Source organism: Seriola dumerili, unplaced genomic scaffold, assembly GCF_002260705.1.
Source record: "Seriola dumerili isolate Sdu_G_001 unplaced genomic scaffold, Sdu_1.0 BDQW01000449.1, whole genome shotgun sequence".
NCBI classification, from domain to species: domain Eukaryota; kingdom Metazoa; phylum Chordata; class Actinopteri; order Carangiformes; family Carangidae; genus Seriola; species Seriola dumerili.
In genome coordinates this window covers 2,881,104-2,953,192 of record NW_019174704.1, presented here as the reverse complement: position 1 = coordinate 2,953,192, position 72,089 = coordinate 2,881,104, and the positions used below count along the sequence as shown (strand labels likewise).

General features: G+C 38.6%; 2 protein-coding genes across 3 annotated transcripts; one reads left to right on the top strand and one right to left on the bottom strand.

The window, feature by feature from the left end:
- Positions 1-5,556: 5,556 nt before the first annotated feature.
- On the bottom strand, positions 5,557-18,030 carry faxdc2 (fatty acid hydroxylase domain containing 2). Its single transcript, XM_022762799.1, has 9 exons — positions 17,948-18,030; positions 16,052-16,083; positions 13,515-13,612; positions 12,714-12,817; positions 11,780-11,901; positions 8,037-8,242; positions 7,756-7,861; positions 7,186-7,352; positions 5,557-6,250 (listed from the first exon to the last, which is right to left on the bottom strand). Exons 1-9 carry the CDS (start codon positions 17,970-17,972, stop codon positions 6,094-6,096), a joined length of 1,017 nt encoding a protein of 338 aa, XP_022618520.1. The 5' UTR covers positions 17,973-18,030; the 3' UTR covers positions 5,557-6,093.
- Positions 18,031-23,160: 5,130 nt separating this feature from the next.
- LOC111234323 (core histone macro-H2A.1) lies at positions 23,161-44,263 on the top strand. 2 transcript variants are annotated; one of them, XM_022762337.1, is made up of 9 exons: positions 23,161-23,416; positions 25,562-25,762; positions 26,136-26,242; positions 26,477-26,668; positions 27,317-27,424; positions 31,264-31,363; positions 35,615-35,704; positions 40,608-40,782; positions 42,622-44,263. In XM_022762337.1, exons 2-9 carry the CDS (start codon positions 25,591-25,593, stop codon positions 42,785-42,787), a joined length of 1,110 nt encoding a protein of 369 aa, XP_022618058.1. In that variant the 5' UTR covers positions 23,161-23,416; positions 25,562-25,590; the 3' UTR covers positions 42,788-44,263. The 2 variants fall into 2 exon arrangements, with proteins under 2 accessions (XP_022618058.1, XP_022618059.1); XM_022762338.1 differs by lacking the exon at positions 31,264-31,363 and adding an exon at positions 33,220-33,310 and having other exon boundaries at positions 23,165-23,416.
- Positions 44,264-72,089: the final 27,826 nt, after the last annotated feature.

Below are 72,089 nucleotides of genomic sequence, written 5' to 3'. Positions count from 1 at the left end.
TTAATATACTATGACGTTTTTATGACTTTTTATGCCTTACTATATTATGACTTTTTATGCCTTACTATACTATGTCATTTTCATGCCTTACTATACTATGATGTTTTTCTCACTTTTTATGCCTTAATATACTATGACGTTTTTATGACTTTTTATGCCTTACTATATTATGACTTTTTATGCCTTACTATACTATGTCATTTTCATGCCTTACTATACTATGATGTTTTTCTCACTTTTTATGCCTTAATATACTATGACGTTTTTATGACTTTTTATGCCTTACTATATTATGACTTTTTATGCCTTACTATACTATGTCATTTTCATGCCTTACTATACTATGATGTTTTTCTCACTTTTTATGCCTTAATATACTATGACGTTTTTATGACTTTTTATGCCTTACTATATTATGACTTTTTATGCCTTACTATACTATGTCATTTTCATGCCTTACTATACTATGATGTTTTTCTCACTTTTTATGCCTTAATATACTATGACGTTTTTATGACTTTTTATGCCTTACTATATTATGACTTTTTATGCCTTACTATACTATGTCATTTTCATGCCTTACTATACTATGATGTTTTTCTCACTTTTTATGCCTTAATATACTATGACGTTTTTATGACTTTTTATGCCTTACTATATTATGACTTTTTATGCCTTACTATACTATGTCATTTTCATGCCTTACTATACTATGATGTTTTTCTCACTTTTTATGCCTTAATATACTATGACGTTTTTATGACTTTTTATGCCTTACTATATTATGACTTTTTATGCCTTACTATACTATGTCATTTTCATGCCTTACTATACTATGATGTTTTTCTCACTTTTTATGCCTTAATATACTATGACGTTTTTATGACTTTTTATGCCTTACTATATTATGACTTTTTATGCCTTACTATACTATGTCATTTTCATGCCTTACTATACTATGATGTTTTTCTCACTTTTTATGCCTTAATATACTATGACGTTTTTATGACTTTTTATGCCTTACTATATTATGACTTTTTATGCCTTACTATACTATGTCATTTTCATGCCTTACTATACTATGATGTTTTTCTCACTTTTTATGCCTTAATATACTATGACGTTTTTATGACTTTTTATGCCTTACTATATTATGACTTTTTATGCCTTACTATACTATGTCATTTTCATGCCTTACTATACTATGATGTTTTTCTCACTTTTTATGCCTTAATATACTATGACGTTTTTATGACTTTTTATGCCTTACTATATTATGACTTTTTATGCCTTACTATACTATGTCATTTTCATGCCTTACTATACTATGATGTTTTTCTCACTTTTTATGCCTTAATATACTATGACGTTTTTATGACTTTTTATGCCTTACTATATTATGACTTTTTATGCCTTACTATACTATGTCATTTTCATGCCTTACTATACTATGATGTTTTTCTCACTTTTTATGCCTTAATATACTATGACGTTTTTATGACTTTTTATGCCTTACTATATTATGACTTTTTATGCCTTACTATACTATGTCATTTTCATGCCTTACTATACTATGATGTTTTTCTCACTTTTTATGCCTTAATATACTATGACGTTTTTATGACTTTTTATGCCTTACTATATTATGACTTTTTATGCCTTACTATACTATGTCATTTTCATGCCTTACTATACTATGATGTTTTTCTCACTTTTTATGCCTTAATATACTATGACGTTTTTATGACTTTTTATGCCTTACTATATTATGACTTTTTATGCCTTACTATACTATGTCATTTTCATGCCTTACTATACTATGATGTTTTTCTCACTTTTTATGCCTTAATATACTATGACGTTTTTATGACTTTTTATGCCTTACTATATTATGACTTTTTATGCCTTACTATACTATGTCATTTTCATGCCTTACTATACTATGATGTTTTTCTCACTTTTTATGCCTTAATATACTATGACGTTTTTATGACTTTTTATGCCTTACTATATTATGACTTTTTATGCCTTACTATACTATGTCATTTTCATGCCTTACTATACTATGATGTTTTTCTCACTTTTTATGCCTTAATATACTATGACGTTTTTATGACTTTTTATGCCTTACTATATTATGACTTTTTATGCCTTACTATACTATGTCATTTTCATGCCTTACTATACTATGATGTTTTTCTCACTTTTTATGCCTTAATATACTATGACGTTTTTATGACTTTTTATGCCTTACTATATTATGACTTTTTATGCCTTACTATACTATGTCATTTTCATGCCTTACTATACTATGATGTTTTTCTCACTTTTTATGCCTTAATATACTATGACGTTTTTATGACTTTTTATGCCTTACTATATTATGACTTTTTATGCCTTACTATACTATGTCATTTTCATGCCTTACTATACTATGATGTTTTTCTCACTTTTTATGCCTTAATATACTATGACGTTTTTATGACTTTTTATGCCTTACTATATTATGACTTTTTATGCCTTACTATACTATGTCATTTTCATGCCTTACTATACTATGATGTTTTTCTCACTTTTTATGCCTTAATATACTATGACGTTTTTATGACTTTTTATGCCTTACTATATTATGACTTTTTATGCCTTACTATACTATGTCATTTTCATGCCTTACTATACTATGATGTTTTTCTCACTTTTTATGCCTTAATATACTATGACGTTTTTATGACTTTTTATGCCTTACTATATTATGACTTTTTATGCCTTACTATACTATGTCATTTTCATGCCTTACTATACTATGATGTTTTTCTCACTTTTTATGCCTTAATATACTATGACGTTTTTATGACTTTTTATGCCTTACTATATTATGACTTTTTATGCCTTACTATACTATGTCATTTTCATGCCTTACTATACTATGATGTTTTTCTCACTTTTTATGCCTTAATATACTATGACGTTTTTATGACTTTTTATGCCTTACTATATTATGACTTTTTATGCCTTACTATACTATGTCATTTTCATGCCTTACTATACTATGATGTTTTTCTCACTTTTTATGCCTTAATATACTATGACGTTTTTATGACTTTTTATGCCTTACTATATTATGACTTTTTATGCCTTACTATACTATGTCATTTTCATGCCTTACTATACTATGATGTTTTTCTCACTTTTTATGCCTTAATATACTATGACGTTTTTATGACTTTTTATGCCTTACTATATTATGACTTTTTATGCCTTACTATACTATGTCATTTTCATGCCTTACTATACTATGATGTTTTTCTCACTTTTTATGCCTTAATATACTATGACGTTTTTATGACTTTTTATGCCTTACTATATTATGACTTTTTATGCCTTACTATACTATGTCATTTTCATGCCTTACTATACTATGATGTTTTTCTCACTTTTTATGCCTTAATATACTATGACGTTTTTATGACTTTTTATGCCTTACTATATTATGACTTTTTATGCCTTACTATACTATGTCATTTTCATGCCTTACTATACTATGATGTTTTTCTCACTTTTTATGCCTTAATATACTATGACGTTTTTATGACTTTTTATGCCTTACTATATTATGACTTTTTATGCCTTACTATACTATGTCATTTTCATGCCTTACTATACTATGATGTTTTTATCACTTTTTATGCGTTACTATACTATATCATTTTCATAACTGAATATAATTTATCGTTTTCATGACTTTTTATGCCTTAATATACTATAATGTTTTTATCACTTTTTATGCCTTACTATACTATGATGTTTTTATGACTTTTTATGCCTTACTATACTATGATGTTTTTATCACTTTTTATGCGTTACTATACTATATCATTTTCATAACTGAATATAATTTATCGTTTTCATGACTTTTTATGCCTTAATATACTATGACGTTTTTATGACTTTTTATGCCTTACTATACTCTGATGTTTTTATCACTTTTTATTCCTTACTATACTCTGATGTTTTTGTCACTTTTTATGCCTTACTATACTGTAATTTTCATGCTTTACTATTCTATGTCACTTTTATCACTTTTTATGCCTTACTATACTATGACATTTTTATCACTTGTCATGCTTAACCTATACTATGATGTTTTTATGCCTTACTATACTATGATGTTTTTATCACTTTCCATGCCTTATTATACTATGACATTTTCATGACTTTTTATGCCTTACTATACTATGACATTTTTATGTTGTTTTTGTGGTTTTCTATAATACGTCATTTTTATGCCTTTCTATACTATTACTATTTTTATCATGTTTAATGCCTTATTATACTATGACGTTTTCATCCATTTAATGCCTTATTAAACTATGAAGTTTTTATGATGTTCTATGCCTTACTGTGCTGTGTTGTTTTTATCACTTTCAATGCCTTCCTATACTATGTTGTTTTCATGCCCCCTTTATATGCCTTCTCATACTATAACATATTAATGACTTTTTTGCCTTATTATACTATGATGTTTTTATGACATTATATGCCTTACTATACTTTGTTGTTTTCATGCCCTACTATATTGTTTTGATCACTTTTTATTTCTTATTATATTGACTTTTTATGCCTGACTGTACTATGAAGTCCAGTGACTCTTTGTGCCTTACTACACTATCACCTTTTTTGATGTTTTTATTCGTTACTATAGTATGACATTTTACTTTGTTATACTACATTTTATGCCTTACTATACTATGACATTTTTATCACTCTTTATGCCTTACCTGTACTGTCGTTTTGATGATTTTTTATGCCTTATTATACCGACGTTTTTATCACTTTTTATACCTTACTATCTGACGTTTTCATGCCTTATTATACTGAGTCTTTTTGCCTTGCTATACTATGACATTTTATGACTTTTCATGCCTTACCTATACAATGACTTTTTATGCTTTGCTTCAATAAAGAAAAAAAACAGAAAACATCCGAAAAAAAACTCAAATACAGAAACTGTGATCACTTCTATTGTGAGAGTCAATTAAGTTTAGAGAGATCGTTTATATTCATGTCTCAAATAATATGTGAGTGAATAAAGTGAGTTGTCCCATCACTAAAGCAAATTTGGGGAAAAAATAAAAACAATTTTTTGTTCCGTTTTTTAAAATGTTTTAATAATATTAAGAAGTCCAGTCAAAACATTCTTGACATTGCATCAGTCACAGTAGCAAGATTTATTTTCTTTTTTTTTAGTAATCAAACATGACATTCAACATTCATTCATTTCTCCTCCACAGGTCATCTGTAGAACAAAAAGACACATTGAATATTCAGGGGTATGTGTAAGTGCTATGGAAATGAAAAGTGCAAATGTATCCTCTGTTCTAGCAGCAAGTGAACGCAGCAGAAGAGTCTAGGCTTGTGAGCTGGGATAAACATTATTTAAAATACAAAATCTGTTTGTAAGAATTGATGCATAACAATACAAACAGTATTCAAAAATANTATCACCACGAGAGCTCTACTTGGATTAAAACCAGAATCTGTTCATGAGTGGCTGATTTGTACACTGAGACTGATTCACTGTAACTCTGTCATTATTCAGGAATGTTGGAAGCTGTGAACGCAGCATAATGGACTTCTCTCACACCCACATCTCAGGTGCTTCACACCAACTGGAGTGGTTTATTCAGACTGCAGAGTTTCCTTTAACCTTTAACCAGAGAGGATGGAAAGAGTAAAGACGTAAGTGAGGTGAAATTATTTGTCTTCACTCACATCAACCACCAAATTATTAAATCTACCTGAGCAGGAAACTGAGTGCTAAACAAAGGTATTGTATATTTTGGTCCTCATGAATTTATGAAGCAAATGCGAAGATTAACGGACATCTGGTTAAGTACTAATGAAGCTGATGATCACAGAGTCTGAGCAGATGTTCACAGTCTGAAACTGATCAACAGCTATTCTGGATTGAAATAATCAAAATGTAATTGTCATTTTAAAGTTGATTGGGAATTTTGTCTCCATGTATCATGGTGGTATTCCCAAACATGGCCAGGCCTGTGCCTGAGGTTAGAGGTCAAGGGTCACAGGTCATCACTGGCCCTTCTTGGGTGAGTCAGGGATGCTCTCCATCAGTGGGGTGAAGCTGGTGAGCAGGGTGTGGCGTTCATACTGCTTGGTCTGCCTGAATTTGGTGTCGGTGCCGTGGAGCCTGTCCAGCACACCGAAGACCCCAAAACACTGGTTGAACCTGGAGCCAGGAAGGACGTGAGTACAATTATTAAAGACCAGGATTTTACACATGAATGAAAACTAACATTTAAAACACTGGGATCCCTATTCTCTTTTTGGTCATTTTCCAATGTACAGTAATCAAGAGTCATCACAGTCATTCACAGAGAAAAGACCCTTAAAAGTAAAGTGTATATTCTTTCACTACAAGAAACCAACACTGAAGTAACAAATGGTTCTGTCTAGCAAAGGTCCTTTGTCTCATAAAGCTCTCTCTTGTCCAAACAATATTAGAAACACATCAATGAGCCACATCATTCCACTAGATGGCATGTTCCTCATTACTATGCAAAACACACACTGTAGTTTATTTTGAGTTAATCCCACCCTTCTCCGGTAAATAGACACTAGACTAACAAAAGTTTATTAATCTGCAGCTGAAAAGAGTCCCCGATAAATATGGTGTTCAGTCCTGTTTGAGAAACATTTGCTTAAGCAAATGTCTGAGAAAATGATTTAGCCTTGAAAAAAAAAAATGAAACTATATATTCATGACCCGTTTTTAAAGATTTACATCTTCTGTAGGAACCAATGGAAATGGAAGTCAGGCAGAACTGAAACAAAGATTCACATGTTGGTTTTGCTCTTTTTGTGGAATTTGTTGACAATAACAAATATACAGAATGTCACCAGCCAATAAGTTTCAACTGATTTTATGTCCCTACACGTTCAGGAGTTTATGTTTCATGCTGAGAGAAGATACAGTAAACAACGTCCTTCTGAGAAAAGCACAATAACAAAGTCTCTCAAACTGATGGTACCAAGTTCTTAATATTCAACAGTTATAAATTCCTGGATTTTTAAAGAATAAAATACTTTTAAAAAATGAATAAAAATTATAGACCATTAAATCCCATTAGAAGCACTCCTGGAGGAGTGGGCAGGCGGACTCACCTGAGGTGGTGGAAGTCATGGAACTCTGGGGAGGGCAGGAAGGGGAGGTGGTATCCACAGTGGGAGATTGTGGTGCTGACCAGAGCCAGACAGTACCAGAGGGTGGTGGTGGACAGGTGGGAGCCCAGGATCACGGGTCCGATCACCACTGGCAGCGTGTTGGAGATCTAACAGCAAAGAGGAAGACTTTTAAAAACCTAACCAGAGGTGAAATAGACTCAGCATCACACTTTCAACAGTTGATCCAAGCTGTAGACGAGCACAGTGAGTTCAGATTTGTTTTCAGGATCGGGTTTGTGCAGATTCCAGATGTGAAAAGGAAACACGTGATTTATCTGTGACAGCTGCAGCTTGTTTGAGACTCAATGAGGAGAGAAGATCCTACACTGATCTGTTTTACACAATACCACTGCAGACTCGCCAGATCAGGGATAAATTATCTCTAAATCATTTGCAGTAATCTGACATTGACAGTGAAATAAATACTATAATGCTCAAATCCAGAGAGGCCAAGAATGTGGCAGAGGCAGATATAGATGATGAAGTGAAAAGCAGGAGGGGATCATTCACCACATGCTCCAGAGGATGAGCGTAGATGGAGACAACTCCGATGGGAGCGGTCCACTCGTGGTGCTGTTTGTGGAAATGCTTGTAGAGGCCGGGCTGGTGGAACAGCCTGAGAGAGAAGACGAGGAAGATGATGATGAAAATAACTGATCACTGATACATTTTTTAACAAGAATAAAAGTTAACAGCTGTGCCAGTGGCTCTGTCAGGCCATCAATTTTCTTCACGTTCACACCCGTCACTCTTACCACTAGGTGGCAGTAATTCAAATGAACGATACATACCTGTGTGAGTAGTAAAACATAACTTCCTCTAAGATGGAAAAGATGGCCAGCTCTGTCAGGGCCCAGTGGAAGGTGGGCAGCTCAGGGCCACAGGGGTCCCCCCTCCAGGACGTCAGGTGGTAACACACCACCACCATGGGCCCGGAGATGAACACCTGGTTGAAGATGACAGTCCTCACTGCATGGCGAAGCTTAGCTGGATCCACCTGGAGAATGAGGGAAGAGGTCAATACTAGCTACAATCTCAAAAAGTAAGCATTATCATGTGTGACAGTATTTCTGTTGGAATTATTTTTAAATGAATGAAAAATATATTTATTTTGCATTAAATGAAGTTTTGGAAGATTTGCTGTCATTTGGTGACTTTCAAACTCAAAAGTTTTTGGTTTGTTTTGTTTTAAAAAAAATAAGAAGACAACTAGATGTAGTCTTAAACATTTTAATTCTGGTCTGAGAGATCAGTCTCTGACAAGTTTTAAGGCTCATATCAGAATTAATTTGAATGGCTTTCAAGTGATTTCTTAAATTATCTCCCTCATCTTAATTTTTTTAATTTTATTTTAGGTTATCTACCACCTTTACTTTATTATCTTCATTATACTACTTATATTTACTTTTTTACTTAATATTTTAACATTGTTTGATATATCATGCATTTCCAAAATAAAGTAAATAAAGATTATTATTTGAACAAGATTGAAGTGTTTTAATGGTGCTGTTTGGTGAATACGCTTTAAAACAAGATGTAAGAGTGTATGTTCTGCACAGAAAAAGTCACATTTATATGTTTACAAGTTAGAATCAATATCAGGAGCTCAAACAGCGGGAAAAAATTAATAGTAAATTATATGCTAATGAAAACTAATTGAATCAGATTTTTTAAAAGGAAGCTCCAGTTTGTGTGTACATGACAGTCGCCATTACTTTTTATCATTAAACTTTGTACCCTGGTTATAAACACATGGATATATCAGGACCTTTGTGAGAGTGTGTTTGTGTGAGCACATGTGCTGTTTGTGTATGAAGTTTACATATATTAACTGTTTTGTAAGGACACATGTGTTTCATAAAGTACAAACACAACAGCCTAAGAACTGACCTTTTCCAGCACATTATGATTTGTCATAGGAGGAAAGGCACAGGTGCTGTTTTCAAGTGTCACAATAAGAAACACCAGAACCCTGAAACTGAAGCAGCTGAATGGAATTAATTCATTTCATTAATTTAATTGTTCTTTTCCCACATGTCAAAATGTCTTGTGTGATAAAGCTGTAAAACACAGGTCATCCTGTTTACAGTGACAGATAACCTATACCCTGCAGTACAGTCTCTGTTAGTTGATTTGTTTGCTATAGTGAACTGAACAGACACCAACAGCTGTCTGGAAAACACTGGAAAACTACATTTATCGATGTACAAATCTGTGACCTAGTTTGGGAAATGGTTGGCATGTGTTGTTTTCAAAATGACCCATAGTGACCTTAAACATCAGGCATTTTAAGTTAGTTGTTGTTTAGCGATATTTCAGACATACTGCAACTAAACTTGAAAACCCCAGTAGTCTAAAGCTGCAAACAAATGATACAGGCAGTGAGGTGCACTTGTTTTGTAGGTTTTATACCAAAAACAATGACTTAACTAGTGCAAAGTATCATTACCCCTCATTGGGTGTTGTCATCTAAAACTTCTCATTCTAAAAAAGTGCCGACAACCAAGGACTCGGACATGTGATTCCAATCAGTGAATTTAACATGCAGATAGACTGATAAACTACACAACCAGTGTTGTGTAAGTTGCATTGTTGCTACACAACAGCTCATCCTAGCTTTGTTTATGACTAGTATGGCTCAGGTTCAGTCAGTTTATTGTCGGTCAGCGATCTGCAGTATCTGCCCTCGGACTAATGGACCATGGAAAGCCATACGACACTTTATGACTCAGCTGTTTGTCACAGATTATCTCATCATACAAGATATGATGATTGACATCACCTTATTACTACTGACTGGGACAAAGAGAAATGTTACGTTATGAAAATTTATGTCACCCTATAAAGGAGACAGACACATTACAGTACATGCACAGCTGGGTGCAGCCATTTGTGAAGATAACAAGCTCATGTGAAAAGCAGTTTGATTATTAGTAAACCTGAACACACTGTCTTTTGAAATCAGCTGAGGATATTTTTCTTTCATTAGAGAGCATGAGCTTCCTGTGCACTGCCTTATTGGTTCTAATTTTTGAAAGGTTATCTGATTACATTGTCAGGGTTATCAGAAATGCCAGGCTTTATCTCTGCAGTCCAACCAACATCTGTTTATCAAACACAGCGAGAAGACTTTGGTCAGATGGACATGTCGACATAACATCTGCAACAATGAAGGCAATACGTATATGTGCATGTACAAGTGTTCACGCACGTACACACAAGAGAAAATATTAGCATTTCGTTTTATTAGGATAAGATTTCTTTCACTAATTGATTAGTTGTTTTAATTTAAAAATCTATCACATTATATGCAAAACAAAAATCCCAGGATTACTGTGACTGTGAAGATCAAAGCATTTAGGGAAATAAATAAATATAAAAATTAGTAAAAAAAAACAAAAAACAACATATGGAAATAAGTCTAAAAATAATAATATAAATAAATAAATAAATACAGACATATTAATGTAAAGAACTACAGAATAATGCAGTTAAATCAGATTTTTTTTTTGCCAAACTTTAAAATTATTTATTTATTTATTCATCATAGCACTCATTTATTCATTCATTTATTTATTTTCCTGAGGCACTTTTGGGCTCTGATAATCAATGCGATGTCAGTGATGTGACTATCACTGTATTTTCCAACCATGACTAAGAGCTTCTTCCCTATTAAATTAAAAAAACAAGTTTTCCAACAAACAAACATCTTAGCGAACCAAAACTCTAACAACCGATAAAGCTCATTTAAATTTTTCTTGTTTTCTTGTCAAAAGGATCGAGTCCATTTTCATTTATCCATCCATTCGTTCATGCTCAGTTCAAGCAAACTTAAGAGTGCTCACTGAATATCAATATCAGTGTGAGGAGAAGGAGATTAGATGGATTTATTATCCTTCGCTACATGAAAGGCCATAAAATTATTTCTATTCTGATTACACAACAACAGCTGAAAACGATTGCAGTTACTGTGCCAGAGGTTAAAAAGGGGCCATAAACACATTCTCCGATATGTGCTAATATGAATACAGCATTTTATGTATATTTGATCCTTTGTTTTCATTAAAATTAAATATACTGTATATATATTTTTTATTTAATTCACAGTGAAGTTTCAGTGCACTGATGTCATTTGGGACAATAAAGTTTATTGTTAAACTGTAAAACATCCTGCTTTCATTACATATCTTTTTCACAAGTGTTTATATATATATATATATATATAAACTGTATATCGGTCAATATATTGATCGTATATCGGTCGATATATCGATATCAGAATTTTTTTACTCCCTAATATTGGTATCAGCATCAGCCCCAAAAATCCACTATCGGTTGGGCTCTAGTATTAATAGTACAAGTGTAACTGGCTGCAAATACTAACTCATAGGAAAGAAAGATTAGAAAAATAATGACACTTAAAATCCTTATATAGTGAAACTGGAGGAAAAACTGTAAAATAGAAAACAAAATCGAACCAAGATATGGACCAAAAAACTAATAATGACAATCACTGTGTGAGCCTGGAGCCTACCGGGTTATTCTTGTCCACCTGGATGCGGTAGCGAGTGATGAAGGAGGGTTTACCAGTGATGTCCACCAATAGCAGCAGACCATTGGAAGCCCAGAAGGCCACGGTGGGGATTAACATGGTCCCTGTAGAGGGAAAAACAAGGCCACTGTCAGCGTGGGACAACATGACAGCTCCTGGCCTGGGCCTGAAGATGGGCCTGTGTTTTTTTTTTTTTTTTTTGAGTCAAATATAAAATCAGGAGCAGGATTGCACTATGTGAAGTTGTTTTTACTGCACTGTGTTTGTGGCTCTGCGATGCATTACTGTCACATAATTCATTATCACGTAACATATTTGCCTTATCTAACATCCTACGTAGATAGAGGAATAACTTCCATTGTGCAAAAACAGCTGGCCAGTTTATGGCACAACGTGATGGCTGCATCATAAAAATTAATAAGTTGACACCAGAGGTTGTGACTTGATACACAGAGCTGAACAAACTGCTTTCAATGCTACAGCATGAAATGAAACATGGCGTTTCCTCCATGGCTGCTACCTTATGAGGTATCCTTTTGTGAAGCTGCATCATTTTGAAAACAAAGCCCTGCTGGCATCTCAGGGGAGATGAAGTCATGTGTGCAATCTATATTTGTGTATTAGTATATTTCATAGTGCTCCTGGGAAGACTTCCTCTGGTTGTAATAAGCCGGATTCTAAAATGGAAAGTTACAGTATATAGATCCAGGAAACCACCCACGTCACAAGAATACAAAGTATGTGATGATACAAAGCAGACGCAGTCATTCAAGCTGTTATCATGGAGGAAACAGATCGGTGTTTGATCACGGCCTGATAAAGATCTCTCTATTATGCCAATAAATGTCTGTTGGTTGCAATGTGTTCCTCTGCAGTTTTCTGCACAATAAACAAAACTAAAACAGTCGTTTCTCACCTAAGTAGAACAAAGCAGCATCGTGACCCTCAAATGCCAAGTACAGCTTGGTCCACAAGTTCTGCCAGAAATCTCCTGAAGCTCCCCAGAATCTCTGAAGATGCCTGAAGGGGGGAATCAGCGTCAAATGATCGTTTTCTTACATGGTTAAAACTAATGTTAAGCCTCACACACATTCACACACATTAGGGCACCAACTTTGGATCTGGTTAATAAAAAAAACCCAATTAATTGAAAAGGTGTGTACATCTGGCTCTTTCCATGACACTGTCTTTCTCCATGGTCTGAAATACAGGCCTCACTCTCAAAGAGCCTCAGGCTTTGAAGTGTCCCAACAACCACCTAGTAAAGGCCTGGAAAAAGCTGTAGCAGTTGAGTAAATACCAAGCCACGTGCTAATAGGCAAAACACTCACAAGAGACACCCAGCAAAAACCTGGTGACACCCTAACAACTTCCTTGAACACATTCTACTTTCCATACCCGTTATGCCACATCTTGTCCTGTCATATCCTCTCCCATTATGCCCTGTCCTGTCACATGTCCTTCCATCACGTTTAGTCTCGTCATGTCATGTCACTCCCCGACCCATCACATTACTGTGATGTAACACAACTTCAATTCATGTCATGCCCTCTCCTGTAATTATCCCGCATCTGTCTCTTTCTATTCTTTTCTTTTCTTTCCCTTTCTATTGTGCATTACTGTGGCGCTGCCTCTCCTCAGGCTCATCTCAGGTTCATTTCAGGACAAACTGCTGGTCTGTTGTGTGGTAATACTGTACCGTGTAAGGAGATCCTACCATGTCAGTGAGTTGCCAAATGCGGCCAAGAATAAGATTCCCGATCCGATGACAAACGCAGCTTTCTTCACAGAGTCCCACAGTCCTCCGGGGCCCTCCTGAGCAGAGAAAAAGCAACAATTGTGTATCAGCCCTCCTGTGTATAACCCCTGTTGACACTGTGCAATCTCATGATGTTGAGCTACATCAGCGTTTCCCACAAAACACGTCTTACGGTGTAGAAATGTCTCTGAAACAATACTGAGGCTGTGACTGAAACCACTTAGAGTCTTGGGTCTATTCAGTTGCAGGTGAAACGCTGATTTACGCAAAGAATAATAATTTTCTTTGTGTTGGCTTATGTTTTCATAAAGGGTGAGGCATTTAGCACCATCGGTCTGCAGAGAGATAATAAACCATCATGCAGAGAGGGAATAAGACTAATAGTTCTGATGATTATAAGTACTAAAGTATATTTTCAATCATTACATAAAATCAGTGAATCAAAAGAGTCAAATCTCATTTTTACTTCCATAATAACAGACTTGTTTGACTATAAGGCAGCAAGTTGACAGAAATGATGAGATTTAAACAGAGTAAAAATAATAAATGTGCAAATATAGGTATCTACAAGAAGTGCTGTTGATTTACATCAAGATCAATTCAAACCTCTAAACCTACTAAACACTCAAACTATGATTTAAGGTACTTTTCCATTTCTGTTGAGTCCATGTGGTCTGTACTGTTTGAGAATTTGAATGCCGGCAGTGCTGACAAGACAACAATGTGCGCCATTTTAATAATGAATCTGTCGTAAAGAAAATGAATGTATTGTAACATATTTAACATCATTATTATTATTATTTAACATCACTTGCAATTTTAACAATAGATTAATTTAAGATCAATCTTCTGCTGCAGATGATCCAGATACAAATATTTTTTTTGTATCTTGAATAGTGAATGTAAAATGATCAAATGTATCTAGCAACATACACATTGCATCTAGTAAGAGTAAAGTCTGAGCCAGCCACACAAACTGGATCAACAGGATTTAAGTCCAGGGATTGATGTCACATTCACCAGACTTTCTAAAATGCCAGCTTTTACCCCGGCTGCCCTTAGCCCAGCCATGACAACAGTGGGAACAATGTTACACAAATGTCATGCTGGTCTCAGTACTTAACTGTCTGTTCATTTTTTTTTTAGAGCCACAAACACAACCATGCAACTAAACAATCACATCTTACAGACACAAACAGCCAGATGAGGGCATTTTATTTACTGTCTGTCCGTAAAATCCCCAAAAAGGACACACAAACACGCTGTAAATATTTCCCAGAACTCAGTGCACTTTAGCCATCCTCTCTCTGCTCCCCGCAGGGCTCCATAAAGTTGCTCAGGGAAAAAAATGCAACTCGTCAGGTCGAGCCCGTCCCGAAGAACAACAAGGAAAACAGCGCCGTTCACACAAAGCCGCAGTCAACACAAAGCAGTGAGGTGGAGGCTTTGTTGGTTAGACAAGTCAAGTCAGATCAGCTTTATAGAACAAGTGTTTTAAACAGAAATCAGCTGCTTTTCAAAGAGACTTGCAGATAGATAACAGACAAAAACTGGAAGGCGGATAAATATACAGCGAAATAAGTCCATGTAATAATACATATCAGTGGTGACAAAAGGCTGCATGTCACTACTGAGTTTACCTCTACAACGTTTTAAATACTTTCCGATGCCAAAGTGAGATTTGACTGATGGTCAGTAGTTTATATGATTAATGAAAAACTGTTAACTATATGACTATAAAACATCAACCCTTGCTCAAAGACATTCATCTACATGTCACATTGTTTTAGATGAGCTAAACCTAAGCTTCAAATATTTGCTTTGGCAAACCATCACAGTAACAGTGTTGGCTTTTACACCCCTGACTGCCTCGGATTCAGAGAACAACATGGCAAATAAGTACAATAAACCATGCAAGGTTCCTTAAGACATGTGCCAAAACTGTGCTGCTTCCCTGGAAAGGTTTAAAAGCCTCTGATGCAACTCTGATGCAACAATTCAATGCTATCTTTAGGTACTGAAAAGGATTCGTAACTCCTTCTAAGCATCAAGAGGCATGTTTCACCGCACACATCTGAAAGTATCTTCCTTATGGACAAATATGATGATAGAAAATGTATTAATTAGTGCTCGTCGGGATGGAAATTGAATTATATTGTTAGTAGATGACACTGAAATACTAATGAAACACTTAATAACATTAACTGTCTTCTTAACAAACTGTATATTGTACAGCACCTATGTTTTCAGTGATATGGAACCGAGGTTAACGTCAACCTCCACCCAAAGAGAGAGGTAATCCAACAAATTAAAACAGACAGCCGTAAAAAGATGAGGCCAAAATACATAATAGATCCTCCATAAGGGTTGAGCCTGTGTTTGCTGCGACTCATCCTAATGTGTTATTGCCGCCCTGCCTGCTTCTGATCATCTATCTGTTCTACTGAATTACAGTAATAACAGAGTGTTTGGTTGTAAAGGTGTTGTGTTCTTACCTGTCTGCTGCTGCTGTCCGCTCCCCTCGTGTCTGGCAACACAATAATAAACACACTGTAAACTGTCTATTCTTATTTTTCAGGTAGAATCAGAACATGTTCATAAGAGAGTAACAATAGACGATGTGCTTCCCCATCGTCTATTGTTACAAATAAAAACCGAATTGCATTTTGAGCAACACTAATTGAAAAATCCTCTAAAATGATATTAAGCTGGGTGATTTTGGAAGCAAATGGGACAGCTGCACTGTCCCAAAATGACTGATGGTAGAAGATTAGAGATTAAATGTTCCGCTGTTCCTTTCAAAAGGAAGGTGGCCTAATCCCAGCTGAAATAATGATGGATTTTAAAAAAACACGATAAAAAAAAAACAAAAAAAAAACAACTCGATAATGATTCAATCATTTTGTGTGTTTTGTCAATATTTTGTCAAAGTTATAGCAAACTAAAAATATTCTGGATATGATCATTTTTTCCTAAGTATAGTCTCATATGCTGAACCTTCACTGATTAACACTATTTTACATTAAAAATGTGAATTAATAAAACAGTCTGTTAAATGTAGCACGATGAACATATTCAGTCTTTACCTCTCTGACTGTTTTTGCATCTTTCCATGCTACGATAATCATCTGAGTGCAGTGTAGCCTGGTGCAAAATTTACAGATGGAGGATTATACATAATCCTGTTATAATCCATCCTTACGGTCCACTTTTTCAGTCCAATTCTTGGGGATAAAAACCTGCCCCACATCCACTCTCTCTCTTTCTTTTTAGTTCAGTAAGAAATATTTTCTAGTAAAAAGTTCAGGGGTGAAAAAAGAATAAAAAAGAGTTGCTGCTAATGTTTACTTTAATTATGGATGAATCTACAGATTACTTTCCTGATTAATCATTTGGCCTGTAAAATTAATAATTTGGTCTGTAATATGCCAACAAATTGTAGAAAATGTCCATCACAAGTTCCCAGAGCCCATGGTGAGTTTTTAAAATGTCCAAATCAACCAAATATATTCAGTTTATTATCAAAGAAGAAAGTTTTCATATTTGAGAGACTGCTGCAAATTAATTTGACACAAATTATATTGATTTTGATTGTAATTAATTTACACAATCACCAAGCTACAGCTTCAGAAATGCTAAAAATATGGTGTGTATGTTATATTACCCTGGAATAAACACTTAGCCTACATGTTATTTATTTATTTTTGGCTGCTAATTAGGCTGAGTAAAAAAATTCAAGTTCAAAGTTTTGCCTTAAGTAACTTAATAAGTCATCCACATACTTTTTATCCATCCATCCAGCCATTATCTATATCTGATTATTAAACTGAAACATATTACAGGAATAACACAGCCAGTAATTAATCATTATTAGTAAGTTGACAGAAACTGTATTGATTTAAATTATTATTATTTAAGACTCACCAAGCCACACCTTCAGCAATGCAAAGAATATGATTTTCTTTAACATCATTTTTGAAATAATTTTATTAAAACATTTTTTTTAATTATCAACTGGTGATGAGACTAAATGAGAAAAAAATGTTTGAACTACACTATTCTTATAAATTATATGAAAATAAAAAATAGTAAAAACAATTAGTGCTCAGTCAAATATGGATTTTCTAATAACTATCACAGACACCCCGTAGGAATATTATAGAGAACATGCTTCATTTACAGAAAATGCAACGCTAGGAACACAGTAGCTAATAGTGCAACAGTATTTTATGGTCTGTACTGCGTTTCACTGAACACATGTCCAGACTTACACTGCTGGATCTCTGGATCATTGCTACAGTCCTACAGACGGCTTTACTCAACTACAGCTTAAAATGTAGCAAACACCGACTCCACCGACACGTTCGCGGGGAGATGAGTCCCTGACTTACCGCTGACTCTCGTCTCCACCGTCATGTTTCTGTCCAGTTAAACTCTTCGATCCTGCTGGATGTTTTCACAGTCACACAAACCCTTTATTTACAACAGCACGCGACTTCTGATTGGCTGGTTCCTGGTCAGCTGACTGAAGCTGGACCCAAAGGTTGGGGCCGTTGTTTTGTGGTCTGAGGATGTGTTTCTTTTCCCTCCTGTCCACATGGATCCAGGTGAAGGTTGAAACTCAGCATGCAGGGTGGTCGCCACGCTGGGACAATGTAGAATGATGAGGAAAAAATACATTTGAGTGAAAGGTGAGAGTAAACACAGTGGAATACAGTTGTTGTTGTTGTTATTATTAGGTGAATAAAATGCAGTGAAATGTAACCAGGTACATTTACTCAAGTACTTTATTTTCATGCCACTTAACATTTCTTCTCCACTTACTTTTGACCCCACTACATTTATATGACAGTTTTAGTTACTTTACAAACTAATATTTTTGCATACAGAATACACTTTATGCATACACTTTATAAACTATATGATGCTTTGTTACAGATTAGAACTATTCATTTGATTAGTCAGGGCTCTCCTGCAGAGACTGCACTCAATGACTTCCCCCTGTATAAATAAAGGTTTAAGTCAATCATTAGTGTCAGACACTGTGGAAAAAGATGACTTTAAATGGTAAGTCTGGGAATCACCTGATCCTGCAGTTCCTCCAAGCTCTACAGTGTTTTAGTGTCCTGCTTTTGTTTTAAGGTCTGTGACTTCACACACAATGTTTACTGCAGAACCCCCCAAAAATATTTAGGATAGCAGCTTTAAACTACTTAAGAGGAAATTAAAGAGGAAACCTAAGGCTAGTAACAAAAGAGCATGTTTTATCTGGAAGCAGGAGCAACAGGTTTCCTGTGTTTAGCTTCATTATGCTGTTTCAATCTTTTTAGTGTGTTTCTCCCACTGAGGTTTGAATGCAGGAAGATTGTTTCTGTCTCCAGAGCAACTCTTCCTCAAAGACATGCTTAAACATAACTGTACACACACAGACACACACACACTCACACACATTGTCCTCTTCCTCTGACCTCTCACTTGATTCTCCCAGACCAAGACACTCTAGAGGATTGTTTGCTGCTGCAGTAGATGGCTCCACTATCACTCATTATTACCACACAGTGGGTCACTCCACCACAATCATTATGTAAAATCACCATGACTTTGAACCAAAGTGTGTGGGTGAGACCTGTTGGAAAAGATTTGAATAGTCTCATAGTCTCCTGTTGCTACATTCCATGTGAGAGTCTATTGAAAACAGAGCATGGCTGTAAATAAACAAACTACTACTCTAAATATTTTTGACTCATTTCAATCAAGAGAATGTGAATAATGTTCAAGAAAAATAATTCTGTGCGAAAATGTGTTATTTTGCACATCAATGTCAATGATTACGTCAATGACGTTATGTCACCATACCCTTGTCCTCTCTCCCTCTCGGAGGTGGTGGTAGATGGGGAGGGGGCTGGTGGAATTTTCCCTTCTATCTCTGTACAGAACAAATGCAAGTAGTAAAAAGTCATGATCATTTGTAACAAGAATATTTTCAGTAATATCGATCAGATTAAAGGTTTGTTGAATGATATCACAGGAATATTATTATAGAAATTTACAGAATTATTTTCAGACACACTGCAGTGATTTTACACCTATCTGATTTATTGTATTTGATTTATTATAATTTATTTATTAGCCTATATTTTTGTTAAACACATTATCATAACTTTAAAAAAACGATATAGATACTACTTAATTTAGACATAACTCTGTGATTGTTCACTCAAAATAGATTTTTAATTCACGCTACCAGGGTGTAGATGTTCAAATCTATTCTTAGATCATCCAGGAGGGGGCGCCAGAGATTTTAACTCTGATAAATGTGAGTCTCTGGGAGCAGAAGTTAAGAAATTTACCACACACACACACACACACACACACACACACACACACACACACACACACACACACACACACACCATAATATGAACAAATATGACCCAGATCATAAAATTTACCTTTCAGTGGTCTGCATGACTGATTTCTTCTGGGTGGCAGTGAGAGAAGAGAGCAAACCAGGGACTTTGTGCTAAAATGCAGCTCTTCTTTATGTGTATGTATATTAAAAACAGAGCTTTTGAATTTAATTTAATGACAATGTTTTGTTTTCAACATGCTAGAGAATTTTTTTAAAAACTGTTTCATTACAATTGGAGGCCAAATAGTGTCAATTTGAATGCTTTTACTTAGTAAAGATAATCAAATGGCCACTGTGTATAATCAATATAAAACTTAGGACTTAAGACTTATGTTTTGTATGGCTATATATTATTCGAAGCTTGAATTGACAAATCCAGTGTTCCACAATCTCTAACCTTAACCCTTAATTTCTATTTTATTCTTCAGTTCATTCAGCAGTTAAGTTAGCCCTCCATAAAATGGTGTATTTGATGCACAGCTCAAGTCTGACCTCTGGTGTGAAGGTGCCGCCACTGCACCAGTGTGCTGCTGGGGTTTGGCATCTGTCACTTGAGGTTTCCCTCACAGACACACTGAGGGGTGCACAGCCTGGACAGCCTTTGGATGTCAGTAAATCATGACCTATTTTGTCATATGAATGCTTGTGTGTAGAGTTTCAGGACTGAAGGTCACTCACTCTTGTGGTCCCTGCAGGAGCTGTGCAGCTGCTGAGGTGCTCAGTGGGATTACAGTAACATATGAATAGTTACTAGAATTTGAAAAATGTTTTTCCATTTGCATTCAATTAATAATTTAAGCTTCATTTCTTTGTGACCATGATTTTTAGTCAGAATAAAATGATAACTTCTTAGAGTTAAACCTGATATCAGGAAATATACCAGTTTTTTATTTTTAATTGATTTACTGAATATGTAAGATCTCATGAAAGTGAATGAATAAGGTTGGTTTTATATTTTAAGAATTATTGACAAACCATTGACAACTCCCCTTTAAAATGCTGCTTCCCTCCCTTTTCACTAGGCCCTGAAAACAGTTTGCATCACCAGTCTTGCAGTGACTGTGAGGTTGTGAGAGAAGGGTAAAACTGCCCTGCAGTATATTACTTCCTATTAAGTTCTGTCACTCATGACTGACACAGAAAAATTGTGATGTCAGTTTATCCCATTCATTTGATAACTTATTTTTAAAATATTTTTGTCCTACTTTCAATATATATAAATATGTATATTGCTTCTTTTTGTGTATCATTATCAGTTGTTGGATATGGATTTTCTTGGTTTGTAAATAAAAAATAAAATATTCTTTTAAAAAAGTGATGTCATGAGTAATTTGGAGATCCAACAAATGTATATATTTTTTTGGCATAGTGTATTCTTTGAATGTTTAGCTCACCATTTGCTCACCTGAACAGGTGGTAGGTTCCAGTCATGTGAGAAATGCCTACAGATTTGTTTCTTCAGAATCCCCCTTTTCAGTTTTCCAGTGAAACATAACATCTACTGTTTTATATCAGCATGCTGTATGGCACTGCTATGTATTTTTAATAGTTCTTGGTCAACAGTGGAGCTAAACGGCACAAACGCAGGAGACAGGAAGACAGAAGAAGAAGGAAAGAGCTGTTACATAACTTCTTTTTTAGTTCTGGTCTTTTTAAACAAGATATTTTGAGATGTCACAATCAGAAAGGCGCAGGTGTAAACAATAAAATAACGATGGCTAAACTCCATGCAGCTGTCAAACAGAACAGAGCGTTCAGTAATGTTATTAGTAACACCTGTGCTTTTCCACGCATCCATCATGTGCTTCTTGTCAAACAGAGGAGTCAGCACAGAACAAAATATGTCAAAAATACTCTGCAGAAAGAGACACTTACTGATTTGAAGTATTGAGTTTGAGAATGTGTTTAATTTCAGGTCTGGGAATTAATGCATTTGATTAATTGGTAGAATCTGGGCTGATAGAATTTTTCCCTAATCACTTATTGATTTATTTTGATTAAGCTGTGATTAACTTTGGTCCAAAGTCCAGCATAGTGGGTGGGGGTAATTACTCTCACCATTGGTTGCTAGTCATAATTAAATGAAAAGAAGAAAAACACGTTGCTGAGGCCGCTATGCCTCCTTCAAAGTGGTAAAACTGGGGCCAGGTCCAGACCTGACCGGTCAAACTGCAAAGGTTCACACAGGGCAGATACAGTTCAGTCACAACAATAATAATCTGATCAAATCTCATCCTCCACTGTCCTCAGGATCTGAGTTGACGATGAGCTTCAAAGATGAACAAACATAAGTCTATTCACTCAAACTCCTGCATAATGATTGTCACTGATACTTCCAAGCCTGCAGCTATTTACAGCATTTCTGAGAAAGTGGACCGATGACTGTCTCAATCTTTGCTCTTTATATAATGATTAAATTGTGAACAAACAAAAGACTTGTTTTGGCTTGTCTTTCTGGACAATAGTTTAAAGTTAAGTTAGGATTCAAAGGTTACCTGATTCATGATGGATGATAGCAAACATAGATGACACATTTACACATGGCTGAAAGGATAGTATCCTAATGTCAGCCTGTCCCCACTGAAATACAACATCAATTTTCATGAAATTTTGTTCAGATATCCACAGTGCCCAGAGGACGAATACTAATGCATTACCTCTAATGCCCATGAGCAGGTTGACATTTTTGGCTTTCATTTAAAAATGTCTTGATAACAATTGATGGTGCAGATGTTTATGTCCCCCTACCAATTAATCGTAATAACTTTGGTGGCCCTGTGACTTTTTCAATTGCTTCATCATCAGGTGGAATTTATGATTTGGTTTATGTCTAAATACCAAAAACTAATGACATTATTAACAGCCTCAACTCTACTTTGTGTTTAGTGCTAATTAGAAAAGGTTAGTATGCTAACATGCTAAACTAAGATGGTGAATATCCTGTACATGCATACAATTAGTCTTTCTACACCCATATGACACATTGTTTCCCTGATAACTTTGGTTGATTGGCTGTTTTTTTCCCCACTAAAATTTACTAAGGCAGTTAAATGGGAATTTGTGGGAGGTGGTGGCAGTGGGGAACATTTCTTTTACAAGGTGCCCAGAATTTGTAGTGACACCCCTGGTGATAAAGTATGATGCCACGCTTCAGTAAATTTACAATGCGACTGTAGGAGAGATTAAACGTGAGATTTAGCGTCGATCTGCTCGGGAAACAGTCGGCGTTTCAGTTCAAACCCACGTGTTTTCTCGGATAGTAAAGGTGTAAAGGGTTAAAGATCACCTCAGCAGCGGATTCAGACTCAGCAGGCTTGCTCCCTGCTCTCAGTACTTGCATCGCTCCGCGGGCAGCGCTGGCTCGATATTTCAACTCGCTGTGGATTGTGGGAGTCGAGGACACTGCCCAGGCTTGTTACCGGAGACATTTTATCCTGTGCCCTGTTCTGTAAGTAAACTACCGGGTGTGCGCACCACTGCGGGTCGAGTTTGGTGGCTCCTTGTCGGGCGAGCAGGTCTCCGTTCACCGAACTGAGCCGTTAACGTTGCCATTTCGTGCTTTTCTGGCATGGAGGCCGAGAGCGGAGACCGTGCTGCTGGAGCTGACAAACAGGGAGGGGAGGAGGAGGAGGAGGAGCGGGCAGCTGCCGCCGCTCTGCCGGGGTTATTTCTACCCGAAAGCTCGCTGACCTCAACGGGAAAATGTCCTCAGGTCTTCCGACAGCTCGATTTTAGCCGTTAGTGTAGTCGCCCGGTCTGTGGATAAAACACAGCTGCTTGTACGAGACATCCGGCGGGCTGTTGACATGCGGAAATCGCCGTCTTGTCAGTGGCCAGCAGTAATAAATGTCCAGTGTGGCGGTTAAACCCACCTACACCTGGCCGGAGTGGAGAAACGCTGCAGATGTTGCAGCGGAAATTATGTGTGTCTACCGGTCAATAACGTTGTAATTGCCGCGGTTAACGTTGTATTTGATGTGGTGAGATGTGGCGTGAGAAATCCTTGCATTAAAGCAGGTATAGGAAATAGCTGGCCTATGGTGGGGCTAATTGATTGCCAGCAACAGACAGCTAATTGGTGTCTGCATCTGGTACAATAAAAAAATAATAATTTCAATTACAGACATCTTTACACGTTATGAAATTATCCACGGGACTGACTTTGAATATCAGAGTTTTTATTAGAGTTTAACCTCCAAAATCATAGCCCTGTGCATACTTACATTTAATCATGAACCATGCCCAGGATGGCAGCAATGTGTTATTAGTAAAATATCTGTTTGCAGCTCTTATTATAATCCATGTTTTCCTCCAGTTGGTGTGACATTTAGGATGCTCTTTGGCCTGAGGGTGATCTAAACAAAACACACAAAAAGCCTGATTTGGATCTTGGGTAATTACCAACCAACATGTTTAATGAATGCCTGTCATGAAGCAGCACATTGTGTGTCCTCCCTCACCTTGGGTTAGTTAGCAACAACAACACTTTGTGTTATGTCTAAGGATATTTCTTGGTTTCCATAATACCCTGCAGCTTATTTCTATTTGGTATTTTACAAAAATAGTTACCAGAGGCTACAGCCCATTTTTATTTATGTGTATAGCAGACTATAAAACCAGGAGAAGGGACCCAGTTACAGGGACATTGATTTACATTGAAAGATATAAAGCAGGGACTCTTTGATGTTCCAGTGAAAGGCTTGCCTTCAGTATTTAGTTAGACCCAGGTGCACCAAAGCACAACCCAATCCAAGCCACAATGTGTATTAAAACATACTTAAATATGGTAAAGTAAATTTTGAAACTGACATGTTTATAGATGCATCAAGGGGATTTGTAGGTATTAAGGGAATGAAAGCTGAGAATTAACTACTGGATGTCTTTAAAGATGGTGATTAACAAGAATTGAATTAAAATAAATTAAGATGTATGAATAAAAGCTGTATACTAATAGTTTTTATTAACATGTGTAACAAGGGGGAAGAGCTGGGTGCAAAGCATACTGTATCAGGACTGTATCAGCTTTGGTTTCAGTTTTAAGTTGTCAAACCTTCAAAAACATAAGATTTAAAAACGTATTGTCATTTGTTGTTTAGAAAAACAAATTCTGTCCATGTCATGCTGACAACAATGTAACCTGTCAGTGTTTCCATTCAGTAAAGAGAGAAAGTACAAGCTCAGTATATTTCCAGTGTTATTATTGATGTTTTCAAATTATTCAGTGATATCCAGCCTGTCCTTGTGAGAGGACTGATCAGAAGGAAGACATGAGCTTTGTCCCTTAGTTTAACTGGTTTTTGGGAGATAGTTTGTTTATTTCACTCTTTTGTTTGAATTGTCACTTCCTGTGGAGACTCTCTTACGCAAGAGGAAAATTTCAATGGGGCAAATTGGAGAAAAAAGTCAGGGGAGATGGGAAGGTCTTTTTCTTCGTTGCCTCAGTTTGGGATTTGCATTTTCAAAAAAAGCATTTTTCCACATACTTCATAATGAATTCTTATTAAGTGTTTGTTTCACCATAAAACTGTAAGAAAGAAAGAAAATCAGTAATAGTCAGATTAATTCATGGATCACGGTTGATGTGTTCCTGCAGAGCCTGACACTGGTAGCGGTCTCAGCACCATGTCCAGCCGAGGAGGAAAGAAGAAGTCGACCAAGACGTCCCGGTCCACCAAGGCCGGGGTCATCTTCCCTGTGGGGCGCATGCTGCGCTACATCAAGAGAGGCCTGCCAAAATATCGCATAGGGGTGGGAGCGCCCGTATACCTAGCTGCTGTCCTTGAGTATCTTACTGGTGAGTTTTGTTTTTGGAGAGGAGAGAATGGTAAAACACTGTATGTACTCATTACAGATGTTAATAGGCATTTTTTGAGTCATGGAATACTGAACTGCGATGTAATGGCAGTTTAGTTTCTTAAACGTTTAATGTGACACAAACATAATATTTACTAACTTTTTATATTTAGTGAAATCTCCTCAGAACCCAGACACAAAAGACAACTGTTATAAATTAGTTAACATCAGCTGCAGCAGTGAGATATGACACTGTGTGGGTACTGATGAGGAAGCACTTTGAAGCTGTACATTCAGGGATTTCTCAGCTCAGAAATCAACTAATCTCATTATGTTTGCTTAAAACGTATATGAATACATTTTTACTCCTGTAGCTGAGATCCTGGAGTTGGCAGGTAACGCAGCCAGAGACAACAAGAAGGGTCGCGTCACACCACGACACATCCTGCTGGCCATCGCCAATGATGAGGAGCTGAACCAGGTCAAAAAAATATTGCATCTATCTAAACTTGTTACTATGGCACATTTATTTGAAGTTAATGTATCTTATCTGCCATTGTAGGCCATCATTCTGTAGCCCATTTATAAAACATTGTCTAATAAATATAATAATAAATTATTTTCCAGTGCATACAACAAATTGATTGATTTCTTACCTTCCAGACAGTGCAGCACCATGTCATTTCAAGTTGTTTACGTTCTCTTCCTGTCTCAGCTGCTGAAAGGTGTGACCATCGCAGCAGGCGGAGTCCTGCCTAACATCCATCCAGAGCTGCTGGCCAAGAAGAGAGGAGCAAAAGGCAAACTTGAGACACCCGTTTCACCCGCCCCTGAGAAGAAACCCAAGGCAGTCAAGAAAACAGCGGCTAAGAAACTGAGCGGGAAAAAGGGAGGAGGGAAAGCAAAGGTATGGCTTCACTGGAAAACGCCACAAGTCTGGTGATTATGATTAACACTGAATATGTTTGAGGTCAACCTAGGAAGTCGAAAGTGGGTTGTGTCATTACTGGACATCTGTGATTAAGTATTAATTTTACATGTTTAATGTTGATGTTTTGCTGATTGATTTATAAGCATGCCATGATCAAAATCTAATCAAAACAATAGTTTTTAAAGACGTACTGATTTCCTAAAAGAAACAATTATGTATCACTGAATTACCCAATGTCCTGAGCAGCACTGAGCGTCTTTATATAGACATGTCATACAAAATTTATGGAACCAGAATTAGGTGTTTTATTTTGGGGCATATATGTAAGTCCAGGGGTTTTCTCACAATAAACTGTACATAACCTGTACATATACGAAACACTACAGGTTAACAGGTTCAGATATTTTTAGGAGTGGGGAGATTTGGTATCTTTCGCAGTCAGGAAACAGCAGAATTGATATGCAGGACCAAGAAAATCTACAGTGACTAGGCACAATGAGACAAAATACTATAGCTGACCCTGACCTCTGAGCTCTCTACAAAGGGAGGCGAACAAAGAACATTATTGATATAGAGAGAAATAAAGTCTCACATGGTGTTAACATGTCTTCTGTCACCCAACAGAAGCAGGGTGAGGTGAGCAAGGCGGCGTCAGCAGACAGCACCACAGAAGGATCTCCAGCCGATAGCTTCACCGTGCTCTCCACCAAGAGCCTCTTCCTGGGTCAAAAGGTCAGTTTCTGTCAACTTCGAAATACACTAACCCGAGACAGGACAAGATAATTATATAATAAAAAATACAGTTGAGTGTCTATTGAATGATTCATGTTCATGTTAACTCCTGTCATGCTAATATAAAGCCTATAAATAAATATGAGTTCTACAGAAGCCTTTGACAACTAACAAATATATGACGTACACAGATACATACAGTACACACATGTTCGATATTAAGATTAAAATTGGCCACCAAAGGACTTACTTGTGCTATTTCAGAAGTCAAAGGAAAAAGACACATTTACTTGTCTTTTTCAGTAATGTATGATCTTATCGCTGTTGGAGAAAACCAATTTATTCTTTAATACTGAGCCTGGACGAATCAGATCAGTGCACAGAACAAACTCTTCTTTGTCTTTAAGAATCTTACAGATATGAAAAATAAAATAAAACGAATAGATTTTTGCTGTATCAAAGATGATGTGATGATGTTATCTCCATTAATCTTGACTTTCTCACAGAAAGAAATGTGTTTAATGTGAAATTATGTTCAATAAATGTAAGTTTACAACACGCTGTACTTCTGAACAGATCAGCTATAATTTACCAGACTTCATTTGTGCTTTTAGTGCTTCACTGTAGCTTGAGCTGTGATAGTAGCAACCACCAATGCTATGCTAACTGTTTGTCTATTGTATCTCAGATCTGTTGCGCTCCCCTCGCTTTTGCCTTTTTTAACCTTCTTATTGAGCTGAAACATGGAAGTAAATTTCCCTGAAAGTTCTGTCTAAGCCTCGTCAAAGTCTTTTTAAATGTTTCAAGTTTCAGGATCATGAGATCATCAAGATCAGAAGCGTACAAAAATAGATTTGAGTTTGAAAAACATAAAAGGCAGGGGAACGACACCGTGTGCAAGAGAATGAATGACTCAAGAATGATGCAAGAAGTATCACCGGTTCATTTTATCTTACTGTAAACAGTGATAACAGTGATAGTAATTGATGATTTATTATGATTTTGGCTCCTGTGCACACTGAAAATTATATCTAATTTATTATTATTCATATTATTAATTATATTATATATTAAAACCCAGATAGAAGATTTTTCTAACAAATGACGACGACCTCTTGATTTGTCGCCTCTTGCTAAAGCTCGTGGGTAGTGTAGCACAACATGAGTATTCAGCACTGTTTTGTGTTTAATAGGATTAGAGAAGATAGGATTGAGAGATGGCTTCTTAAGAAATGTAATTTGTAGTTGTTTTATAATCTGATGAGTGATGTAAAATCTTCATTACACAGTTGAAATACAAAAAATTTAATTAAATGCCCTTCGGAGAAAAACTAATGTGGAAAGATTTACCTCCAGAACTCAATGTTTCAGCTCAGTTGTGACTCAGTTGCTGATGGCGCTGCATGCTTTAGTCCACCATGCATATGTTAATACTGATAAATTATTTAATACTAATTAACCTGAACTGATACAGTAGCATACACATTTAATTGGCAGTAAATAAGGAACTTATTTAACCCATATCATTTGGCTGTCATCCTTTACTACACATTTTTATGCCTTTCCCCCGCGACAGCCAGGACCCGAGTCTGTCCGTCCGTGAACTCAATATCTCAGTAAGGCCTTGAGGGTATTTTTTAAATTTGGCACAAACTTTCACTTAGACTCAAAGATGAACCGATTAGATTTTTGTGGTCAAAGGTTAAGTTCACAGTGATCTAACAAAACACGTTATTGGCCATAACTCACAAATTCATATGCTAATTATGTCACAATTTAACACAAATGTCTTATAGGATAAAACGATAAAGTGATGACATTTAACATCCAAAATGGTCAAAGGTCAAGTTCACTGTGACCTCATAATGTTCTGCAAAAACACCTCTGGCCTTTATCCAATGCTGTAACTCAGGAAGAGGAGATTTTGACCATATTTCCTGCAACTTGACTGGTCAGCGGAGGCGTACGATTCTAGTATTTTTTTTAAAGCAAAATGACACTCATTTCTTCTTTCAGTAACCTGTAGCAATGAAAAAATTAACATTGATTTGGTTGCCTCCCTCGATAAATAGCACAGTGTTTTAGTGAGGAATAATAAAATTTTTAAAAAAAAATTGACAACCTTTTTACTTTTTTCTGGAGGGCAAAGACCGAACTGATTTGAAATATAACCTGAAGTCACTGAAACTGAGCATAAACCTGAATATTCTACCCCTTAGCAGCAGCAGTATTTGTCTGCTGCCGTTATAACCTCTTCATTAGTAAAAAAAAAAAAAAAAAAAAAAAAGAAGCTCAGTACTTGATTGTGTAGCTGACCACAGATTACAGCAGCTGTTTAAATCAGTGGATGATAATTAATCAAGTGAATGCTGTTAACCTCCCACTGATTAAGATAATGAACCCATGAATAGCAAAGAAAGTCTGTTTCTGTTTTATAGACTTAATTATTGTAACTGCGCTTTTCCTGCCTGAGCATTTCCCTTGGTGTTTTATTCAGTCTCAGTCACACACGTTCCTCTTGTCACTACTTCGGGCCTTTATTATCAAGCCTTAATTTTAAATCCTTGATGGTGAAATACATTGTTTGTACGACAGATGACTAATGAATCTTAAACTAAGAGGTGCTAACGGGATGTAGCCCGTCCTGTCGAAAATTCTTAACATTTAGAGGGATGCCTTGACATTTTGAATTTTTAATGTCAGAATATTTTCTGTTTGAAGTCTACTGACGGGCGGTGGCAACTGTTTGCAGTCCTCCTTCTGCCTTGGTAAAATTACAGCTTTGAAAGTGAAACTATGGGGTAGAGCCAGACGCAAACAAACAAAACATGAAAAAAAAAATCCTACAAAAAACCAAATTCACCTTGTATAATAAACATAATATATATATAGATGGCTTTTCTTGGTAGTGTCACCTTGCAAAGCAATCTACATCAGGACAAAAGGGTGTTTACAACATACTGTACCCATCATATTGGTTGGTTAGTTTCACCTTGTGACCTGAGTTTCACAAATGTGGTCCTAATTTTCCAGACTGTTTCCCTTAATATGTTAAAGAATTTAGCATTTTTTAACCTGTGCACCTGCAGACCTGCTGCCCTCTTTTGGACTCTGTTAGCTGTTGTATAAAGTGCCTATCCACAGGTCCAGCTTAAAGCTACCAAATGCTGACATTGGCTTTCAGTCAGATACTTTATGACTCATCTTCAATCAAATGTGTAGAGAGTCCTTTTCCATCAAATGATGACATCATTTTCTCCACTCCTGTTGTACTCCTGTTTATTCTCTACACATTAACAGTTGGCTGTCGGTCTACATTTCAAGTTCAAGTTCAGCTTTATTGTCATTTCCACGCATACAGTATGCATGACATGCATACAGGGAAACGAAATGTCGTTCCTCATTGACCACGGTGCAGCATAGAACTGACGTTGAGGACAAGGGCAACACAGACGAGTGCAAAAAGCGAAATAATTGTAGATTAAACTAAAAACTGTAAACTGAGTATGAATATGTACAAACACCACAAAGTCTTAAGGGAAAAAGTGAGCACTCCTGCAGTAGCAGCAACAGCTTGGATGTAAACAGGGTCCAGTGTATTTTTCTAAGACAGTATATACAACAAATCACCGCACACAACTATGTTCAGGCTTTGCTCATTGTGTGCTTTAGATATGTTGGGTCCAGTTTTGTAATTCATCAAAAGGTCAAGGTATCCCTTTAAGCTGCGGTGTGAATCTGGTTTTAATGGCATTGCTTCCTCCCCTCTTCCTTCTTGCTCTCCCTCCTCCTTGGCATGCCTCACCCTCACTCCATCCCCTGCCTTACCCCCTCCGCAGCTCAACCTTATCCACAGCGAGGTCAGTAACTTGGCTGGCTTTGACGTGGAGGGGGTCATCAACCCCACCAATGCTGAACTTGAACTTAAAGATGATCTAGGTGAGCTCCCCCACCCCCCACCCTCTCTGGTCTTAGTGGGGGTTTGATATTAAGAAATCCTTGAATGTTCAACAGCTTTACAACTTCTCCTCTTAAATTCTCAGTGAATTGAAAAAGACCTCTCAGACTAAGGTTTCCGGCTGGTTGACTGGTCTTTCCACCAGATTTGTTCATTCACACTGTGGACAACCTGGTTGTCGTCGCGCTCAGTTAGGACAGTGGAAGAGATACTGATCGACTCTATGGCTCATTATTTTCAGGTTCTTTATAAAAGAAAAACTGTGTTTTAATTCGGTTAGAGCAGAAAAATCCATGTGAAAATGTTTTTTTTATTTATTTTTTTTTTATTTTACATTTACAGCACAAACCCTCTACTTAGCTATGATCTAACTACTTACTGGTATTTTTTGTTGTTGTGTTATTGTTTCCTTGCTGACTTGGGGGGCCTATGGTACATTACCTGCAGGTCATTAATGTTTTTGCTGCATTTTTCTCTTCACTTTTTATTACTGGAGACAGTTTCTGTGCTGAGCTTGCTGCCAGAGGACCCTCTTTACTTTAATCCATGCAGCATTAAAAAAAAAATAATTGGACGCTTGGGAACATAAAATTAAATGGGTGAAAATCATTTTAAACCAATCTGCTCCTGGTAAAAAAAAAAAATCCAGATATTTTTGGTGAAAATGAGCCTCAGCTTTTATGCAGCTACACAACTTTAATAGGCAAGTCATATTTTTGTTACCTTCAACATCTCAGTAAGACATCATTACTCTAAATAAATCTCCGTCAAATTACTTAAAGATTACAGTAAACCCCAATGAAAGTCAATGCAGCCATTCTCCAAGTGTTGTTACTGACGTTTTGGCTTCTGCAGTGTTTCTTAAAAAAAAAAAAAAAAAAAAAAAAAAAAAAACACGTTTGCCTCTTCGTTCCTCAGCTCTGCAGGAAGTAAAAGGACTTGTTGTTGTTGTTGTTCACAGTGTGAATACATGACCGGGGTCTTATCTTTGACCCCCTGCGACCTCATGTAACTGACCCTGTTCAGTACTTTGCAGAAATAAGATACTGTTCTCTAAAAGAAAGACAAGAATTTTAGTGGAGGCATTCAAGGATTTTATCAAAGCTCCTCAGAGCGGTGATTCTGCTTGCTCTTTGCATTGTGTAGATGTGTTGAGGTTCATTCCAGGTTGTCCTCCTTTCAGATGGCTGCCAGGCCTTTATAATGCTTAATAATCACTATAATTTCAGGGACATTATTAGACTGAAATAAAAAACCCAATTTACAGAAGAAAAAGTGACACGAGCTGCTGTTAGTTGCTCACTGCAGCCTGGCTGTAAGGTCGTTCACCTGGATTGTGATCATAAATATTTTTGCTCAGTTTAATGAGCAAAGAAATCAGGACCGCACAGTTAGTCAGAAAACTGGTTAATGTTAATTTAATATTTACTTTCTTACTGTCCTCAGTTTAAAACTACAGCAATGTAATTAAAATATTTTGAAATGCCCTCTTGCATGGAGACTTGTGTGCATGAGAGTATAAACTACAAATTTCTGGTAATTTATTGTATTTGAATGTGTTTTTTTTTTTTTTTTTTTTAAAGTAAATCTGACCAAATGTGCAGTCCTGCTTCCTAATTACACAACGTGACCCACCGTGTCCTCAGTGGCCTCCTTGTTTCCTGTGACTTCCTCAGACAATAAGGAGCGCGCTCACCTTTTGTCTCTTTACTTCTTCTTTTTCTCTTTCACTCTTTTTTTTTTCTTACTCTTTGTCCCATCCTGTTGCTCCGGATCACTCACTGTGTTTTTACCACCATGTTGTTTGCCTGTTGTCTGTCGTTGTTGTCGTCTGTAGTTGCAAGTTGTCCAAGCCGACATTTCCATCGTGGAGAGCGACGCTGTCGTTCACCCGACCAACTCCTCCCTCTATACAGGTGGTGAAGTAGGTAAAGGAACTATTGACACCACCGAGACCATGACTGCCTGTGTGCTCTCTCTCTGCATTTTCCAGATAGTCTCCACTGCAGTCTGTGGACAAACGTAACAGCAGCAGCACAGTTTTTACTCTGCATTGTAGGAGATTATTTAGCCAGTGCTCTGCTCTGAAGAAAACCTTTTAACCCACAACCACCAACAACTCCCTGCTGCTCTTACTGTAAATGATGAAATGATTTGTTGAAACAGTGAACTTACAGAGTCTTGAAATGTACAAGCAGTGACTCTTTTTATTTATGCAGTGAGGGGCATTTGGGAAACTCCAGCTTCCAAGATTTGGAAGTCAGCTGCCAAAGAGTGTTGCAGTCACACGCTATGTTTTCAATAAACCTAACACAGAAGAAAAAACTAAATGTGGACATTGTGAAAAGGATCATTTGAATTTGGCAGCTTACCGCATTAAAAAAGGCTGTTGGCTGGCAGCTGACAACTCAACCCAGCAGCTCACAACTGGGGTCTGTTTCTCAAAGCAGGATTAATGAAGTTAGCTGGATAACATGGAGTATTCGGAGTATTATGAATTTGTGCTTGAGAGGCCTTCAGACTATTAGATCTACTACTTAAACCAGTCCTGCTGCATTGTATTTCTGTGTCTCACCAGTACCTGAACAATACACCCTCACCAATGCAGCCACTTGCATTGTTTAGATAGAGGCCTGTTTTAGGTCTGATCACCCAATAACTCAGTGATCCTGTTTCATGAGGCCGGCCCCTGTGCACTAGCTATAACACATCTCTTGTTCAGCATCCTAGAAATATTAATCAGACTGCAGTAAACTTTGACTTGTGCATCTTTCAAGTCTTTGCAAAGTTAATGTCTAAAAGCAGGGATGTACTGTAGCCCTTTAACATGGGTAGCCCATATGTTGCTGTTGTGCTCTGACCACTGATGTTGATGCACAGGTGCTTCACCTTTACAGCCAATGCCCCTAAGGAACATGTGTACAGTACTTCAATACAGTCTGTTACTCTCAATAGTCATCAAATATCCAATAATATAGAAGATGCCGTGTCAACAGAAATCTGATCTACACAGAGCAGTTGTTGTTATACAGACTACGTTGCATATTTCTGTCTGTGTAATCCTGAAACTGAGCTGCTGCTTGTTGTTCCTTTCTCCACGTGACTGAAGAGTGGACAATCTGAGACTCACTTCATTTCCTGTAACCTCCGTCCCCTCGACCGTGCTGTCGGTCCAGCTGGTTAGACAGAAACTCCACCAGGTTTTTGGTTTAGACATGAAGTTCCTGACGCCTCAGTTTAAAGCTCCTGAGGGATGATGATCACTGGTCATTTGAATTAATGAGTGAATGAATGTTTAACTATTTGACCATTAATGACTCTACAACAGGCTGTTAAACTACAAATCCCATTGTTCTTGATCTGCTTGCTCGTATTGGCTGCTGAATAAATTGAAGAGCTTTTCTCACTAACTTTTCTTTTAAAGGCTGACATTAACTTTACTGTGTTTTTCTCTCCTGCCTGTTCTTAATGATATTGCAGCCAGAACATTCATTTCTCTGGCACTGGTGAATCACCTCTCTCCTCTTTGGTTTCCTTTGTGGCTTCTCTCTTTAGCTCTGAGCAAATCTGAAATAGTGTGACTGATGTGGGATGACTTCAATTAAAATAAATAGGAAAGAAAGAGCTGAATTTGCTTTCCCACTGGCTTCATAATTTCTTCCTCCGCTCCAGAGGAGGAACTTAGATTGCTTCCTGGACTATTTAACTTGAAATGTGTGAGCAAACAAGGTAAACAGAGCTGTTACATTTTCATCTACAACATGCTGCTAGTCCTTTTTTCTTTTTTTCTTTAACAAACTCTCTAATTTGAGAGTGAAAGAAAATACCCTCAGTCCACTGCAGATTAGCCAGTATGTGTGGACAGAGGGAAGTAATTAGGGACTGGGGTTTTAATACGTTAGTTTAACTGACTCAGAATGAGTCATTTGGAAAATAGTAGCACTGAAGTTGAGAGATTTTCCTGCGTCTCACAAATACAGTAACAGAGACTCAATGTGTTGAATGAGCACAGAGATTCAGAGAGAGGCCAGGTAAAATGATTGACAGCATTGTTGTCTGCCTGCCTACCTCTCCGTCCGTCCGTCCATCCGTCTCCCATGTTTGCCCGCCTGTCTGTCTGCCTGCATGACACATCACCTCTCCTCTTTCCTGCTGTCCGTCTGTCTGTCTGTCTGTCTGTCTGTCAGCAGTACCTGAAGATGCATTCACCCCGGTCTTCTCTCCGCTTACAGGCTCTGCTCTGGAAAAAAAAGGAGGGAAGGATTTCACTGAGGCGCTGGCGGAGCTGAAGAAGAAAAACGGCCCTCTGGAGGTGGCTGGTGGTAAGTGCACAGAGCAGATACCGTCCAGCTGTGAGCAGTACCTGCTCCTTACCCTGTGGATGGTAAAATGATTATTTTTCATCTTTTTATACAAAAAGTAATTATGACAAGCATTATTTGTATTTTTTGTATAAAAAGTTGATTTTCAGAATTTGCCATTTCTGCCTTGGTCTCAGTTCTAGTTCGGACTCTTTAATTATTAAATTGACCTTGGTTTAGTCCGGTTCTGCTGTTGTGACCTTTAGAGCTGCAACTAATGATTATTTTGATTATCAGTTCATCTACTGATTTAATCATTAAATCGTTTTGTTTTCGTTATAAAATGACAGAAAATAATGACAATGCCTGTTAAAGTTTCCCCCAGCCTCAGGTGATCTGTTTCCGTAGCTTGTTTTATTGGACCAACATCCAAAGCCCAAAGATATTCACTTGACTATCATATACAGCAAAGGAAAGCATCAAATCCCAACATTTGAGAAGCTGAAACCAGCAACTATTTGGCGTTTTTTGCTTTAACTAATCACTTAAACGATTTATCGATTATCTAAATAATTGCAGATAAATTTTCTGTTGATCATCTAATTGATTAATTGTTGCAGGTTTAGTAGCCTTGATTTAGAAAATTCAAGCAGAATTTTTCCTTCAATATAATGGAAATGTTATCGGTTATTTAGTTATTATGGTCATTATTTGTATGATGGGCAGTGGACAGCACTTTTATTTCATTTTTTCAGACTGTGGTTATTGACTGGCTGCTGTTCGATGCAGATAGTTGAAGATTTATATTTGAAACTTGAAACTTTGCTTCCGTTATCTTAGTTTTATACTGTAGTTTGTTCTATTAGAAGCTTAGAAACGACCTCGACCAATTTTCTCTGTAGTTGCGATCAGAGCCACGTTCCTGCCGTTCTGATGACAAGATTGGAGGAGAAATTCACAGAGAAAAACATACCGAGTCTGAGCGTAAACCCCAGTTCACACCACAGAGAGTAATGTTTTTACACTCTCCCTCAGCATTGGGCAACACTGACGTTCCATGACTTTCTTCCAGTGTCACCACTGAAGGGGTCGGAAAGTGCATATTGATCCACTCGGGCACCACCCGGCTCGTATGACAGTGATGTCAGTGCGTCCTGTAAATCCCTCTTCACACACACTCACACACAGAGCAGCACAGGGCTGGGGCCTCTTTGGCGTCTGCCTCCACCTTCAGCGAATGATGTCAGGACACTGCAACAATCAGCCCCTTGGACATGAACACACACATTTCACACACACTGATTAATTCCTTCTTTTCTTAAAGGTTAAATGTTACCAGAGTGTGGTTTATCATTGAACTTGTGCAGGGGGAAGGACTTCTTCTAATACGCCACAACTTCGACTTTGTATAGAAACAGTCAATGCTTGGATATTTTGGTGATGAAAATAATCAAAAACAGTTCAGTGCTGGCATGTAATATGGATTGTTGGCAAGTTTAGTCGAAAACTGAAGGCATCAGTCTTCAGAGAGCCATATCGTTTGAGCCCTTGCAGATTATTTTATCTTCAACCCATTTGTCTCCACTTCTTTTTGCCCCCTCTCTTCCTCTTTCTCCATCTGTCTCCCTCATTATTCATCGCTCACACTCACTTTTTCGAACACTCCCCACCTTCACCACTGCCCTCTCTCACATTCAGCCAAGTTAGCTCTGCATCCTAATCCTGCTCTCTGTGTGGAGCTCATAAATAGATTACCAGGGGACTGAACACCGAGCCAGCAGAGCCTGTCAGTGATTCTGGGGATGTGGATCAGCCAAACGGTCACCCCGACCAGAACAGCCGTCCAAAAAAAAAAAGAAAAAGTTCTTCAGGATGTAAAATATTTTTTAAGTATTTGTTCATCTGGATTTTTTGAACAAGCGTCTCAATTCCAAGGCCAGACAGGTACCAGGGTTATTCATTCATACCAGAAGTCAGTTCCTCCTCAAATCTGGGGCTGCAAAAATTAAAAAATAATCTGCGACTGTTTTGATAATCATTAAAGCCGGTTTTAAAACAATAATACCAATCGTTCCCCAGCTTGTCATTTGTGAGGATTTGCTGCTGTTCATGGTTGTAACTTCTTTTCATTTTTTAGACTGTTGGTTAAACAACAGAGGCAATTTGATGACATCATCTTGGGCTTTAGGGAACTGTGACAGTTATTTTTCAGTGTTTTCTGGCATTTTATAGACCGGCAAAATATTTTGCAAACTAATAGAAATTGAAAACAACTGTTAGTTGCAGCCTCAGTGAAATCAGTGGAGCTGGAAGCTTGTTGGTGCATTGACTACTTGCAGGTTTCTCAGTGGCTAACATTAGCTGTGGCTAGTTTTATCTGTGGCTAAATGGATACAAAGATGAAAGCTCTGTTGGTGTTGCTTCTCATTAATGATGCGACAACGTTCATACATGATAATTGCTTCCTTCATCTTAGACTCTCTGATCCCTCAAAGGTCAACTCTGTCAGTATGATTTGAAATTGATCAGTGGTGCAAAATAGCCAAAGTTGAAAGCTCAGTGCAGATTTACTATGCAGTGAAGGGGTGGAGATGGGTTTTAGCTCAGATAAACAGAACTTTACAGAAACAGTCCAGATCTTTTTTTTATTCAGAAATTCTGATTGACAGAACGGAGTCATGATTCACCCTGAAGTCGGTTCATAAAAGCTTTTACATTTTCGCTTCTGAAAGCCTAAGCCTGAAGATATTCTTTATGTTTCTTACTTTCAACAAATCTTAACACCAAAACCAACAATTAATTCATCCTGTCTGTCAGTGTTTGCCTATAAGGGGTACTTGTATCCCAGGGGGTATGTGGAAAGACTAGTGTAACTTGGCTAATATGAAAAAAAGAAAAGAAAAAGGTTTGATTAAAAGAAAACTTGACAAATACAATTTAAAAAAAAAAAGAAAAAAAAAGAAAAGAAAACAGAGACCAAGCGTAAACATGTATAATTTCAGGATCACTATGTAGGTAGGATCACTTGTAAGGACTCATAAATCCAGGCACTGTGTTTTCTCTGCAGTGAAGCATTCGTCAGCAGCTCTTTGAAGCCATCCCACCTATCGAAAGGGTGTGAGGACGGGTTACTAGAGGAAGTATTTGACACAGAATAGTGCGTATTGCACTTATGCACTTAGTGTCTTATTGACTATAAAATAAAACTAACACCTACCAGGTCCTTGTTCAGGAAAAACCATGTGGCACACATGAAGTATCACATTTCAAATTTTTGCTGCAACACAGTCTTTTTTTGTTTTGTAATTTGTATTGAATAGAAGTTATAGCCACAACTCACAAAAAAAGAGCATCTCAGAAGCCCAAACCACATCAACAGAATTGTTGCAGTACTGTTCGTATAGTTTGATTGACAGGTGATCTCCAGATGTGCAGCACACAAGCACCACCACGTACTGTTCCACCGACCCAAACCATAAAACAAGTTGAACTTTTGCAAGCGGCCATAAAAACCGTAATCATCATCATCCTCAGACTTTTACCTCACAACCAGATCACCCATGCAGTGTGACTGGCTCTCGCCCTGCTGTGTGAAGTCTCTCCATCCTCTGTGCTTGCCATCTGGAAATCAGCTCGTCCTCTGCTTTGACTCTGGTCCAGTCTCACGTTCACTGTGGGCTAATAAACTCTGACTGGAGACTTTCTCACTTCACAGCGTCAGGGGGCTTTGGCTGAATTATACTGTCTACAGCTGCTGGTTTGATGGAAGACTACACTAAATGTTTCAACTCCGGAGAACAGACTCCTCTCTTGTCTTCTTTTTCGTTTGTCTTCTCTTCTCCTCTTCTGTTCTTCCTCCTCTCCTTTTCTTTTCTCCTCTCTAGCTGTCTGGAGAAGTGATATCTCCGGCCCACCTCACTGTAATACCCCGGTCAAACCATTTTAAGCTCTTGGAGATTTGCTGCATACATTTTCCACAAAGCAAAGTGTTCTTTAAGCATCTCAGTGCTCCAAACTCAACTTTTGGGTTTTCACTTCTGACAAAACTTGTTATTGAAGCTGATTTTGATACTAGATGATGGATGTGACATGAGGAAATCCAGCAGCATGCCAGAGGTGAACAAGTTCACTCTCTGTCTGACTAAACACGACTAACACAGATATGATGCTGCAGCACAGTGACAAGTTGTCTGAGAAAAAGTATGTTGTAAGATACTGATTTCACCAACAATATAGTTGGCAGCTGTGAGAGACTAGACACATTCATCTTTCATTTTGTTTATGTGTTCAGTGTTGTGCAAGCCGTCGTGTTAATATTTATTCAATAGCAAAATATTTGCTAGAGGTTCAGAACTGACGCCACATTTCTTCAGTTTTCTGTTAGTCTTTGGCCTCACAGATGAGTGTCATCCAGATTCTTTTCTTTTTTATTATAGTGCTGGTTTAAAATAATTCAAAATATTATTACTGGCACTCTGATAGCTGTAATTTAATTTACAATTGAGGTGATTATTTGATTGATGGATTTGTTGATCTACATAAATATAAAAGTAATTTTTTTTAAAGTCATAAATGCCAAACATTCACTAGTTGTTCATCATGAAGATGTGCTTTTCTCTGCTTTTTAATTAATGCAAAATGAATATGAAGCAATTTGAAGATGTCACATTGCATTCTGGGAAATTGCGATATGACATTTTTTACTGTTTTCTCATCAATATTGTGATGAAAAATGATAATCACAGTCCAAATTGGATTCATCACAGATCCTAAAAGGATTCTCAATATCACAGGAACATATTTTCTTTGCACTTAGTGTTACTTGCTGTAATGCAAGTAGAACCCTAGTACTGATATCTTTCTTTCCTCTTCCCCCTCTCACCTCACTAACCGTTCTTCCTCCTCTGTTCTCTCCATCCCTCAGCTTTGTTAACCGCAGGCTTTGGTCTCCCTGCGAAGTATGTGATCCACTGTAACAGTCCAGGCTGGGGCTCCGACAAGTGTGAGGAGCTGCTGGACAAGACGGTGAAGAACTGCCTGGCTCTGGCCGACGAGAAGAAACTCAAGTCTGTGGCCTTCCCCTCCATTGGTAGCGGAAGGTACTAAAAGGAACACACACACACACACACACACACACACACACACACACACACACACACACACACAGAAAAAAAACACACCTGACATACGATGCACCGTGTAGTTGTTTGGAGGATTATTGTCATGATTTATTTCTGAGTTATACTGAGTTTGTTAGACAGTGTAACGTTATCTTAACCTCACTGACAGTATGCAGTGTTTTCTTCATTAACAACCAGCCTGCTACACACCATGCAGGTCACTAATGTTACAGAATAATTAAGCACTTGAGTTTTCACTCAGTGGTTTGCTTGTAAGTGTAGAAATACTAACACTTTATGTTGGAGAGCAAGAGACTTCACATGAAAAATGCGATGAATGCTCCAGAAGTCTTCCGACAGGTCGTCATAACATCAATAGTGGTATTCTTCCATCATCAGCAGTAAAATGTTGTTCTCATTCCTCTCCGCCCACCCGTACATGTAAGTCAAAACCCGGAGCTGACGTGGTTTCCTGGCGACACTGGTAAACACCTGCACTTTGAGCAGGAAAGATTTACACAAACGTGCCATGTAGTTGGAACAGCAGTAATACAGTGTGAGGGCAGCACATGCAGGTTAGAGCAGTGGTTCCCAATTTTCTTTTGGCTCATGACTCTGATGTTTTCTACTCAGCTTGTTTTGAACAGTTTTGAGAAGGTGAAGTCTCCATGATTTAACAAAAAAGCAAAGATTTACAGAAAAGTCTCCAAAATTAAACTAAAGTAAAAATAAATTAAATAAAACTAAAGAAATATAGCCATGATAACGGCGTTCATGGTGCCCAGAAGATTTATCCTGATGACTTTGGTGAACTTCCTGACTTTTCCTCCTGCACCACCCTGAAGTGGACGTTTATGGTTTTTAGTAAAATGTTTAGGCAGCTATTGGATGGATAGTCATGAAATTTTGCCCAGATATTGATATATGGATGTGCCCCTCAGGATGGATTGTAATAAATTTGGAGATTCTGACTTTTCATCCAACACCAACATCAGGTCAAAATTTCCTTTTCTTCAATACTTGGGTTTATGACCAAATACCTGCAAAACTAATGACATCCCCGTCAGCCTCAGCTGTACTTTTTTGTGCTAACAAGCAAATGTTAGCATATGCTAACACGCTAAACTAAGATGTTGAACATGGTAAACATTATACCTGCTAAACAGACTGGTGTTTAGCATGTAGCTCAAAGCATTGCTATGCAGCCTCAAAGAGCTACTAGCATAGTCTTGTTGTTTTTGTCTCCCATCTTGTTAATCATCTTGTTTTATAAGATGGCGCCCACCGTGGCGGACGTCTTTACTTCATCCTCCCAGCACTGTTATGCGCAATGCAATATTCTACTGTTATGTGCAATATTTGCAATACTGCACAATGCACTTTACAACTCGTTGCAAAAATAATGCACAACATACTTTGAAAAAAAAAAATCTTTCAATCTTTTTAATCTTCATTTCTTAATGTCTGTGTTAAGGAGGACTAGCAAAGTCAGAATTTCATTGTACGGTGTAACCGCCTGTTTTACTGTCCATATAACAATAAAGATTCAACAAGGGTTTTGCTGTTTCCTTATACAAACAGCTTTAAAGTGCAAAGTTTTCAGACTCTTGTAAAACTTGGAAAAATATTGGACATAGGTTTTGAGAAGTTCTGAAGACTATAAAATTGTAAATTTGGTCTTCTTAAAATCATTCATATTATCACTCATCTCGCACTTGTGCTCTTCAGGCTACTGATTCATATTTAACTCTTAATTTAATTAATTTAACTTGTCCTCCAAATTCATTTTTCACTAATTGGGCATCCTTTCCTTTTCAGGAATGGCTTCCCGAAGCAGACGGCAGCCCAGCTTATCCTCAAGGCCATATCCAGCTACTTCGTGGCCACCATGTCTTCCACCATCAAGACCGTCTACTTTGTGCTGTTTGACAGCGAGAGCATCGGGATCTACGTGCAGGAAATGGCCAAGCTGGAGACGAGCTAAAAGAGTTTGGAGTATTCTCCTCCTTGTTCCGTTTTTTTTCCCCACCCTGTTTTTTCCTTCAAGGAAATAGGAAGGTGATTACTAGTGATTTGTTAAATATGAAGAGAAGAAGAATCTTTCTAAAGGCCGGGAACTTGTTTTTGCATTATGTTTGTATTTTTCCTATATTGTTTTAAATTTCTTATTTACTTGTCTCCTCTGGCATTTAAATGTAAACGTGCACTGTTCATTATACAGTCTTTTAATACAAACAGTGGCACACAAAACAGATTCAACAGGTGAGAAGACTCACTTTAAAATTTAGTTTTCATTATTAAAAAAAAAAAAGATGTTGTGAGAGATAGCTACACCTCAATTACATGGCTTCCAGAGAAGTCCGATGAATACGGGTTAATGCATGTAATGGCAGTAAAGATAATAAAGACAGCTATTCTCTTACTTTTGAGCTCAAAAACACAAGACACTTAATTATGTGTATTTTTTGGTATAAATTCTGCGTTTTGGAACATCTCTGTTGTTAATAGTACTGTATACTGAAAAGGTAAAGCATAAAGGAAAGTTGAGTTTGCTCAGCTTTGGTTTTCAGGAGACTAATGTAACAGAATTATGGAATGAGATTTTGTTTTTGTGTTGTGTGTTGCATATTCCTCTTTTTGCCTTTGTTTACACAGGCAAAAAATGTTTTCTTAGTGTGCTGCAGAGACCTTAAATTTCCAAAAAAAAAGATAATTGAAAAAAAAAAGAATTGAAATATAAATACTCATGTTATATACTCCTGGTTCTAGTGCCTTGAGTTCATACTGTAGACTGAAAACCTGCTGGTTGTCATTTACAGTACAAAAAAAACTATTTATGACATGAAATGGTCAAATTGGAGAATGAAGGTTTTTGCAGGGCACTTGGTTTATATTGTGTGTTCCTATCAGTGATTATATAGATGGAGTATTTGTGAAATGTTATAGCAAAATATTGGACTGTAACATAGATTAGATTTTTATTTTCTATTTTAATTTCCACACTGATTCTAAAAGGCTATGGTGATTTGAAAGAAAAAAAACTGTAAGAGGTTTTTTTTTATTTTTTTTTTTTGTGCGTGTTTTGTCTTTGTTAAGCCATAAAACTAATGTACTCATTTTTGGTGGAAGTAGAGGCTCTGCTGTTGGTTTTGGTTTCATTCTCTTTCATTCAGCTACCACTAGATGGCTCCCTGTAATCAAGAATTGGATTTCTCCGCTCAGCCATTTTCTTTGCAGCAGCAGGCCTCCTCACACAGACACTGGTCGATTTGAGTTGGATTTGAATTGAGATTGACGGACATATACAAGGAACCCGACTGCTCTGCTGCATTTGGATTTTTCAACAGTCTAACTTTCTTATGAAAAAAAATGTAAAATGCTTTCTAAAGAATTACTACAATTGATGATTCTACAAAAGGTCTGTACACACTCCGGTAATAAAATACCTTTAAAAACATCATTTTGTTCCACTTGAAATTATGACATCATTTTGTGTTTCAAAGCCTTCAAGATACTGCCAGAGTCTGTGAGCCTCATGAAATTAAAAAAGTGTGTGTGTGTGTGTGTGTGTGTGTGTGTGTGTGGCTGTATTAAAGTGAGCATAATTTGAAGTGTGGCAGAACAAATGGCAGAACGACATTTTACATTTAAAGTCATAGTCAAAGCCTCAGGATCCCCAGCTCAGCCGACAGCTCTACAGGCATGTGTGTTTCTGTGCTTTATCTACGACGACCAAATGGTCTCACGGTGACGAAACAAAGTGGTTTCAATGTGAGGACTTTCTGATGAGCTATCATTTAAATTTTAATACTAGGGTCACAGCTTTACCTTTTTAACTATGACTAACTATGGGACAACTAAGCAAGCCATTGTTGCCCAACTGGTACTTCCGCATTGATGACACTTCTAATTCTCACCGTTTTACATACACCCTCCAAAAGATTGAACACAAGGAAGCAAACTCCAGATGTCTCATATTTAGGCCAGAAAAACAGACAAGAGCTCAGAAAATAATAGAAAATAAAGAAGATTCACTCTCCTTTTAGCTCTGCTTTTAGTCTCCACCAGCTCCTTACATCCTGATTCACCACTACAAGCAACTTTTTCACATACAAGTTGTCAGCTAGCTGCTGTTAATCTAAAAATATTGATAATCGCTGCTTTAACAAAGTTGCTTTAGTTGCCTAAACTGTTAAAGTTACAGTTGGTGAGTCCTCTTCCTTGATCAGTAAAACAAATGATCAGAAAATTTGCTACTAGTGAACTTGTGTAAACTGCATCAAACATTGACTCATCAAACAAGATCCTTCATGAAAGCATCATTCTGTGGCCACAAATACAAGCTGTTGGATATTAGCCTTTAAAGGCCCAATCTGTAGTTTTTTGGACCATGTATACAGTACATTGAGGTTTATCCACGAGTGAAGAAAATATTGACAAAAAATAAACATTTAGTCTATTTACTGATCAAAAAAAAGTATATATATATATATATATATATATACTTTTTTGATATATATATATGCCTTTCTCCTGCGTTTATAAATGTTACCAAAGAAATACCTTAATACTGACACAATGTTAGTGTTTAGTTAAAGTTGCTGTATCTGCTGTGTTTTGAAGATCTTTTTTCACCTTCAGATCATGAACCATGAAGTCTTGGGTTATTAGTTAAAGTTGTTCAAGGATAATTCTGAGTCTGATTTTCTAGTTTTGGCCCTTAATCCTCTCGTTTATGAGAACACTGAATCCACCAAAGTTGTTTGAGCAGATGAAGGAACGTGGTGACTTCACTCAAACAAAGTCAGAAGATCTTGAAACAAACCGATCATGTATTCAGACTATTTAAACCACTTTTCTGGAAGTAAAACTGAAAGTGACTGCACCTGAACTGTAAGTCCATTTCCTCATTTTCTCCTACAGATAAGTTTGGCGAGCCCACAACTTCTTTGACAATCTTCTCTGGCTACTTGGGTTCGTCGCCTTGTTGGATTTCCTTCGGTGATGTTGCCGTGTCGGCACATCTCAGTAATTACAAGGATATAATAACTGATAGAAATGATGATCAGAAGCGAAACTGGAGTTCTGAACTGGAGTTATCCTTTGAAGAACAAACATGGTGTTTAATATGTAAAGTCCATGGCAGGTTCGGGCGGCAGCGGGCCTGCCTGGTCATCAGACAGAGCCCAGGCCTCAGTCCCAGCCTGGGGCTACACATTGGCAGGGTACACGGGAGAGCACGGAGTCAGAGGGGGGTCAGTTTCCCAGCCATCCAGGGAGGCCGGGACCTGAGACCTCCTCTGAGGGCGCCCATCTGACGCCTAATCCCCAGGAAATACAGGCAGGTTTCACTCCCCCTCCCACCCCCCCACCCCCCCTTCAACCCCTCCCATTGCTTTCCCTCCATCCCATCATCCATCCCACCATCCCTCTCTCTGCTTCTCCTCGCAGGCAGAAAAGCCCCGTAAATTCAAAGCATCTGTACGGGCAAGGGCCAATCCGAGGGCCGCCTTTCCCAGAGCCCGCGCAGATGAAATTTTATTCTTTGCACGAAAAAATTACAGGGGGAGGGGGGAGAAAAAACAGAAAATAAAGTAAAGCAAACAGTGGGGGAAGATCAAGGAGGAGAGGAGATGAGGGGTAAGGAGCTGGTCATCAGAGATCTGCCTCGCTTTCCAGTGTGTTCATAAGAAGAAAGTAATATTATCTTCTTTATGGCCGTGAGTCCCGACTGGAGCCTGATAACAACAGCAGTCTGCTTCCAACTGCTACTGGTTTCGGACGAGTGTTGGTGCTGAGCTCGCTGCTGAACACAAGGGACGGTATGTAGCAGGAGATTGTGTGGGTCGAAGAAAAGGCCAACCGGCTTTATGTTGTTTTGACAGTTTATCACTTTCATTATTCTAGAAAATTGGCATCAAAAAGTAACATAGAGCCCTTTTTTAAAAGAGAAATTCCAATACTCAAAAAATATTATTAAATAAAGATATATAGGCCTTTCTTGTGGTAATGCACAGCTGTGTGCAGCATAATATTGCAAATGCCTTTATTTGAGTTAAACGTTTCTAATGTATTATAAGTCTCTGAAGGAAAAAAATATGTTTTTCGAGGCAAAATAAACAGGACAAGAAATGTGTCACAAACTACACAACAGATCATAGAGTGCACTACAGGTATCTCAATTCTCCATTAAACACGCAGAAAAATGTAGAAATAAAAACAACACAACAGAGAATTCAGATATTCAGGATTGGACCTCATCAAGAGCACGAGGGTCATTTCTGATGATTTTGGTTGAAGTGGAATAATAATAATACACCGTGTTTGGTTGGTATTAACAGGAAATTGTGCCGAATGAACAACAAAGGACGTCAATCAAAGTGAACCTCACAAAAGGAGAGCGAAGTGTTTTCTCAAAAATCTTGATATTTATTTTTCTGTTCTCAGATCTTCCTGGTGCTGAGTCACCACCATGGACGTTTTTTATTTATCCATAGCCATTAGTAGCTCCTCCTTTTCCTCTTGTGGAAAAATCAAACAGAAAATTCAAAAATCAAACTCAAATATCAAAGTTTTGTAATTTTTCCAGTCCAAACAGAAGATTCAGTATGTTGCGTTGAACTGGGACACAGCTTATGCCTCCTTTAACCCGCAAGGTGACCCCCCACCCCCACCCCAAAAGGTCTCAGGACCTTTGCTTCGGGAAACCTGTGCCCCAGACTACTCCTCATGTTAGAATAAGTTAATAAAAACCTCCTAATCCCTCTGCGGTGACACTGGTTTTCAAGTCGCGCAGAAAATAAAGCCTCTGTGAAGTATATTTGTGAGCGTGGTTGACGTTTTGTGCTTCTCAGCAACAGTTAAACAGTAGCCTTTGGTTGTTTCTGGTCAGAGCCGGGTTTCATGTGGTTGAGGACAAAGTCGCAACGAGAAATTCGATAATTTCCAAGAACTCAAGTGATGGATTTACACATAAGGAAGAGAAAATATTGGATCTGACCTCATGTGACCCAAATCAGTTATTTTGGGAAACCGTGGAATCTGGGCTCAAAGTGGACCTGATTCAACCAGAATGAATCATCTACAGTGTAGGTTTGAGTTTCTTCAGCGTTACCGGTTGAGCCCGGTCTAACCACATGAGGACAGGTCAGATTGTGTCAAATGCTTAAGCAGAGAAAAACTGCAAACCCTACTGGCTAAGACGTTTTCCTTTCACCTCCTCTGTCTCGTATTTCTCTTTCCTCATGTCCACAGCTGCCTGCCAACATGGCATCATGGGTGAATCTCATCTCAGTTAAAAACTATACAGCACTTTTCAATAGATTTTCAAAAGAAGCTGTGGTTGTAATAAAAAAAGAGTCATCTTTCTGCTGCTCGGGAGATTTAAATTTTTTTTTTTGTAACATTACAAAAGGTTCCACAACATTGGTAGAGGTCCACACGTACTGCAATTGTACCTTCATAAAAAATAATTAAATTCTAAATAACATAAATGAGTAAATAAATGAAGCTCATCAGTTGAATCCCCCTCAACAGTAAATGTAAATTTGTGTGAGCATCTGTGTCTTCCAGATGTTGAAATGTGAATGTAATCTGTTCCTGGCGCGTAAGATTTCCCTCTGCGTTTTTCCAACCCTATCACCAGACACAACGTTGATTTTGGCTGATTTCGCGAAACCACAATCACGTTCAATTATATTTTTTAACTTTCAATGCCAGCCTCTTTAAAGGCCCTGAAAACATATTTTCACAACCACATTCGTAGGTGAGAGGGTTCTACGTGAACAAACTATTCTCTGTTTGAAAGTTTGAATTAAAACTCCTCTGTGAACACATCTGCGACTGCTACAATCTCTCAACATTTAAGTCTCTTAAATACTGTATATTCTTTCTGGATCTTTTTATGTAAAGCATCTTTGAGTACTTAGAAAAGTGCAGTATAAATAAAATGTACTAAATCATCATTTTCATCGAGTTTAACTTTGATTATTGCTCATTCAGTCGTTCAGTGTTTAAGAGAAATACTTAAGATTTGAAACCGACTTCTCAGCTGCTATGAATCATCTCTTTCTGCAACATTACACACAACTGAGGTTAAAGTTGGTTGAGGCAAAAACAATTGTTAATGTTGGGCAATTAAAATGTGGTTATAGAGGCTATATTCAATATTTCTCATAATAACAATGTAGCCTATCAAGTGACGGTCTAATGTGAGAGAGGTTGCTCATACAGCTCCCTGCAGCTTTCAAGAGTTTTCAGCTCATTGTTTAGCTGTCTGGCTAAATGACGAGGTGATATGTCAGTGCTGTCTTCACAACTTGTGTCCGCTGCCCACAAATGGATAATGGAGAAAAAGGAGGCCAGGGAATCATGGCAATAGTTAAAACAAACAAACAAAATAAAAAGAAAAGAAATCCAATAGCAACTGTCTATGAAAGACATAATATCTGTATGAGAACAAAACCCAGAGTATATTCAACAAGGTTTTTAAAAAAATGTCTTTTACACTATCTGTGCAGTATCTGTATAGTTAATAAAGTCAGGGAAACGTGGTTTTTAAAAATGCTCATGTTAAAAAGGTCTGTAACGGGATATGACATATACAAGCCCATCCTCCACCCTGACACCCCTATGTTCTACACCCCAACATAAAGGAGACACTACTTCATGTATTTGGCGTTGATTGTTGAAATTGACATAAATATTGAGGTGCAGAGAGGACTGCTTTTTATACTCATCCACCACCCTGACCTCAATGTTCTTACTCTGTTGCCTCGCTGCACAAAGAGCAGACTGCATCCTGCTCAGTGCTGAATGTTGGCACAGGATGGACCACGACGAATAATCCAATGAGCATTCCTGGAGAGACTGGGCTGGCATTTTCAACAGGTTATACTGAAAAGGAAGCGAGGCTGTTCTCCTATGGCCTCTGTGAGCCTGTGTCCCTTAATCCCATGATTCGAGACCATTAAACAAGGCTAAAGAGGGGATATCCAACATCTACCAAACACAGGGAGGGGGTGCCACCCATCCCCCCCACCCCCCCCACCCCCCGTCCCACCGTGTCCCCTTCAGTCCTCGCTGAGCTTGAGCGCCTCCGTGCCACGCAGCTTCAGAGCGTCAGGGGATGACTTAGTCCGGACAAGGAAGGTTACTGCCTCTGACGTTCGCCTGCCACCTCGAAAGGGTTAAGTCGGATCCCAGGCTGGCCACATCACACTGTTGGGCCATTTAGTGCAGGAAACCTGATAGTTTGGTTCCTTTTGATGGCCTGATTCCCAGGCTTAGGAGAATAAATTAAATGCAATCCCCGCCGAGGCCTCAGCTGCAACGGCAGGGCATACTGATTTAGGATTTTCATCTGGGGAGCTTTTCCCTCCCTTCCCGCTCTACTCTTCCACAACCCCCACCCATCCACCCGCCGCCACCCCTGCCCCACTGAGGAAAACGGTGAATATGGTTTAAAATATGGCTTTTGAGAGGCAATAAGGAAGCCTCAGAGCAACTATGAGTCACTGCGAGGAATCAGGGAAGGAGATGTGGGGTGTAACTGCTGTTGTGGAAAGGGAAATCAAAGGACAGGGATGGGGATGTGTCACTCGGTGGCTCAAGAGTCCGAGATTCAAACCACTCAGTCCTGATCCCCGATGCCTCGTCGAAGTGTCAGGGGCTTTAGTAGAGGCACCAGTCTTATGGCCGAGAGGGGGATAACAAGCCTGTAATATGCGTTTAGACTACTGATGTGTGAGTCTGTGTCGCTCGCGTCTGTGACCAGCAGAGCTGTACGAGCCGGACGATGAAACAAGAAGGCAGTTCAGGTTTTAAAGCTGCTTAATGGCACTGCTGTATTGAGACTGAAACAGCCGGGAACGAATACGGGCTCTTACAGATTCAGTAATGGGTTTCAGTCAGCATCTTATTTTTCAGAAGATCGTGGCAGAATGCTGAGGTGTAGAGAAGTCACCAAAAATTGCCAGACCTTCATCTTGTTTGACATCAAGCAGAGCGCACTTGTGCTTTTTTAATGCAACTATACACAGTATGAGGAATACAAACACAGACCGTAATCTCAAAATAAACATTTATTTTAAATTAAATTAAACATTATAAAAACTAAAGGCTAAATCAATACTGAAAGCAAACAGGAAGTCCAATGTAGATGCAATAAAATGATATCAGAATGAATCAAATAGGGAAACAACTGTGCCAAAGTGCAGTACAAACAACGCTCTAACACATCCAAAAACTCCATCTGTGCAGCAGTAGGATATGAGTTCAGTTTACTTATGAGCTTTAACCAGGTTGGGGACGTCTGGTGAAATACTGAGTAGCAGCTTCAGCATTTTTTTGGAGCCTGACATACAAGGCACTAAAAGTAAAACGAGTATCTCAGCTGCTGATGTTTACTTTTTTTTTTTCTTTCAGTTGATATACAAATAAAATATCAAATGTGTTTGGTAGAGTTTCATAAAAGTAACCAAGCAGCACATTCACTGTGGTTGGAGACACCCTACAGACTTTGCCATTGAGAAACGTTGATCTGCTTGTCTGATCACATACGAACAAGCCAAAAACAGAAATTAATTGCACATGCCCAAAACCAACAGCGATCCTCCACCACATCTCTGAAGCGTCTTCGGGAATTTGAATCTCATTCCAGTTACTTCTAACTGCAACAGATCCAAAACCTTCAGAGGAGTTGCTCATTGCAGCTCCAATATCCAGAAATCCTTACAATTCTAAAAGAGGTGACAGACTTTCATAAGAAAAGAACGGTCATAAAACATGTGTTTGACTGTCTTCACTGACCACTTCCTGTGTGATTTTCCATCAGTAACCATATCTTCTCAAGGATGTTATCTTGGCAACCTTAGTGAATCTTTGGCTGCGACGGGAGGCGGTTCTGTAACACAGCTCCTCTTTGTGATTCAGCCTGAGAAGAAGGGTGTATTAAAACTCTTGCATAATGTGGTGCAAGCCAGACATGTTCGATTATGAATTTAGATGAGTCATTTAACGTCAATCTAATATCAGCGAGTGAGGATAGAGATGCAGGGCTGGATCTCAGATTCTTTCTTTCTTTCTTTCTCTCTTCTTTCTTACTTTTTTCCCCCTTTGTCACTCCATCTGTCAGCAGCAGACAAACATGGCCTGTGTGTACAGTTTGTTCCTGTACGATACATGAGCAGCAGTGGGTGGTCGCTGCGATGTCTTCATCCACAGTTTGGTGAGCAGTCAAACCGGAACAGAATTTCATTATAGTGGAATAAAGCAGGAGCAGTTTTGTCCACTGCGGACAGTGAGCCTTTGGCTTTTGGTAAAGTGCAAAGAATGCTGCTCCTTGTATATCCAGTTTTTGTATCTTTTGACTTATGATAGAAGGTTTCAGTTCAGCAGAAGCAAAGAGAGGCTTACTCATCAGTCTGCTCACACGCAGTTCATACTGGATCCTCCAAAATAAACTTTACTTCAAATTCCCTTTTGATAACAATCTGAAGATCATAAACTTTAACACCGGCTTAAATGTTAATACAAAGTTAAGATGAATCTGGCAACCTCACTGAGCTTTATCAACAGCTGAACCTCTCAATTTTAGCACGTTTGAGCAGCTTGTACTGATGACTGTCCCATTTAGATGTGACCCAGACCTGTATTTACATACTGGAAAAAAAAAAAAAAAAAAAAAATGCAATTTCTTCATGTGGTAAAGAGCAAATGCGTTTTACCTGATACCCTGCGGGTTTTGAAAATGTAACAGGTTTTTGAAAAGGCTGGAAACGTTCAAGGATTTTGCAGCCAACTGTATTTTAACAAGACCAACAGTCTGACCAATGTCCAATTACACCCTGAAAATCTAACGTCATGGTTGGAGCAAACGTACTGACGTTTATGCTATTTGGACGGAAGATGTGAAGTTCATTATGAGGGCGGTTCTCCAGGAAAGGCAGTGGGGTCATTGAAATCAGGTTTCACTCTTTGGATAATCAAATTTCATAGCAATCATATAGCGATCAGATTATGTGTGTAGCTGACATTTTGAGTTGAGGGTGGCGCTGGTCGGAATGTCAGTAAATTCAATCAGCAAAACATAGTTGGAAACGTTTGGCCTGATGATGGAACCACAGGAAAGAGAAGCGGGTCACCAAAAAAAAAAAAAGATTCATAAATGATGCATAAATCAGCAGCAAATTTAATGTAAATCCGACTTTCAAAACTAACATTGAATTCATCTGGAAATCTGTCTCCTGGAACTTTGGTTAAAATGTGAACTACATTTTGGATGCAAGCCTGGTTTATGGTGCTAGTGGAAGGAGCACGGGACACTAATAACATAAACACCACAAATATTCTAACTGATATTATCACATACTAACTTTCCGTGGCAACATGTTGGTCTAATCTAACATGGTGTTATTATTACACAAAATGTTGTTGCCCTATTGAATTACTAACCTTGCGATATGCAGGTTTACTCCAGTACGCTGTGTGACATCACCACACCCGTCAGAGATCTTATACTGTGTACTGTTCTGGGAAAAATATTCTTGTTTATATTATGAGATTAAGTTTAGATATGTCACCCATCCCTAAGGTATCAATATCAAATTGCATGAAAATCGTCAGTTGCTGAGTTTCAGTATATTGGAGCTGCTAGTAATTAACCACAGTGGACGTATCACTTTGAAACAATACTGATGAATTACAGATTAGGTGTTTACAAGATGGAAAACAAAACAGCCGGACCATGGCAGTGAATTTCTCCTCATGGGAACAGAGGGACAGGGTCAGGTAAAGCTTCACTGGACAGTTGTAACTTGCTTTTATTGGCCATGCCGGGGTTTTAGGGTTATGCTGAGGTTATTCAAGGCTCAAACATCTCCAGACACACATATATTCACACGAGATATATGCACACAAGAGCTGTCACTTCTCTCTCACACTCACACACATACACACACACACACACATAGGCTCTACCTCTTTGTGTGTAGGGTTAATCTCTGGGCCAGATCAAAGGGTCAGGTCCAGGAGATAAACTCCAGCCCTGGAGGGTCCAGCCCCCTTTCTCTCTGTATATCTGCGAATCATTAAGCTCAAGGTGATTCACGGCAGCTCCTCCGAGTAGCCCCAGAGGATTCTGGGCCAGATAGAGGAGGATTTGTCCGAGCCGTTGCTGTCGACCCCGCTGCCACTCATGTTGACGTTACTGTGTCGCTCAGCTTTGAGCCTCTGCATGCTCCGAACCAGACATGAGAGCCACTCAAGACACCCCTAGAGATAAAAGACCCTTCACCCCTGACAGGATGGGATCTCGCTGAAAACACACCACGCAAATTATACTCTCTCCTGGCTTTGTATGAGGGATCTCCAAAAAGGAATCCTTTTGAAAAGGCCAAATATTCAGCCGGTTGAATGTCTGGAGGCTTTATCGGGCAGAAAATTTTCAATGGGAAGCAAAAGGCCGTGCTTGTTCCTGCTTGATTTGGAATACACTTCTAACAATGTAGAAAGGGGTGGATGAATGGGTCCATGTGTCATCGGCGCTGACATGCTAAATGAAGGGTATCAAAGCAAGGAGGTTTGGCATGGAGGGAGCGCCAGAATGAGCGGGAGAAGAGAAGAAAGAGGCAGACGGAGAAAGCGTACGAGAGATAACAACCAAAAAGAAAGTGGTAAAGATTGGAAAAAAAGAAAATGATCTGGAAGAAGAAAAAAAGAAAAAAAAAGGCAGCTGGGCATCCTTTCAACAAACAGGCCGCAAAAATGTAAAGTTTCCATTATTGTGTTTTAAAAGAGGATTCGCCACTGGGGCCTCTCTGTTTCTTCATCACTGTGATGGGGCACAGGGAGGTCGGCCCTACGGCTAATTGGGATCCCAACCTCCTTCAGAGGAGTGAGGAGGCTCTCACCTCAGTGCTTTGACATCTTTAGAAGGAGAGACAGGTGACACCAGGGTGCCCCCCACCCAAGAAGAGAGGAAGGGGTGGAGGAGGGGAAGAAGGGTGGAGGTAGGATGAGGCTGCACCTCAGGGCGCCCTGACTCAGGTTCTTCTCTGTGTTTGTGTGAATGTTGCCTTTCCTGTCTCTCTCTCTCTCTCTCTGTGTGTGTCTGTGTCTACCTGTCTGCCTGTATCCATGCATATACATGTGGAAGCCTGCACACTTTCAACACAGGGAGGTGAGTGTGTGTTCTCGGTGTGCGACTGTGTTGCTCGTTCCAGGTATTCAGCAGCAGGGCGTGTAGCAGGGTGTGACCGCTGCATGAAACACTGGCAACAATGACAAACTGTTTCAAAATCTCTGAGGTCAGTTGTGGTTTGATGAGATATATACAAAGGATCATTGACACATCTATAAATAGTTTAATTAAACATCTTAATCCCAGCTGTGCCAACTACACCAAACACAATGATTAATATCTAAAAGTATAACATAAACCAAAAAACCTTTTACTTGATAAAACTGTACTCGAAACACTGAAATGTAAACTTTAATTACCCCAAAATATATTGATTATATTGTATTTCTTAAATATATTAAAACGAATAAGCTAATTCACTGAAGTAATAGCTGATCTGAATGTGCTAATGACAACACGAATAAAATATATTACATAAAAAGTGTTTGTTTTCATATTAAACTTCTCATGAGAAAGGGATTGTTTGATATTTATTCAGTTTTCTTCTCGCACCTTGAAATCATTTCTATGACAGAGGAGAGACAATATTAAAGTTTCACCTATTCCAAGTAGAATATTGTCAAAAAGCTGGAGACCATTTGCAGATTACATCTATCAGCATTTGGTTGGTGTTAGGCTGGTGTTCATTTCAAACGCTGGGTGTGACCCTAAATCCGCTCAGGCCGGTCTGAGCCACGGAGCCCCACTGACGCCACCAACCTCAGCCAGCTGATTTCCTGAAACACCAGAGGCCAGGCGTCAGATGGCAACAGATGGAGAGATGGAGATAAATGTGAACAATAGTACATAAGCTTTGCAGCTGCATCACCGGTCTCCCCTGGCAACCATGTCTGCATCATAGGGATCCATTAGTGAAATGGCTTTTTTTTTAAGATTAGCTATAGATAACATGCTGTGATTTTTATCTAAACACAAAATTTAGCAAGTTGATCAGTGTAAACACATCATTTCCCCAAATCAGCACAGAAATGATGAAACATGATTATACGGCCCAGTTGTTATAGAAAACAATCAACAGTTACTACTCATTGTTGCTAAAGTGGTTAGGACCAATATGGCCGCCAGAGCTGGTGATATGTGTCCTTATATGAGTCAGCTGTCAGGTGTAATGCTCATTAAGCTTGTCCTGAAAAAAATAAAGCTTAAAAAGAAATGACATACGTCAGCAGAAACCGATGGGAGAATGTAATATCAGACTGTATCTGAGCAAGACAAACACCTACAGTATCATTCTGTACAGTAAGTCGTGATGAAGTGATAGCCTTAGGGGTTTTATTGGATTGCGCTATTTTTATTTATTTTTAAACAGGATTTATACTCCGTCCAAACTGCGTGTCAGACGGTCATATATAGTGTTGAAAAACACCTGGGCTTGATGTTCACATCAACCTCATGCTCTGATTGGCCGGCTGTGCAGAGGTGAGAGGGCAGCTAATGACTGAACTTCTATCTTTCAACTCTCGCTTTTCGTTCTTGACTCTATTTATCACACAAAACAAGTGAATGTTATTCAAGTACGGCTGTTGGGAACGACTACAAACACATTTCATTCCTGACATGGTCGGACAGGACGTCTTACTAACATAAACCCGGATTATCCGATTTCTACTTGGCCACTTGGGGGCGATGGAAACGAGCTGCATGCAACACTGTCATATCATCAGTTATCTTCAGCTGTTATGATGAACATGGAAACAGTGGCGTATTTACACATCCAGCAGAAACAAAGAAACATTAGCAACTGTTTAGCAATAGAGATTTTCTTTTTTTTTTTTCAACATTTGGCTCTTATGTTACAGTTGACAGCCACGAAAGAAGCAGGAAACACGGGTATGCACTCAACAGGTGACCCAACCACTGGGTCACCTGACACACCGTAAGTCCAATATTTATACATTCAATATCCTTTTACCTCTCGGCTGCTAAATGCTCCATTGTTGTATGTTCACCGACTAGTTGCAATTTTGTCTTGTTTGCTTTTTGGAGCTTGGCAGTAGTTTAGTTTTTAGAACAAACAGTTAAACATGGGCTGTAAGACTAAAGCAATGAGCTGAAAGACAGAGTTGGGTTATAAATCACTGTGCCTTTCACACACAGTCATTTGATCCATTGTATTAAAATATACAAATATTGACTATATTACCTTTACGCTTCACTAATTTTTGATTTCAACACTGAACAAAAGGACTCATTGTAATGTGAAATAGTTGCTATTCCTACTACCAATCAACAGGATCAATGTCCCATCTGCTGCTTTAAGCTGCGTTCAGTGGCTTTCAGTTTAAAGTTTAGGTGCCACAGTGGGTAAAGTTGAGTTCCACTGGCTCTCACCAGTGCCCTGTATAAAACAATGGGGACCCACTCCCAGCTCACAGCCATCACAAGCCAACATGACTTTACCTGCCCAATGTGAAACGGTGGGGAGCTGAAATGAAGAAGCAGGTGTTTTACCCTGGAGTTGTTGGGCCGGTGCCATGAATTCTTTTCTTTTCTTTCCTTGGCCAGAGCTTAACTATTAACTTTCTTAGTAAATGAAAAAATGCCCAACAACTTCATAAGATATTATCTCAATGGCTTAAGCTGAATTTTCAAAATGACCAGAGTATATTATTTATTATATTCAGTTATTATGTTATTTATACAAATTGAAAATAAAAATACTTCCACATTATTTTATATAGTAAAAGGTTTTGTATAAAGGAGATAAGAGTTGATAAGAACTCCAAGAAATGAAGGTGACACCTTGACTGAATTCATAGTTTCCAGTTCAGGTATCTAGAAGATTCATGCAGGTTATGATGCAGGTTTTTCATCTTGTTCTTGCATGAGTAAATTGTTGCAAAATACGAATCCTTTCTTGTTGTGTGGTTTATTGGGAGATTAAATTGTGGTATTAAAACATAAAACATTTATTATTCCTCAAGGGAAATTACAAGAGCAGTAGTTACATATATACTAATTTGTCCTCCTGTTTCCCTCATAATGTAACCAGTTAATCTGTGGTTTGTCCGGCAGGTAAAGTAATGAAACAGACAGATGATAACAGCTGATAACGGCAGATTTCCAGAACAGCTAACGCTTGAAATCCAATCAGGGTGTGTGTGCGTGTGTGTGTATGTGTGTGTGTGTGTGTGTGTGTGTGTGTGTCTAAATGTGAAAGTTTTTCACCAGGGTCAAATAATAAAGCTTTCATTGTTATATTACGTCACAGATCAACCATCTTTGTGGGTAAACAACACCTGTTTTAAAGGCAAACAACAACTGCTTGCGATCACACAGCGGGTGATGTGTGATCATCTCAGCCTGTGCTCTGTGTTTATGGCCTTACACCATCGTTAAAACCACAGAACAGCATGAGCAAGATGGAAAAAAATATATATATATTATTGGCATCAAAGTCAGTGCCGGATTCATGTCCATGTGGACCAAAGGAGAGAGTCAACCAGATTTCTAATGGGCTTTATGTGGATCCGAAGCAGTTAAATCTGGCACCTACATGTTAATATCTACTGGCAGTAACACACACCAGCACAGTTACCGATAGCAAATAGAATTATATGTAGACCTGCTATCTTATGAGATCATCCATCAGTTTGCCACAGATACCAGCAGGAACGCCTCAGCTTGTGATTTTAACATGGCCTGGTTGATTTTAGCCCGATAACTTAAAATAGAAATGTTTTTCACTTTTTAAATGATCAGAGGTGTTAGACTATTTTATTGAAAGTTGATCTAAAGCTCTGCGGATCATCATACATGCTGTATTCTTATAAATTCATGCTTTCTTCAATGAAAAGGTCGAGTGAGTGACCTGACTGGACTGTGCCACACAAGAACAACAAACCGTAACCAAGACATCCACAAGGATTTTCTCCACAGATCACTTGACTGTAAAACAGGCGGATGACTTTCACACACAATGAGAAAAAGCCGTAATCGTTGTCAAACCTCTACTTCTTCCAGATCTACACTCCGGTGTGTAAAAATAAATCCAACCCTGTGGGTAAAGCAGATATTGACGGTGTAGAACAGCTCAGACTGGCTTTGCCCTGATGCCGCATAAGTCGTGACCTGTCAGCTCTCTGATCCTTACACATCCTGAGATGTGTCAGACCATACACAAACTGCCACGATCACACACACCGGCAGGGTGGTGTCAGTGGGATGGAGATAACCCTGCTCTCCAATGTTGTATTCATGTGGTTAAATATGTCTGTATTTCATTGCGAAAGAAATAAAATGGTTCATCCACTGTTATTGAAGCTGTTAAATATGTTTGGAAGCAACACCCCACAGGTTTTTCATATATATAGAAGTGGAAGGTAGCAAAGTACGTTTACTTAAACCTGCATTAAAGGAGCTATTTGTAAGTTTTGCTATTGCAACATAGCTAACATTGGCATTAACAGCTGTTTACTTACCAGTCTAGAAGAAACGTAGCGTCAAGACTGCCCTGAAGAAGTAGCGCTGCTCAGAGGGCGTATTCAATGATGGCTGAAGCTCTTGGCAAGACTGGTAAGTAAAAAGCTGTTAATGCTAACTTTGGCTATGTAGCAATAGCAAAAATTACACATAGGTCCTTTAACCAATTTTTGTCCTCTTGCCAGTATGAAAACAAACTGTGAACACAACAGAGTCATAACATCTCTTTGTAAAGTTGATGTGGCCAATGTGTTACCAGTGACTTATCCACACATGTAGAAGCTATGGAACAACATTATCATTCATTTGGAGTTGTGTTTCCGTTCACCTGGTGAATGTAAGTCCAGTTTTTCCCTTTAGCTGTGTTTTGGTCTCCACTAACTCCCGAGGTAAATATGTGGCTGTTTTGCAGGTAAATGCTCGACTGTGTTCTCCTGCTATTTGCTAATTTTGTCTGTCTGTTATTTGGTTCTGAAACGCTTAAGTACAGTGGGGTTTTTTTTTCTGAAAACAGCTGCCTATAGCTGCTGGAAATGGCACTGGAAAGCTTGAGGTGAAATGTAGAGTCTGGTGGGAATCGTCTGTGGGTTTGTCAAGTGATCCGATTAAGGTAATACAGACACTGGCTCCATTTTTAATGAGAAAAAAATTGACTGGAACATCTTTAAGTTGCCTACTATGTGCAAGTACTGCAAAATTGCACGTGAGTATTTTAATTTCGTGCAACTTGAGAACGATTTTACATACAAAATATGTGTACATGTTAAAGGAACACTCCAGAAACTTACAGGCAGAGATATCCTAACTCTCTGAATCATATAGTTCCCATGATGTAACTCAATAGCATCTTTCATCAGTTCCTTCGTTCCTAGCTAATGCCTACATCTTTCACACTTCAGTGAAATTAGTGTTGTAAAAAAAATCAAGTCATTAGCATCTCAAAAAATGATAAAAACTACCTGTACATGACTGGTTCTTGAAGCATAGTAGATGTGTCACACAGATATCTCAGCTCAGTTCAGACAGAGTGAGGTAAGAAAACGTCCCTGAAGACAGATTATGTCTGAGAAAATCTTCCCAGGAAGATGGACAGGTGGAGCCAACCTGGTGGTCTTTGGCTGGGATGGGGGCAGAGAGAGGTGTGGATGTGGAAATTGTATGTCTGGATGCATATGTAAACCCTTTTTTTGTGTGTGTGTGTGTGTGTGTGTGTGTGTGTGTGTGTGTGTGTGTTTTTGCGCAAAGTTGTGTGTCTGCGTCGTGTCATCTTTCTGTGCTTGCTCAGGCCACACATGTACGTCTTTGTCTGCGTATTTTGGGTGTCAGGGTCTTGACGCTTTAAGCCTTTTCCCTTTATGCCTTCAGGAAGACAGCAGGACCTTAGGCTTTAACCTGTCCTACACCCACACAGACCCAGAGTGTCTGCAGAGCTCAAACAACAGGCCTGGGTGTCATCTATTCCCCCTTTGAGTTCAAAGTCCAGCAGAACAATGAGAGACAATTAGGAGCTTACAGGCCTTTCGCTGCCGGGTTCACAGAGACTGACGGAGGAGCACATGTGTGTTTGTACTTAAGTCTGTCTCTTAATGTCGGCCTCTTTTTCTGTTCTTTACCAAAGAAGGTGTTTTAAAAAGGACATAATGTCTATCAGACAAGACTTCATCAGGGTTAATGGAAGTGTTGTAATTCTGCAGAGTGGTGGGGATCAGGAGTAGTCCTCACAAATTCCCATTAAGATGATTACTTGAAGGGAAACTTGGTGGTCTAAGAGGAAAGGGGCTCATTTGATAAATGAGCGTGCAGATAAAATTTATGCAACGCCAGTTTACTTGTTTAAGAAAGCATTAAATGTGAGGAAAGGCAAATGAAAAGAGCACCTTAAAAACATTAATAAAAATGGTAAAAGTGCTGAAGTGAATACATTTTAAGATTAGAAGTCACAGATGTTGAAGGTTTCTTCCACAGGGTGAAAAACACCTTCTGTTTAACTCTGTTTAAAAAAAATGTAAAATGCAGGACTAGCTGACGAGAACCCATGACTAATATAAAGGCAAACAATCAACAATTAACAAAGGAATAAAAAAAAAAAAGATTTCTGATGAAAGTGAAGAGAAGTTTTTATGAAGGCTGTAAATTCTGCCCTGTTGAATGACTGTTTTACACTTTCATTACTGCCTTGATAAACACTGACTCATTGTTGATTATTTGCTCCCTTCTATTTTTTCTATTAACCAATGAACTAATTAGTCTATAAAAGGTCAGAAAATTATTTAAAAAAAAAATACTCTGATAGGTTCCCACAGTCCAAAGTTCAAAACTCAAAAATGTTAATTCCTCATATTTATTCCTCACAGCTGGAAGTAATGAATGTTTTTTTTTCTTTTTTTCCTGACTTAAAATTATCTAGGTTGTTGATCAACTATTCGACTGATTCATTAACCATTTCCATTGTAACTAGCTCACTTTTTATATAAATAATTTCTGTGTTATCCACATACAGTAATAATATATAATACATACATACATACACCCGCAACACGCATACACACACACACACACACACACACACACACACACACACACACACACACACACACACAAAAAAACCTTACCCCCATCACCCATTAAGCATATTGTCCATGGTGTCCCCTCTGTCTGCGTCCCAGTCATTGTGTGCGTCCAGTGTAACTGGAGACCAGTCTAGACTGGCTGGCTACTGGCTCTAATCCTCAGAAACATGCAGCTGAATCAATCTGAAACCAGAGAGCTGCCCGCCGTCGCCCCTGTTAGCAGCCCGACAACACAAACACTCATTCATTAGGACAAACATACAAATAACAATCATCTCCCAACAGACAGGAGCTCACATCACTGCTCTGATGTCAGCCTGACTGGTTTCAGTGGTGGCAGTAGTTGTGGCGGTGGTAGTTATATTAATACAGCAGTCGGAACAGTGACCGAGGTAAATGACACTCGTTGAACCGACACTTCTAACTTGCAACTACCACTCACAAAACAGCAACAGCTTCATAAATAATCCACTAATCATAGGTTTTGTATATTGTATTGCTCAAGTAATTAAGAAAAAAAAAGTATTAGGATAATTGATTAATGGTTTAGAAGCATTTTGTTGAGTTGAAACATTCATTGTGCTCAGCTTCTTAAAGATGACAGTTAACTTCCTTTTTCTGTTTCATCCTGCTGTCCATTGAGTATCTTCAGGTTCTGGACAGTTGGACACACAAAACAAACTTTGTAAGATGTCTCTTCTCACTCTGGAAACTTGCGATGGGGTTTTGTCACAATTTTCTAGATTAAAAAAAATGAATCAAATAATCAAAAATAGTCAACAATTTAAATAATAATGACAGAAATTGTCAGTTGTTAATCTATGATATGGCACCAATCACAAACAGACGAGCAGACAAGAGCTGCATTTGAAGACCGTTTGCAGCGCAGCGGCACAAATAGGCCGTCCCATTTCAAAGGCTCCTGCAGCCGAGAAATGCCGCCATCTTTTCCTGGGCCCAACAGGTGGATCCTTCGAGGCCCAACCTATCCCAAGATTCATTGCGCGCAGCTGATGAAAATAACATGGCAGCAAACAAACCCCCGACAGACAGCCCGAGGATTACCCTTGTGTTTCAGCTCAGTCGAACTGCTAACAGTACAACAAATGTTAAAATCAAGGGCCTTAAAAAAAGAGTTAAAAAATAAAAGATGTATTGTCAAGGTTGCTACGGCCACACCTTCATACGGCCTCTGAAGAATTTGGCCCCTGAATTGGACACAGCTAATAATCATGTTACAGCTGAGAGGCTGCTGTTACATTACGAGTGCAAACACTGACTGATTTACAAGTTCAGTATTAGAAGACGGAAGGTCAAAGTTGATATAGATTGTTTAGCCATTTTGTAGTACTGTAGTAGTAGAATTAGTGTAAATATCAGAGGAGACGTATCAGACATTATTAAGAGCAGGAGGACTAGAGTGAAAATATTGAAGGAATATGAAAATTAGTCCTGATATTGCTTAGTAATAGTTAAGTATAGCAGCATGCGGATCAGGTTTTGGACCGGTTAAACCTTATGAAAGAAAATTATTACATGAGACGGGTTAAAGATGTTTTTCGGCTGTTCGCAGGATCCAAGCCTGCTGCACTCAGCATACTGTAGGTTCCACTTGTTACCCAAGCTCTGTTAGAGATGAATAATAGAGACGTGTTGACTGCAGCTTCCACAGCTTTCACCAAAACTGATCTCCCTACTTAAAGTGTTTGGCACAGCTGATCTAGTGTAATTCATGAAAACTGGAAACAAATGGAGCCTTAAACAGCTGGATAACTTGTGGTTTGTCATTTAAACGACATTTTTTTTCTCGATTCTCCCACTTCAAAGTTATAGTCACTGTCTACATGTAAATGCATCTGAAACATAACCCAGGCAGAGGAATGTGACTTTGGGAAAGGCATTTTCTACTGGTGGAAGAAGGAGCAGTGTCATGTTTGGCAGATGGTACCAAGTCAGCTACTTATGACAATTGATTTTGTCACTTCAAAGCTGCAACTACTTCACACATGAAATCCAATCACTTCAGGGGAACGTTTCATCAAGAGAAAAGAAGACAAAAAAAAAATCAAATTGATCGAAGACTAAAAATGTTGATGAGCAGAAACATATGGTGAGAAGGCCACAGGTGACCATTGTCAATGTCAGCCATGTCTAGACCTCTTGGAGCACCCCCCCCCACTCCCCATCAGCCTGACGGACCTCAGATCATCTTTACGGCCACGTTCTTTCATTCTACAGCATGACACTGAGGGATGATGGGAAGGAGAAAGCCGGGCAGGAATGGAGCAGATGGTATGACAGTTAGACATGGTGAAATGACTCTCCATCTTAGCCATGTAACTTGTATGTCATTTGTCTTACGGCTTTTCTCCCTCGCGGTCTGTGTCTCTGTGTTTCAGTCAAAAGATGAATCTGTTCCAGAGGAAGCGCATTAGCTTTCAACTGAAGCCTCTGAGCCACAGACCTGCTGTCCCATAAGAAGAAAGGTCACTGTAAGACAAGAAGGATTTCTTTACTACAAAACGTGACCAAGAAGATTTAAAAAAAAAAAACATATTTGGACAAAGATTAGGAATAAAAAATGGTCAGGACATTAAGTTTTTAAGTATTAACTAAGCAAAGACAAACCTTGATGTTATTTGTCGAAATATATAAGATGCCTTATACATAAAATTTACTCTCTGGTATTTGTGTAACCTATCTGCTGTTACCTGCTCATTTGTACTATTGCGTGTTGTACACGTTGTATGTTTTTAATGGTGTGTTTTGTTATGCCTATTGTATGTATTTTCTATTGTACTTTTCTGGGAGAAGCCAAAGACAAATTTCCACTGAGGTGGACAATCAATCAATCAATGAATCAATCAATCGAGTTTTCAGTGACAGCATGAGACAAAAGGCAAATACCAAAATGACTGATTCAGGATCAGCAACAAGGCCCCATGGTTCACCACTGCACCCACCCCTGAGATCCAGACACTCACATTTGTTCATGGTTGTTTATTTGTTAGCAGCCATGACGTAAACAGGCACAGTGGGCAGACAGGCCCAGGAGGTTTTCATGTTGGGACGAAACAGGCCTGTCTGGACACAAAGTCAGAAGTGTTTCCAAATGGGAAAAAAAACACAGTGAGCGGTTAAGGTTTGTTCCTGTATTGGATTATTTTCGTGCCTGCCGTATCTCTTTGAGTCTTGATTACACATTATTCAAGTAGGACTACAGCCCCACTCATGGCTCTGAGAGGCACTTTGAGCAGAATGCTAACAAGCCGACGTCAGCATTGTCAGGAAAAGTCAGAGCATCCCAAAAAAGTCTGTAGTGAATTTCAACCCAAGCCATGAAAAAAAAGATTTCAGTCTGCACGAAAGGCAGAGGACAGACCAAGTATATTATATGGTAAAACTGTGTACCAAAATGAATATCTAAAATCTGCTAGTTTTAGCGCTGCTCTCTGTCCACTGAGCCAAACACAACCACGTGAAAGTCTCTCTGCAGCACCCACCCAGCTGAGAGCAGAGAAGACTGTAACACACGTACACCCAGTTTGACTTCCCTCCTCACAAAGAACACATCATGGCCTCAGAGGATTGAGTTGTGTTTACACTATGACACCCTCCCATTTCCCCCCATCTCGTGTCAGCCGGCCATCCCTGCCTGTTTTGGCTGAGGACGGCTTGTTTTTCACTGTATATCCTCTGCCAGCAGCGTGGCTCCATCTCTTTCTCTGAGCGGAGATGAAAGCGCCGGGGTCAGACATGTATATTTGACTGAGGGGGTGACCACTCCGAGCCGGTCAAGATAAACCAACACTGCCTTCCTCCCTCTGCCCTCCCTACTTTCCTGCAAGCCCTCCATCCATCCATCCCTCCTCCTCTAATTTCCTCAAACCCTCCTGCCCTCCCAACCCTTCTTAAGTCAGGCCAGATCATTTCAATCTTTCCTCCTACTGTTGTTTCATTGTCAGAGGATTCAAGTTTCTGAAAAACACTTGCATGAACCTTCACATTTAGTCCTCATCATCTTTTCAGTTCACTGCATCTTCCAGTTTCAGCATAACATAACAGTGGTTGTATTTACGGTCCACATTGTGAGAAAAATCTTTGTTGACCCAGATTTTTTGTTGACACATGCTGCTCATTTGGTTGTTTATTCAAACACAGCTAAAGTACGACTGGTGTCTAACTGGTTAAATAGTTTTTTTTCGCTAAATGTTTTCATTTGTTGTTGATTTCACTTGGTTGGTCGTTGTTTGGTCATCCGCTCTTGAGTGATGAGGTGGTGGCTGAAAACACTGCTGCTGCTGCTGTTGCAGAGACACAGAGGATGTGTGAGCCAGAGAGGGGTTTTAAAGTGCTTCCAACAGGTGTGAGAAATCAGCTGCTAATAGCTGAAGGTGCTGCGGATCATCTGTAGATTACACAGGAAACAGCAGAGGACAGAACGGCAGCTGCCGCTGAAGACAGTCCTGACAGAGATCATGTCACAGCTGCTGCAGAAACAGAGTCACTGAAGAAGGTACACTACAGCATGTCCATGTGTCTTATACCATAACTGTGAAAGCTCGTAAATCTGAGCAGGAAGTGGGCACACACACACACACACACACACACACACACACACACACACACACACACACACACACACACACACACACACACACACACACACACAGTTTCCTCTGTTTATGACCAACTAAAGTTTAAACAGTTTCTGTCAAGTGGCTCTGGCGCTCACCACACACACACACACACACACACACACACACACACATTCATACTGTATGCACACATATAATTACTAGGAAATGTTTAAAATATGCACACACTATATACAATACACATACCCCTTCTGCTGAAGGCTCAGCAGCACAGTCTCACAGACACACATGGAAATAGACAGCCACACACTCAAATACACAACATACAACAGAGGTCTGGGTCAAGTGCTGTATTTGAAACAAACACTTCAGCTGAGAAGGACAGGCTGATAAGAGCTGAATGAAGCTCAGTCTGACTATATCCATGTGTGTGTGTGTGTGCTGTGGTGCTCTGAAGCTTTCTTTATGTATTATTGAGCAGATACCTGATACACACAGTGCTGTCAGAACACAACCCAGACCACAGGTGAATGCTGAATACTGGACTGAATATAAAATGACCTTGAACCTCAGTTTTTGAATGAAGATAAGACATAAATTGGGACAGATAAACACAGTAAGCGTATAAAAATGATAAAAAATCTTCAAACATCAAATGTCACAACATGAAAAAATTTTTATGAATTATAATTTTTTTTAAATAATTTTACCATCCCAAGAGACAAGCAGTAACTTTCCCCTCATAACCCTAGCTTTTCTCCTCAAAGTGCGGTGGCCCTGAGAGCTCAATGCACTGTAACTTATGAAAACACATGCAAATACATAAACGCGCTGCAAATACACACAACACAACAGAAGTGTTTCCAGGGAACCTGAATCAATGGTGTGAATTTACAGCTAACATTTCAAGGTTAAGTTGCAAAGCAGAGTAACAAATGGTGGAAACAGTTATTTTGAGGTTGCTTATACAATCTTTCTCTTGCAAAATGAAAACTGCGAAGCAACATTGTGTGGTGCGGGGTTTGCAATCAGTGATGGTCAAAAGTCACTGTGTGTTGGTGTGCGCAAAGTTATTACACAGGGATGTTTCACCTCCTAAAAGTTGTATTTTTTCAAATGGTATTTTTAAAAATCAATTTTGTTTTTAACTAGCTAAACACTAATACATTTCCAGATCTTTCTTTGAAAATGAAAAACTCAAAATAATGAGACTTAATCATACCTAGTGTAACCAGAGATCAGTGAAAGACCAACAGGAAGAAAGAGCGTGAGGGACGAAATAGAGAGAAAACTACCGGAGCCTCGGACTCAGTGAGTCCAAATCAGGGTCCCCCCCTAATCACGCACCAGACCCATCCCATTGAGAAATTGCACTGTTTGTAATTAATGCTCAATTAAACTTGACATGGTCGCCCCAAATCCCCTGTAAGGTAACGGATTAGTCTGCACAGCTGGTCCACATTGGCTGGACTGAGGCGGCCACTAGAGTTACCTTGTTAAGGTACATTCCCTTCCTCAATGATAGTATTTATGAGATTTGTTTCATCCCTCTCGGCCCCTGACGGACGGAGAGAGAGAGAGAGAGAGAGAGAGACAGAGTGAAAGAGAAAGAGAGAGAGAGACGCTTTAAACACATACTGCTGTAACTTCACCATTTGATTACACAAGAATCACTAACACTTTGTAAGCGCGCACACACACACACACACACACACACACACACACACACACACACACACACACACACACACACACACACACACACACACACACACACACACACACAAAGGAGGAAAGAATCTGGGGAATCCATCTGCAGATGTATTCCATCTGACGTAGTCATTAAGCTTCTTTATTAACAACACATGGCATCTGTGGAGAGAAACCTAAGACCGGGGGCTCATTTTCTGCCACCGACGATGAAATGCAGTGACTGGAATCTTGTCTGAGCTGTGATGGTTTTTGGTGAACAAGGGCCTTACTGACGTTTTTAAAAACCGGACTGAATGGGCCTGTGGGGAAGGTGGTGAGTGGCTTTTGTCCTCACCTCGGCAAGTGTTTGCCTGTTGGCATTAGATGGGCAAAACAGAGGGCGTGAACACCACTGACTTGTTTGTGGAGAGAGAGAGAGAGAGTGAGTCGCTCACTTTGACACTGAGCTGATGAATATTGTCTCGTCACCTCCACTGCACATTGAAAACAGCATCATGCATTGTAGTCTTCCATTGTCCCAAGATAATCACTGATTAATCTAACAGTAGATACAAAAAAAACAATAATCTGTTTATGCACCTCACTGCCTGTAGATAGTAAATTGAAGGATTTTTTTTTGCAACCCTCATCTAGTCTTCTATAAGATCCTAGATCAGCTTCCAATGACAAACAACTTGTGGGTGCCAGTTGTAATACCTGTGGTAATTGTCCTAATCTAGACCCTTTTAAGAGCAATGGTCATGCCAGCCAGCTGATATATCTTGTTTTTGTTGACCTCCAGTTTTGTGTAACCTCTCATCTTGCTGCAGTGATGTAGAAGTGTAATTCCAGGGTGTTGTAAGAAATCACTGTGACATCACTTGCTGGGTGTGGTTACAGGGTGAAGACAGCCAGAGAATGCAATATAACAGTCAGCCACAGAGGCAGTGAAATACTGCTTTTCAGCTTTGGTATTGAATGACTCTTGAATTCAATCAGAAAGGTTTCCTCTTATGATCCGCGGCTTGTGTGTGAGTTTAATATACACTGAAACTGCAACAACAAATAACATTTTCAGTAAGCTCATTTCTGATGAATGAATGAATGAATGAAGCTTTAACATTTATTAAGAATCGAGGTTCCACCAGGAAGTGGCCTGGAGTAGAAAGGTGGACATACAAGAGCACAATGACTTGCACAGCAAGAGATGGAGTTTTAACATCCAGAGTGCAATGTCCGTGGTTAAGTTTAGGTTAGGTTTTAGGCATAAGGTTGTGTCAGGTTTAAGGCAAAAAAAAAAACGCAATGTGGGTTAAGGTTAATGAAAAGATCATGATCGTTTTTTGGTTTAATGTAAATAAACAGTGTTATGTCTGAGTTCACTGTGAACTTTTACTGTATTAAACCAGACGACTGAACTTTTCAAAAAATCACCACCTTCAGTGGCTGGCGAGTGCCGAACATAACCAGTAAAAGTGTATAATGCCTGTCACTCCAAGTGGTATTTTACTGATACATTCGTATAACATAATTACATGCTTGCCAAATACATAAATTAACAACATAGATCCCTCATTATAATTTAACAGAGACACGTAATCTGGTCATAAGTTTGTGGTGTACAACAACCGCCAGTACCCCTCTGTACCAACACCAGAGCTAGCTACATCATTCATAATTAATAACTCTTAACCAACTACCTGTACACTACTTATAACGTCACCAACTGGTAAGCCTATAAAACATACACGGATTGTCCTAGATAAGAAAGACGTGACATGCAGAGACGATCTTCTGGATGAGCGACGAAATGATCACAGGAAACCAAAAATGCCAGGATTTTTATTAACATTTTGAGTCTCCAACCAGCATTTAATAATGATTTAACTGTCTGTCTAGCCTCCATTTGGGGTTATATTATTTAAGACTCATGATAAAAAGGTTTATGCCCGTGATTAATGGCTTTTTCAATGATTAGAAAAAATGTATTTATGCCTGATAGATGATAATAAACCATAAAAAAAAAAGCATTTTATGGTTTCCACATTGTGAAAATCCATTTGGTCTTCCAGGAAAAAGCTGTGCAAAGTTTTCTTGATTAAAAGCTGGTTTTATAACTTCAGATTTGGTGACGTACTATTATACATAAGTTGTTAATGACTTACTAACATTAATAAGAATAGAAATGTAGCTAATCTGCCACAAGAGTAAATAAGTGTGGTACACCACATAACTATGACCAGATTACGTGTTCTGTTTAATATAATGAGGATATGTTGTTAATTTATGTATTGGCAAGCTGTAATATGTTGATACTGAATGTATCAGTAAAATATCCACTTGGAGTACAGGATTATTACACTTTTTATGGTTTAGTGTCGGCACTCGCAGCACTGAAGGTGGTCATTGTTTTGAAAAGGTCATCGTCTGGTTTAATACAGTAAAAGTTCACAGTGACTTCAGACATAACATGTTTATTTACATTAAACCAAAAACGATCATGATCTTTTTCATAACCTTAACCACAGTGCGTTTTTTTTTTTGCCTAAACCTGAGCACAAAACTTTGCCTAAACCTAAACCTAAACTTAACCACGGACATGACTCTGGATGTAAACTCCAGTCTCTGGTGTTGCAGTCATGTGCTCTGTATGTCCACCTTCTACTCCAGCCACTTCCTGGTGACTCCGCATTCATTAATAAATGTAAAGCTTCATTCATTCATTCATTCATTCAGAAAATGCAGCTACTGCAAAATGTATTTGTTGTTGCAGTTCAGTTGTATATAAACACACACGAGCGCGGATCATAAGAGGAACCTTTCTGATGAATTCAAGAGTCATTCAATACCAAGCTGAAAAAGCAGTATTTCACTGCCCTCTGTGGCTGTGTTATATTGCATCTCTGGCTGTCTCACCTGTAACCACACCCAGAAGTGATGTCACAGTGTTCTGACACACCTGGAATACACTTCTACATCACTGCAGCAAGATGAGAGGTTACACAACTGGAGTCAACAAAAACAAGATTATCAGCTGCTGATGAATTGCTCTTTAAAGGGTTAGATTAGGAAAATACCACAGGTATCACAACCTGGCACCCCACAATTGTTTGTCATGAAGCTGATCTAGGATCTAGTAAGAAGAGACTAGATGAGGGTTGCCAAAAAAAATCCTTCAATATTATTATACCAGCAGTGAGGTGCTACAGATTATTGTTTTGTATCTACTGTAGATTAATCAGTGATTATCTGGGACAATGAAACTACATGCATGCTGCTGTTTTACAATGTGCAGTGGAGTGGACGAACAATATTCATCAGCTTCAGTGTCAATGAGCACTCACTCTCTCTCCTCTCTCTCCCACAAACAAGTCAGTGGTGTCACGCCCTCTGTTTGCCCATCTAATGCCACAGAAACACTGCGAGAGTGAGGACAAAGCCCTCACCACCTCCACACGGCCCATTCAGTCCGGTTAAAACGTCAGTAAGGCCCTTGTTCACCAAAACGCATCACAGCTCAGCAGATTCCGTCACTGCATTTCATCGTCGTGGCAGAAAATGAGCCCCCGGTCTTCAGTTTCTCTCACAGATGCCATGTGTTGTTAATAAAGAGTTAATACACGCTCAGATGAATACATCTGCAGATGGATCCCAGATTCTTTCTCCTTTGTGTGTGTGTGTGTGTGTGTGTGTGTGTGTGTGTGTGTGTGTGTGTGTGTGTGTGTGTGTGTGTGTGTCGCGCTTACAAAGTGTTAGTGATTCTTGTGTAATCAAATGGTGAAGTTACAGCAGTATGTGTTTAAA

What these genes read in the sequence shown, in the direction of transcription:
- faxdc2 (XM_022762799.1), bottom strand. Translation starts at nt 17,972, where the DNA reads ATGACGGTGGAGACGAGAGTCAGCG. An exon ending in GGTGGAGACGAGAGTCAGCG is followed by an intron (nt 16,084 to 17,947) that starts GTAAGTCAGGGA and finishes TTGTGTTGCCAG; the next exon opens with ACACGAGGGGAGCGGACAGC. An exon ending in CTCATCCTCTGGAGCATGTG is followed by an intron (nt 7,353 to 7,755) that starts GTGAATGATCCC and finishes CTTTGCTGTTAG; the next exon opens with ATCTCCAACACGCTGCCAGT.
- LOC111234323 (XM_022762337.1), top strand. Translation starts at nt 25,591, where the DNA reads ATGTCCAGCCGAGGAGGAAAGAAGAAGTCGACCAAGACGTCCCGGTCC. An exon ending in ATGATGAGGAGCTGAACCAG is followed by an intron (nt 26,243 to 26,476) that starts GTCAAAAAAATA and finishes TTCCTGTCTCAG; the next exon opens with CTGCTGAAAGGTGTGACCAT. An exon ending in TGAACTTAAAGATGATCTAG is followed by an intron (nt 31,364 to 35,614) that starts GTGAGCTCCCCC and finishes CTCCGCTTACAG; the next exon opens with GCTCTGCTCTGGAAAAAAAA.